Source organism: Frieseomelitta varia, unplaced genomic scaffold, assembly GCF_011392965.1.
Source record: "Frieseomelitta varia isolate USP_RPSP 00005682 unplaced genomic scaffold, Fvar_1.2 scaffold_565, whole genome shotgun sequence".
In the NCBI taxonomy this organism is placed as follows: Eukaryota; Metazoa; Arthropoda; class Insecta; order Hymenoptera; family Apidae; genus Frieseomelitta; species Frieseomelitta varia.
Window position 1 is genome coordinate 116,702 of NW_025110329.1, and position 72,089 is coordinate 188,790.

The following is a 72,089-nucleotide window of genomic DNA, read 5'->3' on the forward strand; positions in this document are numbered from 1 at the left end:
TCTTTTTGAATCTCTGTTAAAGTATAAATTGGCCATTTTGGCCATTTTAGCAATCACCTGACAATTCTACACGTTTGTCGTCGGAATATTTCCACACACGAAGCGTAAATTAATCTTTTCAGAATGGAATATTATTCGAATCCTACATACCCACGTTTCAAATTCTGCAACTTTCATCTTTTCACCCTTTTTTTCTTAATCGTTACCAAGTTATTAAGATTTTAAATTAAATTGAATTAAACGAAGAAGAAAAAAAATCGATCCAAGCGTTTGATGTTCATCGAACGTACCATCACTTCAAATTAGCAGCGAGCGACCTCGAAAGCGCGAAAGGAAGCTTTTTTTACTTTACAGTCGCATAATGTAATAAGCAGATTTGCGCTGAGGAAGAAATCAATTGTCTTTTACCGTGCACGAGAGAAAAAGGGCATTCCATCGGTTGTGTTTCGCGGACGCACGAATGATAAATGCCGACTGAACCGTGCTGATGCATTATAATTCATATCTCGTTGCCTTTAACATGTCAGCAGATTACGCGGGGAAACAGAAGTCGCTTTTCCAGAAATATCATTAATTTCGCGGCGATATTTGTCACAGCGGGCGAAAAAGAAAAAAAAAAGGATTGGCGCGTCCAGTCTCTCCGCGCGATATCTTTACGAGAACGAACGATGTATCAGCGAAATCTGTATTTCAATAAATACAGACATAGTTAGTGTCGCTACACACTAACGTATAGCGACGACAATCTCCAACAATGATTTGTTACGATGCGATAACGCGAAAAAGTATAAAAGTTTGAGGGCCAGGAAAGTGATTCCATTTAACGTCGTCAGAAAAATTACGAAATTATTCTTCTGCAAGTGGAACGAGGACGTATTAAAAATCATTAAAAATATTTTATATTCGAATATACATAACTCGAGAAAAGAAAAACTTCTCGCGTTTCTGATTCTCGAATTTTTACATTAGTTGTAATTGCGTTATTGTCGTACAGCTGTTTATTGTTACTATTGCATGTTGATGTGTCACACATTTTCACAAAAATATCGCAAGAAAATTGCAAGTGTAAACCTAACCCAGATTTAGCTTCGTGTGAAATATTTCGTCGTTGTAAATTATTCAGAAAACTATGCACACTGTTTTAAATAAGAATCTAATATTTTAAAAATTTAATACATCGATGCATTGATTAATATCATGTAATTAAACGATTGATTACTTTATTCAATTCTAACCGAACTTAAAAGAAAGGAACGCTTCTTTCAATTAAGGGAGCTATACGTCGAAATCCACATTGATCCACGTAAATTTAGATAATCCAATATCCGATACAGGAGTATCGCGAGCATCGTGTACTTTTTATTTCGTATTTCGCTATTTCGGAATTTAACGCGAGAACACGCCGGGAATAATATTTATACCGGAGTCGGGGAATTGCGAAATTTACGAGAGAAGTGGTGGTTAATCGTCTCTGAGAGATCCAAACCGAAAACCATCCCGTGTTTTGTTTCTTTCGATCCAACGATCCTCTTTTTTTCCTTTACTCCCCGAAAATTTCCACGACACGACCTGGCATTCATCCGGGCAATTTATGGTGGCAATCGAGCGTGCACGCGTGAAGGAGTTCCTACGCGTTACGAAGAGAGAAGGATTCCCTGGCCTACCGAGAATGGCCGCGGCACCATAAACCCGGCGATACCTCAATGGCGATAGCCGAGCCGAGTCTAATAAATGTGATGGAGGCAGGAAGAAAACCGAACGAGTCCTCGATCTGAAAGGAAAGACGCGCAACCCCACCCGCGGTCAGAACGAGCCCAACGCGATCATGCGACACGAAATGCAACGAAACATCTCTTCTCTTCTGGCAGATCTCTTTCTTTCGGTTCCACGAAAAATTTTATTACCCTGCTTCTAGGGGGGGGGGAAGAGGCAACTTGGTTTAGTGACGCTTAACTCTTTGCGCTGGCAACTGGAATCGCGGACCATAACGAGTGACCGAACCGTGTACAGAAATAATTAGTATTTAATTATTTATGCAGTTAATTATTATTTTGAAGTAATTAGTATTTAAGTATTAGTATTTAAGTATTTAATCATACTGAAAATACTCGATAGAAACAGAATCTGCAACAATCTAAAATTATTGTTCCCACTGTAAGAAAATACTCGAGTTAATATACGAATTAATAGTACATGATCTTGCTTGCATGTAAGTATAAAATAAACAAAGAATAAGCAACGTAAAACGCGTGCAACGGAATAAAGTTCGACTTCGATTTTAAAGTTGAAATCCGTCATGTATTTTACACATTAGACGTGCAATATTGTAATATTACACATTGTGCGTATCATTTTATATATATCCTGTTCACAATCGAATTTACATATTAAAATAAAACACTGTGCGCGGAATGTATAGCAATACATCACGTATATTTATAATTATATATTACACGTTACCTCACTATTTTACACATCGCTCGCACGTCACCGTCGAGTGTCTCCTCTCTCTCTTTCTCTCTCTCTCTCTCTCTCTCTCTCTCTCTCTCTTCGTATTGAAATAAAACGGAGGAGGCGCGATAACGCGAACCGTCGCGTAAATAATCGCGCGCCAGGTAGGAGCGGATAGCGAATACTTCAAAATCTCTACGAACAGTCCAGTCGCTCGTTCGAGAGAGACAGAGAGAGAACGTTGATCCCATCGGTGAGAAAACCTGTTCCCTTTTAACTTCCTCGAGCCAGGACGGCGACGGGACGAGGATCTTCATTTACAAAAGCGAGAATCCATCTGCCATCAGGCTGCTGATGATAGCGGTAAAGGTCTAATAAAGCGATGCTACAAACGGAGAAGACGTTTAGAAGCATTTGGCCGACCGAGTTACCATTCGCTCAAGCCTGTAGAAATCTCTCTCTCTCTCTCTCTCTCTCTCTCTCTGATATTACACCGAACTTCTTGCTCTCTTCTCGACCCTTTTCGTTTTATAACCTTGCCCTACGCCAACGTCTTTAAAACGACTTCGCCGCTTCACGACTTCGCGAGAAAGAAGCAAAAGAGAGAGAGAGAGAGAGAGAGAGAGAGAGAGAGAGAAAATGGAAAAATATAAACGCGCTACAGGTAAAAGTACACACGCGTACACGTGTAAAACGCATTTCGTTTTATTCAAGGCCTGGGCTCTGTCTTTCACCGCCTCTTACAGGCAGTTTACTTCTTTTATCTATAGTGGATGTTATAAATAAGGCCGCGGATGCGCGTTCTTCTCCAAGTTTCAACGATAAATCGAACGAAAGAAGCAGAAGATGGGAGACATCGAGATAGATAAATGTCGTAGGCTTCCACTCGGCGAGTGAAAAAGAGCGAGATTCAAAAGAGAATTCGAAAATAATGAACGTATGCAGCTTCGCGATGCCTGTTGACGATCACTTGCTTTTTTGGCTTTTTGTCGCCCCTTTTCGATCGATTATCCCCTGACTCGACGGACGAACACAACTCTTTCCCTCTTAATGCTAAATTACGTTGTTCAAAAATTGCACGCACGATTTGTTCGTTCGTTCACGGTCGTCACGTTTGTCATTCAAGAATCTATTGTTACCCGAGAATAGTAAAAATACTGGATAGTATTAGATGAAACTGTTAAAAATTATTAACTCTCTCCTTCCCTTCCTGAACGTTACTATTGGATTAGAAACGATGATTTCTGCTAATAAATAATTCAACCGAATTTATTATTATTATTAGTTGAATATGGTTATTAAAAAGAGAATTATTATAGTATAGTATCGTTGAATCGCAAACGATGATTTCTGTTAATAAACAATTTAATTCAACTTACTTATGTCAACGAATAATTACATTAACAACGATCTGAAAATATTAGACAAATTCCAACATTTTTCATTTTACACGCGAACAAAACGATAGCTTTAAATTGCTCGCGAGAGAGAGAGAGAGAGAGAGAAAACAATGAGATCGATCGACAGAGTTATTCCCGCGACGCTTTGATAAAAACGGCGGTAATTGAATGTCGAGAGGCGCGAACGAAAAGAAAGGCAAACAGAGGAATTCGCGCGGGGATATCCGATGATCCGCGAGAGCGCGGGATATCTTTGATCTCTCGTCATCGTTATCGAAGCAAAACGATCAGCGGCGGTGTACATACCGGCGTCAGGCAGAATAGGGTGAACCTGTAGTGAATCGGCGGCAGATGGTCAATATCGACGTTAGCAAATTGTAAATTAACGGGACATCGGTCGGCCCTTGTCGACACCGGTGACAGACACTCACGATCAAGTTTGCCAATAAGAGAACGCCGCCGCCGCCGCCGCTGCTCTGCGTTGTCCTCTTCTTCCGCTTTTTTCTTCTCTCTCTCTCTCTTTCTCTCTCTCCCCCGCCCTCAACATTTTCCAAAGTGTAAAAGTGCAACGAGTAGCAGTCGCAGTTGACGAACGAGAAACTGGCCACCGCGAGATATAATCAAGAAACTGTACGGAGGGGGAGATCTTCCTGGTTCCTGAGCTGGCTCGTAGAGAGACAAGGGAATGTTCTTTTGATCCTGCCAAAGTGAAATAAATTATTCTCACTGATCCCCGGGTATCTTTGCGTCTGTCGAATTGTTTCTGGTTTTAAACTTGCTCGCGGAGAAGCAAGTGACGATAAGACGTCTACATAGTCTCGGAGATCTAGGCATCTCGGTGTGTCTATTGAATTTTTGTTTCAACATTTGTGCTTGCACGCATAAAAATCAGAGACGATAAGGGAGCTAACCTTCCGATCCTGCACCTGAGATCAATTGTTTCAGTGTTGAACTTCCCGTCTGTGTTGGATTTTTCTGGTTTTAAACTTGCTCGTAAGAAATATATAGATAAGAAAGTGTCTTTATAATCTTGGAACAGAGAACCGTTTCGGAGATCTAGATACACCTTGGTATCTATTGAATTTTTCTTTCTATTGCATTTTCGTGCAATTCGAGCGTGAAAATGATAATAATAGGGGAATTAAAATTAGTAATGATAAATTAAAGTGGCAGCAACAGCGGTTGAACTTACATCGCAAGTTAATGATTTATAAATATTATTATAATAAAAATAATTTTTATATTAAATTTATTAATTTTAAGTGAAATTTAAATTTATATAAATTTTTGCATAAAAATATATCAAAATTGAATAATAACCTAGGGTTAGATACTCTATTATATAAATTTCAGAATAAAATTTGTATAATTAAATGTTGAATCATGAAAATACAGTAATATGGCGGCCTTTCGATCTTTTTACGGAAATTTTTTATTTAATTTACGACAAGATTTACTTGAATTATATTTATTGTTATTAAAATTTATAAATAAAAATTTCATAAAATAATATTTTAAATCAAACTGTAGTATATTCAAGAATAAATGAATGATAAAAAATTAAATTTTCAGGTGACTCTGCACGTCACTTCTAAACTATTTACTTTTCAAACTGTACATGATTTTACTTGAGTTATGATCATATCTGTTATCAAACTGTATTTAACATTCGCTGACATCATACATTTGTTGTAAAAAAAAACAAAATTTGGTTTCGTGGAATAGATACTACGTTTCATACATATATATGTATATCAGCGTATAAATAATTTATACGAACCTGTGAAAATGACAGATAATTAAAATGAAATTATTAAAAAAATACTTAGTATTAATATCTTTTCTACTCTATCCCTTATCTAGATATCTCTTAAAATTTAATTTAATAAATTAATAAAAAAACAGCTTCTATTCGCGTGTTCATTTTTGCAAAGATACTGCGCTCTAACCCTCTCATCCCTCCTTCGGTCGCCATAAGCTTGAAAACCAAGAAAAAAAAAAAAAAAAAAAAAAAAAAAACAGAGATAACGACGCACCAGGCATCGTTCTCCAATTAATCCGTTTTGATAATCTCGCCCGTATAGTATTTTTTTTTACATTTTCCATCCCTCGTTTTTTCCTTTCCTTTTTTTTTTGGTTGCTATATTTTTTCCTCCTCGTCGGTCCTCGACCGGTCGTTGTTGCGTGATGAAATATGAAAAAAGGACGAAAGAACGCGCGCTCGGTTTGCAAAGGTAGTTGTGCGCGGGTTTTAGCGTAGTGGCCAGCTATTATCAGGGGTTATCGGTGTACGGACGCGGACGGTGCGAGAGAGAACGAGGGCGGGGATGAAATGACGAGCTGGAGAAGCTGCCGGATGGTCGAGAGGTCGGCGAACACCAGCGAGCGAGCGAGTTTTCCAGCCGAGGGGTTTTCATTGTTTGTTATTTTCATTTTCCGTGGCATTTATGCCCCGCTTTGAACAGTGTTTAAATGGTGTTCAATTTGCCTATGGGTTACAAGTAGACTGCGCGGATTTCTTTTTATTGCGTTGCGCAGAGAATTCGCGCGCGATATAAAACAAAAATGTACAATGCGTCCAAGGTTAATTGCGCGCGATTGAGTTCGATCGCGTGCCATTAGCAACGTACTTTAAATTTCTTTCTTCTAACGTTTTGCGTCGTTGATTTTCCATCAATTGCAATTATACAGGATGGTTTCATTTCCAACGAAACGTCAAGACACGAGAGAAAACTAATTTTGTTAATTTTAAATTAAATTCAAATTCGAGCATTTTTTTCCTTTTTCATCGTGTATTTTTTAAAACGTTGACCGTTCATCGCATAAATTTTTAACTTCTCTCTTTCTTTAAAATTACGAATTTATTTCAACAGCAGGTGATTATGATCGCATTTTTTTTTTTTTTTTTAAACAATTCAAAGCAGAACATCCACATTCTTCGAAACATTCATTCCTCTATCTTTCGAATATCTTGATACTCAAACGTTCACGCTATCCGCGAATAATTTAATATACCCGTTAGTAGCAGACATGATATTCTACTTACTAGCAGGCATTCTATTCTGATGGTGTAATATTCCGACATTAACGTTCAAACAACCGGCGCCGCGTTTTTGCAATGTTTCTCGGCTATCGTTAAAAACGACCGGTATTCAAGATTGCATTTTTTTGCAATCTTTAATATTATACACTTACCGCGCCGGTATCTTTATCAAACGAGCGCGTCTTAAATTATCTCTTATCAACTTTCCAAGTTCGGTATCAGGCCTCTCTCCGTACATTTCGACTTCGCCGATGTAAATTTATTTTTATACACCGGTAATTAAATATTCGCTCGGGTATTGAAGTATCAAACTGTTATACTCGTTTTCGAGTATTAAGGCAGAGGCTCGCGTGCGTTAAATTGCGAAGAAAGCAAGAGAATGCATCATCACAATATTTTCGGTGCAATCGACGTGGAAGAAATTCGAACGGGTCGCCAACAATCGACTAAATATTTCGATTAAAGCGCCATTTGTATGCACATTCCTATCAGTATATCGAACGCCCTCTCATCGGAGATGTATAGTCCTCGACTCGAGTCCTCTTCGGCCCCTCTGAATCACCCTCTCCCGCATTTTACAACGATAATTGATTCGCTGGTTCTCGAAACAAACCTAAGCGCAAACCGACGCGCGATTTTTTTTTTTTAGTTTGAACAAGTGCGATCGTGTTTCAACATCCGTGTTAACATTTGAAAGATATTGTATAAAAGAAAAATGAGAGTGTATTTTTCGTCGAGTGACAGACACCAAAGACTGTAATAAAAGTATGGCAAAGGACCATTGAGGCACGATTTTTGACAATGTTCATAGCTCTCGATTATATTGATTTTCATTTGGTTTGATTTAATAGCTGATTCTCGTAGCTTTTAAAAATTGTGGAGTTTGACAGTAAGCTGGAAAACTTTTTTATGTGGAATGTTTTGTAGAAGTTTTGCTACAGCTTGCAAACGTTGTTTGTAAAGGATCGCTTCAAACTTAAATTTAAAGAAACAGAAGAAACAAAAGTTAACCCTTACGATTTTTTAATTTTATTCACAAAAAAAGCAAAAGATTCCTAAAGTAACCATCTTTTGTACAAGTGAAAAATATAAATGTAACAATAGTGCTCGCTCTGTTACAGAGATTTTCTGCAGTTAAAACAAAATCTACTCCTTCTTTTTCTTTTTCTTACCAGGAAATTTAATCTCTGGAACATTTTCGAATCGAAACGAAACAAACAAAATTCACTTGGTGAAACTAGAAGAGAAAGTCATTCGCGACTTAAAAAAAGAAAAAAAGAAAAAAACAGATTACACTGCGACGATAACGTTTAACACCCCTTGCGCTGGCAACTGGTTCGCGGACCATAACGAGTGACCGTACACAATAAATTCGTCGCTTTCTTTCTTTTTATTTTGAACTCGTCGGTATGACATCGCTGGAATCAGAAATGAAGTAATGAACTTATTTCGTCTGGGTTACATTTAATTACACTCTGAACACTGAGAAAATGTTGCAATTTGGGACAAAAAAGTTCTCGACGTGCAAGAGGTTAAAAAAATAAGAAAGAATACACGAGAAAGAAAACACTTTCCATCGAAAACCCACATAAAACAGAGAGAGGGCGAGAGGGGGGTGGGGGGAGAGAGAAAAAGATAAAACGGAAGCGACAGAGCATACGTTACCGGCAGGTTAGAGCGAGCGTTTTGGCCGCGTGTAGGAAAACGGAAAGGTGCGAGGAAAGAAGACGAAGGAGGAGGAACGAAGGAGAAGGAGGCTATTTGTCCGGGAGAGACTCGTCCTGCCGCTTCTGAATAACAAACTGGCAGGAAATAACAAACGCGTCGGTACATTGAAATAGCTCCGGCGGCCGTATCTCACGTCTTGCGTCCCCCTTCCACCACCCTCCTGCCGCGGGTCGCAGGGAGGGTCGCGAGAAACCGACCGAGGGCGAGGGAAAAACACACAGAGAAAGAGAGAGAGAGAGAGAGAGAGAGAGAGAGCCAGGAGAGGAGCTCTCTCGCCCTCGTCGTTGGACAGGGACGGCCTGTCGAAAGGAAGCGAGCGCGCGAAAAAGGATAGCCAGGAAGATGGCCCGCTCTCGACGGCTGCCTCCTCTCCTTCTTCCTCTCGCGAGATCGCCTCCCAAATCTCGCGTGAAAATTACCCTATTGTGTCTGGCCCGGTCTCGCTCCACCCCCGCCGCTGCCAACCCCCGTATTTCATCCCCCTCCGGGGGCTACATAATCGGCTTTTTGTTTCACCTTTTTATCCTCCGCTCCTTTCTACTACCCTCTTATTTCTCTCTGTCTTTCGGTTGGCAAACCGAAAGGACGGAGAAAAAGTGGCCTCTGGATAATATCGTAAACCTGCCCTCTTCTTTCGCCCGCGCGCGATCTCACCCCGCCCCTCACGCCCGCGGTGGACGCGGTCGATTTGTTCTCGAGCACCTCTCTTCGCGGTTTCATCGCCGGCCCTCGGGATCTCCTCTAAATCGACCGACTTCCTTCCTCCTCTCTCTCTCTCTCTCTCTTTAGCACGTTGCTCTTCATCTTTCCGTTATTTTTTTCGTTTCGCGGCTATTTCTCGCTTTGGAAAACGAATCACTGGGAATTAATCCCCGTTTGTAGATCGAAATGTTTTACTTTATTTGTAGGAAACTCGAAATTTTTACGCGAGGGTAAATAACACACGCGCGGAGGAATTAATTTCCACGCGAGAAGAGCAATTTTCTCGTAATTTTTCAGAGACTTACAATTGGCGAATTTTTTTCGCGACTTTTCTTATCTTTATCTATCTGTTTGTTTCTACGACGTGAATAGATACACAGAGTGTACTTTCTGTAACATACGCGGAACGATTTTATTTTCGATCACGTTCTCGAGAATTTGCATAAAAATCCGCGGAACGGGTAAAGCGATTCACGAAAGTTGTTCGTCACACACGTCACGGAAGAACTGTTATGTTTGAATTAATTATACTTCATGAAATGTATGCTAAAACAATACCTCGGGACCATCCTCTCTCTTTATAACTGCGACCTATCGATGATAAAAATACCCACGCGAATATTCAAAAATTAATTTATGCACGCTGCTCGAATGTTTTCGATCTTGCTGTAACGTATGTTACGGGAAAGTTTCAAGCTCGATGTTTTACCAATGAAACGCAAACTTATGTTTCTATGGACGAAAGAATTTTTCAGATACATTATTTTCATACGTGTTCGTTATACTCTTGTACATTTTTCTACTTTTAACACTAAAATTACCAAACTGGTCAAAATGACCGATTATTTTAATAATTATAATATATTTTTTAATAATTATAATATATTATAATATATTTATTTTAATATAATATAATATATTTTTTAATAATTATAATTATAATAATTTTTATCAGAAATTTTACAGTGTACTTCTGGAGATTTAAATGATTTCCCGCGAAATGTTTAAATTGAAGCTTGCCTCCCATTGTACCATAATATTTTTCCACCTTTTTTTCTTTCATCTTCTCTAATGAAGATTCTATCCTTTAGCCGGTAGTTCTATTGTCAAATTCCGCGTAAGCGCATAAAATCACTATTGAAAATTCACATCGAATGGTACGTTTCGCCCAAAGTTGGACACCGCTCGATCAGAATTTTCAGTATGACCGACTGGATCCTTTCTGGAATCGCGCGTTTTCGCGAAATTTTATAAAACTTTCATACGAAAAACGTGCATTCATATGAAACAACCTCTGAGAGATAAACGACCTCATAAAACCGGATTTCTTTGCGAATATAATTCGCAAGCTATTGCACGGAACGACGAATGTTTCCCCCCCCCCCCCCCCCCCCCCCCCCCCCCCCCCCCCCCCCCCCCCCCCCCCCCCCCCCCCCCCCCCCCCCCCGAAAAGCATATCCACCTACTTACGAGTGCGTGTCGCCAGTAAAAAGATAAAATCGTCGATGAGAGAACGGAATGATACGGAATGGTACTACCTCGGCGACTAACAGTCCAAGACGCACGAGATCACTTACCTGAAACAGAAAAGAGAAACGTATTATTAGCACAGTGACGACATGCTGAAGTGGAAAATTCTACTGGTCTACAAAAAAGATGGAAATAGACGAATAGTATGATTAGAACATATGTACCGGGTGGTACGCAAGATCGTATTTTAAAAGAATATGCAACGAGTTTTGGCAATTTTCTCACTCTCTCTCTCTCTCTCTTTTTCTAATCAAAGACACAATTTGATAGAAAATTCGCTGTTAGTTTTTGAATTATCGAGAGTTCGGCGAGAGCGTGGTATGTGTGAATGCAGATTAGAAATGCAGAGAAATTCTCGGCCTTACAAGGAAAATTATTGTCGATTTTGTATAAATTCAACTGGTACATTATCGCTGAGTGTCTGTTTTTGAATAACTCTTCAATATCTTTGAGTATTTTTAGAGTTTTTCATTTATATCGTTTAGAAATTTTAACTTTCTTTAATATTACTCTATTTACAACCTTTTACTCTTTTCTTTTTTTTTTTTAATACTGTTGATTTTATATAAATTCAACTCGTACACTGAGTGATACTGAGAACGAGTGTCTGTTTTTGAATAACTCTTCAATATCTTTTAGTATTTTTATAATTGTTCATTTATATCGTTTAGAAATTTTTACTTTCTTTAATATTACTCTATTTACAATCATTTTACTCTTTTTTTTTTTTTTAAATATTTTTCAGTCTTCGTTTAATTTTTTTTTCTATCCAGTACATTATTCTTTTCATCTTCCTTCATTTCATCTACTTCGTACGGTATATATTGGATTCTGACACGACGAAGCGTGCATTGAAATAATAGCTTTATAATAAAACGATTGTAAAATAGAAGCGTAAAATAGCGGACAGCTGCTATTAAATATCAGCAGGTGTTCTAGCGCTTACAGTCGACAGTGTACACGTATTTATTACCTACACCACAACTCCCAGGTATTAGAGCACTTACGGAGAGAGCGAGATAAATCTCAGGAATTATTACGGAATTATTAAAATTGCCGCGAATTATTGTCGAATCTGAAACGCGAAGAACATAGAATATATTCAATTTGAAATTTTTCTAGGCTCTATATCGCCATATTATCGCCTCGAAACAATTTTCGCTATGTGTTATTAATTTTTGTCATTTTCACACGCTATTTGCCTTCGATTTTTCAATTTTTTCGAATCTTTGCGTCAACAGTTGAGCTCTCCCCGCTTCGATTCATTGACATACCTCGAGATTTCCAGATCTCGCGACAACGATCCAACGAGAAATGTTCGTACATTCGTGAGAACTTCGTTCTCGAAACTTTCCTCGTCGATCGTCGCTCGTGAATTTTTCTAATTTCACTTGAAACGTTCAGATTTGTCGGTCTCGAAAAGGTCTCGTCGTCCCTTCTTTGCTGATAGACGAGAGTAAGCTCCAGATTTTCAAGTGGAGGCGACGCGGATCTCGAAGAAACGAAAAAAAGGAAGAGAGAGAGAGAGAGAGAAAGAAAAGAAGAAAAGAAATGAAAAGAGTGGAATCGAATGCACGGGGACGGTGGTGTAGGATGAAGAAACGGTGTTTGGAGAAGAAAAGAGAAACGATCACAGGAGACAGATGGCGGAGAGAGAAGGAGAGAGGAGAGCGGAGATTTAGGCGTGTAATTGGCTCAGCTGGTGTTGACGCGATCCTATCATCAATACCTCATCAGCCGCCCCCGGGAAACCTGTATCTTCTCTCTCTCATCCTCTCCTGTTCCGCCACCCTCTCCCCCCACCCTCCCCCTCCAACCCCGTCCTAACATTTCGTTGACTACCACCCTCGGAACCCACCGGTGGCGAGGGTGCAACGAATACTAAGTGCTTCACCCGAGTAAAGTAAAAAAAAAAGAAAAAAAAAAAAGAAAAACCGTGAGAAGTTGGTCACCGACTCCCTGCGTGCATATGTGTGTGTGTGTGTGTGTGTTATACGTTTCGATAGCATCGAAATAAATTTGGACGTTACAAAGTGAAAGTTTATAACAATGTGAAACGATGGAGGATGGAAACTTTACGAAAAATTTAAGAATCTCTGAAAATACATTTATGAAATTTCTGAACAAAAATTAAGAAGACTGCTAGTTTTTGATCATTTTGGTAGTTCTGGTGCCGGAGGTACCTGATTTTGACAAAGTTTAGGAAACATCTGTTAAGCTAAGACATTTTTTTTCTGGTTTGTGTAGTGTTTTAAATATGTGAAAGATAATTTTAGATATAATTAATAATTTAAGAATCTCTAAAAATATATCTGCTCTACATTCATGAAATTTCTAACGAAAGTTAGGAAGATTGGTCGTTTTGACCATTTTGGTAATTCTGGTGCCAGAGGTATTTGATTTGACAAAGTTTAGGAAACATCTTTTAAGCTAGGACACTTTTTTTCTGGTTTGTGTAGTGTTTTAAATATGTGAAAAATAATTTTAGATATAATTAATAATTTAAGAATCTCTAAAAATATATCTGCTCTACATTTATGAAATTTCTAACGAAAGTTAGGAAGACTGGTCGTTTTGACCATTTTGGTAATTCTGATGCCGAAGGTACTTGATTTTGACAAAGTTTAGAAAACATCTGTTAAGCTAGGACATTTTTTTTCTGGTTTTTGTAGTGTTTTAAATATGTGAAAAATAATTTTAGATATAATTAATAATTTGAGAATCTCTAAAAATATATCTGCTCTACATTTATGAAATTTCTAACGAAAGTTAGGAAGACTGGTCGGTTTGACCATTTTGGTAGTTCTGGTGCCGAAGGTACTTGGTTTTAACAAATTTTAGGAAAAATCAGTTAAGATAGGATACATTTTGTATTTTTTTTTCTTTTTTGTTTTTTACAGTGTTCTAAATGTGTGTAAGATAATTTTAGATATAATTGGTATTTAACCACTTGCGCTGGGCAACTGATTGCGGACCATAACGAGTGACAAAACCCTACACAATAATGCGTCGCTTTCTTTTTGAACTCGTCGGTATGATATCACTGGATAGAAACTATTAAGAAGTAATAAATAATTTATTATTTGTTTTGCCTGGGTTATACTTGGATATACTTAAAACCGAGAAAATAGTTGCAATTTTCGGACGAAAAATTCTCGACGTGCACAAGAGCTTAACAATTTTCAAATTTTCAAAGGAAGTTTGTCAAAGTGCGAGTGATTCGTTCGTTACTGTTTCAAAGGAACTTGACGTCATTTCAGCTAATTGAGAACAAAAATCAGTCAAAGCAGTCGTTGGCTCGGAGGATAAACTGAACGTTAGGTATTACTTTTAGACAAAATGAAACAGAACTGATAAATTACTCGAGCGATCTTCGACCATTGAACGTTTCATGATACAAAGCTCGAAATGTCGAGGAGCTGGAAAATTCGAAAATTATTCGAACGACCGTTTGTTCGCAGGTGAAACACGCTTTGCAATGGCAGAATTATTTAAACACGGCCATTGCCGAGTAGGAAAAAGTTGGCCGGTTGCCGGGCAACGGAACGACGAGAAGAGAGCATAATGCTGATATCAGATACGTATATCCGAGGGACGTTCTGAGTATATCGTGGGACGTCATGTACGCAGCAGATTAGCCCTCAGGGCAGGCTTCTACACTTACAGATGCAAATCACAGGCAATGTGTACAATTCAGGATTTATATACAAGTTCGGCGCAGTCGATTGAATGACTGACAATTTGATGCGTAGCATCCTCTGTCTGAATTTCAACTGTTTACTCTATCCGATCTACTCCAACATTTCCTCGTCTCCCATAAATCTCTGATACTGATCGCGATAGAGAGCGCTGCGTTTCTTTGACACGCGGTTCGACGAAATTTATTCAATTTCATTCACGTGACGAAGCTTTTCACAAAGATCGTTGTCAAATCTTGACGTTGCTGTCGGCACGAAAGAAGAGCTTTGACACAAGCAAGTTCATACATTGATAAAGGTACTTTCACACAAGTTCACACACGTAAGAATAAAGTTTCCATCTTGGATAAAATACTCTTTTTTCTTTTAATTTTCATTATTTATAGTCGCGTCAATTTATTGTAAAGGTGTGTCTCAAAAAGTAAGCATTAATTTGGATAGAATATTCCACGTGTAACTCTTCCTCGAGATGTTTCTGTAAATCTATAATGGCGAGAGATAATTCTCGGAGACTTGAATGATTTTTATAATAGAAGCTTGAACAACTTTATGCCTCAGTACCTAGTGTTACAAATCGACGTATTTTTGGATATTCTATGTATCATTTTCTGTCCATCACTGACAAATCCTTCTCCTCCTCCCCTCTCGTAAACACGTAAAAATTTCAGGGCCAATTAACGCTGGCAGCTGGATTCGCGGACCATAACGAGTGACCGAACCGTACACAATAATTCGTCGCTTTCTTTTTCTTTTGAACTCGTCACTAGATAGAAATTATTAAGAAGTAACAAACTAATAATCACTTGTTTCGCATCCTTGGTTTACATTTAAATATAGTCGAAACTGAGGAAATGTTGCAATTTGGGACAAAAAATTCTCGACGTGCGTGGCACACGTCGTTCCAGAGCGAGAGGTTAACAGTAACGCTTAAATCGTACACGCGAGATGGAAATTGAACGTTGTCTACGACGTTAAAAACGTCGATTGGCGACTGTCATTATGCGGCTCGGTCGTACCATTGAAACACATAATGTATCTGCGGTGCAACCGTGCGTTCACTTCGCGTCGTTCTTCCAGGCCGGTAACCGAGGTGCGAAACCAACATTTCGAAAGTGATATTCGCCCGTACCGGCTAGAATCTGCCCAGCGCGAACGTTTCCTGGATTTCGCAGATATCTGGAATTTGATTACTCTGACCGAACAATTTACGCGAAACTGACTTCTTTTTATTTATCGAAACAGTTACGAGCGTAAGACGACACATATACGCACGTGTACGTGTGTGTGTGTGTGTGTGTGTTTTCACAGACGACAAACGAGTGAATCGAACGAGGGAAATTTTTTATTCGGAGAAGAGAATCGAATTAAATATTTCAACATTTCAATATTTTATTGTGGTATATTGATAATGAAGCGAAATTGCAATAACTGACCAAATTTGATAAAATTTTTGGACGAATGAAACGAGGAAAAGAGTATTGAATGTTTCAATGAATATCTAAATATTGAAAGCGTAATTACATTGTTTAATAATACATAGCATTTGTGTTAATGACGAGATGATTAAAGATTATTATTTGTACGATTTATTGATGAAATGAGCACTAAAAAGTGAAATAACGAGTAATATAACAAGATGTGTAATGAATGATGAAATAAAATTGACGAGAGTGTGAAATATCTGAAATATTGAAAATATAGTTATGCTATTGTATTTGGTAATACAATATTTATATCAAATAATTTATGTCAGTTGGTCAAAAGAAAATAATTTCATCATTTACACGATTTACAATAAAATACGATTTATTTATGACGCAAATGTGAAAAAGGAAAAATGATAAGTGATAAAACGAAAAGAACGTAAATTTAATACAACATTTTGTTTATTAAATAATAGGACTATATTTCAGATATTTCAGACATTTTTCCCGCAATTGTACACCTTGATTTCACTTTCGAAGTCACATAAATTTGCACAAATATCCTAATCAGAACATTCGCTAAAAACAGTAGTAGATCGAGCGCAAAACGTTCGAACGAGAATACGATTGAAGAAAAGCAAGGCGAGTGAAATGAAAGTACGGAGGCTGAGTGAGGCAATGGCTATATTTTGAAACACGCAGCTACGCCCTGTCTATAAAATTATTATCTCGCTTTAATCCATTTTCTCAGTTTTCTTAATTTTCAATTCGAGTCTAATATATTAATTTTCTGAATATTTAAGGTTAAATTTTAGTCGAATTTTACCACTAGTCACTTCAATCCATCAGTTTTCTCAGTTTTAATTGCATTGGATTTTACCAATTTTCGTCGAAAAGTCGCGTGTTTCGAGAGTAAGGATAATGTCGCCAGGAAATTAGCACGTATCAAGGCGTTGGCGAGGCAAAGAAAAAAAAAAAGAAAAAAACGATGAAGTGGAAAAGCGAGACGACCGGTAAAAGATTGCGGTTTTGGTTTCCTCGCGTGGTCTCGACCGCGAGAAAAAGAGAAGACGAGAAGAGAAGAACGAATCCAAGCTGTGCTGACGCGAGGAACGCCGCGGTTAATCCGCAAGGCTTACGCCTTGCTAAGATGGCCAGATTTATATGGCTTAGTATCGTAAAAGCTACTAGGTATGTGTGTGTGTATATATATATATATATGTATATACACGCGCCAGTGTCTGAATAAAATTCCCGTATCTCGCACACAAACGATCTCGTATCAATATATGTATGTATATTTTTAATTATATCCTTTTTACATTATTTTCTAATTCTTTCTAATTCTACTCTTCTGTCGTTAGTTCTTCGTGTTCCGCGTGCATTTTCCGTATATATAATTTTTAACACTAGAACTATCAAAAATTATAAAATGGTCAAAATGGACCAAGCGTATTTTTAAAAATTTGAATTTAATTATTCGTAAAATATATAAATAAAAGCTTATATTAGTCCATCGTATTATAAAGTTTCTCTACTTTCTTCATTTTTTTTTTTTTTTTTTTGATTTCAACGTCTTTGATGGAAATTCTATGTTTTGATCGTCGGTAGTTCTAGTATTAACTATTTTTACGCACGCTATTCATCATCCAATTAATCGGCAAGTTTTATGTAAAATTTCGAATTCGATAAAACGCGCTGGTACGTCTCATTTTCCTGACAATTCCAATTTTAAAAGTCGTTACGCGGTGTTGTGTAATTCTAATGGCGAGCGATCAAACGAAATGGCTCTCGAAGGAATTTGGACATTTTCAGAGGGATTGGTCGCGGAGAAATAATTGAGAAAAAAATTCGTCGCAATTTCGTTTACCAACGAATTTTTAAAATTAAGATTTCCGTCACAGCTAGAGAATACCAAATTTCCAAAATTCTAGGCAAAATGGCAATCTATCCTAATTTTTTAAATTAAATATATTAATACAATATAAATATTATATAAATTAAATATTAATATAATATAAATATTTTAAATTAAATAATATAATCTCCTAATTTTTTAAATTTACTCCAACGTCAAACAACGATAATAATAAGTAGCGAACGTGGTACAATATTTTTAAAAACACTGATCCTCCGTGTCTCGAGGTTCCGTGAAAAACGAAACAAAATTTTATCCTTCCCCTAATTTTTACGCGATCGTGAGACACGTATACACGTTGTTCAGTACAGATAACACCATTGACTAAATATCGACGGAATAAAGTCGAACGATTCTAAATTCTAAATAAACGAGAGACAGATGGGAGGGCAGCCGATCGGTGACGACTTTATCGTGGATTAATTATGGAAAATTAGCCGATCGAACGCACCGTGCCGGAGGAAGCGACGTGATAGGGTATTAGCACTCCCGCACATTTGCTGCCTCTGTTCCTCGGCCTAGCAACGGCAATAACGACAGCAAGAGACCGGTAGTACTGGCTACGGTAACTGTGCGGCGTCATCATCGTTATCATAGTCATCAAACTCTCGGTTGTCGCAGTCTCGGCCAGTTGCCGAGATGGAAGGGATGAGAAACGACTTTCGTACGCTTTTCGTACGATATCGTGTGATACAATGTATGGCAATTTGAAAGATTCAAATTCCAAAAAAACCATCTCTCTTCCCACGAGAATCAACACAATCGATTAATCAATTTAATTGTGACCATAAGATCAATTTATGGCCATGAAAAGTCAATTGACTATATATGCTATAATATTTGATATATGTCTAATGTAATGATATTCAATATATATATATATGTGTGTGTGTGTGTGTGTGTGTGTGTGTGTGTGTGTGTGTGTGTGTGTGTGTTTATATTTAATATAAATTATTAATAATATAAATAAATATATTTATATATAAATACATATGTTTAATAAATTTTTTCAATGTTGATATTAATAATATTAAATATATTCTATTATATTATAAAATATAATATATAATTTACACTACAATATTTTAATATACATAAAATTGTACGACAACAGTCTACATAAAGACGGCAAATGAATTAGGCTCGATATAAATATTTAATAATCATCATATTACACGTACACCAAACATTACAGTATGTTAATAGTAAAGTAATAAAATGATACGATTGAGAATTTTTTCCGCCGTAACATACACGTGGATTAAAAAAAAAAATCTCGTTTATTTTTCATTATTTCACTCACTCTAATTCGTTTAATTTCGATCCAAGAGGAGTAACAATTGATTTAACAATTATCCAAACCCCTCTGAATTACTGCTAAAAAAAAAAAAAAAAAAAAAAAAACGCTTCTATAGTTGAGATACGGAGAAAGGAACACACACCTACGTTCCTTTCAACAACCTATACACAAATCGGCGGTAACTTTAAAAATTCGCGAAGGCGAAACACGAAGTAATTCGCACGCGTGTAATAATTCACCGGAAGATTTTCGAGCGAGAAATCACGCGACTCCGACACATACCGCCGCAGAACAGAAACACACACACACACACACGCAGAAAATTTCTTTTTCTTTCTCGAGGTTATCCTTCCCTGTCGAGGGAAATCTCATTTCGCAGCCGAGTCTCGTAGAGGCGAGGATTTCACGGCGGTCTGACCGCTTCGATTGCTCCGAGACGCTCCCGCAGGAAGAAGAAACAAATCCGTGGACATCGAGTTAACCTCTTCCCACCCAATTCTCTCCCCTTAGCCACCCCCCCCCCCAACCCCCATCGTGTTCTCTCGTCCGATACAAACGTCCAAACGTCCAACGTTTCTCTCCTTTGCCCGCACGTACGATAAACTAAAGTCTCATCATCCGCGGGATTTTCGCGCGATAACACGAGCAACCGTCCCTACAGGGTGGTTTCTCGGCTTCTGCGTGGCCCCACTTGTCCGACATATCCATGTAACGACGAAATAATGACGAGAGACGCTGGCTAACCATCTTTCGATAGCTTTTGTTGTTCATTGTCTCTTTTGTATTGTACAGTTAGTCAAAGAGAGAGAATTCGTCAAATTTTTGACCTTTTGACGGATGACTTTCGAAGAACTTTTACGGGTAATAATTTATTTATGGAGATTCAGAGCCTTTTAGACGGTAATTTATTTGCAAAGATTTGAAGTCGAATTTTTGACTTTTGAAAAGGATGACTTTATGAAAAGACTTTACGGGCAACAATTTATTTATGGAGATTTCAGAGTCCGAATCTGGAGGATTCTTGGCGAAAAATAGGGAATTGGTAGGTTATTTTTGTAGGCGGTAATTTATTTGTAGAGAGTCAGAGACAAATTTTTAATTTTTGGAGGAAAATAGAGAATTAAGGAAGATCTTTTAGACGGTAATTTATTTGCAAAGATTTCAAGTCGAATTTTTGATATTTTAAGGAAAATAAGAATTTGGAAGATTTTGTAGACATTTTTCATTTGTAGAAAATCAAATTTTTTTACTCTTGGTGAAAAATAAAAAATTGGAGGATGTTCTAGGCACTGATTTACTTATGGAGATTCAGAGTTGGAATTGTCGATCCTTGGAGAAAAATAGGGATTTGGAATATTTTCTAGACACTAATTCCCATTTATAGAGATATGTTACTCTATAAATAAAATTTAAAAAATTATAGAGAGTATGTTCATTTAAGAAATACTGTCAATACTTTAGAAACGAATATTATTAATTAACGCCAATAAAAATATTTAATACTCATTGTATACTTTGATCTTTTGCCTGAAATATTTAAAATTTAACAAATGTGTGCAGACTTCTGCGATCGAAAGTATATAAATATCAAATCATTCATAAATAACTTTTCGTAGAACTGATAACTATGAAAAAAAAAAAAAAGAAAAAAGACAATTCATCGAAGACTTTATTTTCTAAAAAAATTATTACTAACTGACGTTACAAAACAACTGCCAAAGTAAATTTGAAAATTTATCAATTACGAAATCTCCATTTCGGAAAAATTCATTTTGCACGTTTCACAACGATGTCGGAAAGTTCGTAAAAATATTCTCTCGCGTTCACAGTCGCAAATAATTGACCGATGCACCCGATCCGATTAATTAGTATCTGCTGATGGTTCGTTGGTTCTGGAGGTGCAATAAAAAAAAAAAAAAGAAAAAAATTACCCAGATGATAAACTATGAGCGAGGAATAAACGTCTGCGAACTTTCGCCACGTAAAGAAACAAATTAAACCATACACGCTCGCTGCTCGTAGTTAGCCGAGGTAGCATAATCGGCAGGCTCTCTTTTACTGCAGATTAGCACAAAGTTTATTAAGGCAGCGACTAGCCTTATATAAAAATAATTCCCGCATAAAACTCGTGGCCACCTTTTTTTTCAATATTCCCCTCCGTCGACGTACACATTTTGCGACGTTGTAGAATCATGTACGCGCCTTTTCGTCGTGCCGAAATTACGCCCGATGTAAGTCGAACGTTTAATCTTCGCTGATATTGCGCGATCAAACGTGAACGTTTCTGATCAGTTTAATTTCGAGGGATTAAACCGATCGTTTCGTTGCCGGGAATAAATCATGTTCGAGTTGCCAGGGAGTAATCGTTTGAGAATCGTTGGAGAATCGAATCGATTCGATTGCAACGAGAAGAATCGTTAAAACTCGACGTCGACGTTGATTAAAAATATCAAGTAACAATTGTTGCGAATGGATTGCTTGGAATTGTTAAATGATGTGGAAATTCATTAGTGAACTGAAATCGTTGTAAATGAGAAAATTGGCGAGAAAATTTCGAAATAATGTTTAAAAATGTTACTGCAATGAAACGAACGAGCAATGAAAATTGCTAAATATCGTAGAAATGATTCACGATCGCTGTAAATAACTCACGAGAACTCTTAAACTATATTTAGAAAACTATCGACGATATAATTGTTAGAAATAAAGTGTTGAAAGATAATAAATAGCGTTTAAACACTTACGATATACAGAATGTTGATTAAAATTCAGCTCAGAAGTCGACGTACACGCCACGAACGTACAGACACTAATGCGCTTCAGTTTTCGATATCGCTCAATGTCAGCCTAACCTTTCCGCGCCGATAGTGGCGCGGACGTTTACCTATCTTCATCGACGTCTCGAAAATAAACTTTCCAGTAGAATAACCGACAATTTAATAATTTCTAGACTTCCACCGTCAAATTTACACCGATTTATTTCCATCGATAAATAAACAGCACAATTTATGTATCTCTAGAGCGTGAAAAGGAAATTCCAATTTCATATCTTTAGAAAACAAATTCCCTTCTTTTTACTACGAATTTACATTCACGTGAAAGTATTACAATGACAGATTAATTTGTGTACCAGTGAAGGGCGAGAAGAAAATACTGATTTCGGAGCTCGGAATCAGGATTTCGCCTCATCTGCAAAACTTGCTCGACGTGGAAACGTGGGGGATGAAAAACAGGCGAGAAGGGTAGAAATGTTCTGTCCACACTTGCAGACGGACCAATGGATCATCCATCGTTGGACGTGCCTTCAGGATTTGCCAGTCCCGTCACCCCATTGGCCCGGGTCCTCGAGTATAATTTATCCCGTTATGCTAATCGGGACGATTTGTCTAAATTAAAAGGCGCTCCGCGTTGATCCGCGGTCACGTTCACCCCCGTTCTCGTCCATCCAACGCGCCACCCCTTTCCACCATCGCTATCGTAAACACCGCTATCACTGTGTCAAACTACTTTATATTATCTAGACTAGCGAACCAACTGTTTCCTCCTCTCTTGCCCTCTCAACTTCCAACGCGGAAGATTTCTCGTTCCTTTCGAATCCAAAGTATGAAATTTCTGCCGGGATAATTGGGATAGGAAGAATTTCTTTTCCAAAGCAATTGATAACGTAACAAGCGAGTTCACTCTTGTGCGGAGTTGATAAAAATGTCAGAATCTTTTAGATATAATAACGTGGAAGTTCTTCTCTTCGTATATAATCTAACACTCAGTCCCCACATTTTCTTCGACTTGATGTGAAATGAACACGACGAATAAATTTAAGTTAATTTTTGGAAATTCTTCTACGCCCAATTCCTTTAATTTTGCCTATCCTTGCTAAAGTTTATGTTATAATCATTCGTTTCCGATTTGTTACATCCGTGTTACCATAAATACCAAGCATCTTCGAATAGGTGATATTAATGAGCAAGGGATTTGAAAGTATTATTTGCAACACTGACAGTATTATTTTGCTATCAAAAATATAAATAGAAAGTATTATATGGTATATTATATATCTGTATCGATATTAAAATTACATAATATACTGGTTATGTATGTATGAATTATTATATATTATTAAATATTATATAATAATTCTAATTCTATTATAATTATCCATATAAGTGATATTAATTGTATATTATATAATAAGAATTATCATAGAATTATTTGCAACACTGACAGTATTATTTTGCTATCAGAAATATAAATCAGAAAATATATTATATATCCGTATCGATATTAAAATTACATAATATACTGATTATGTATGTATGAATTATTATATATTATTAAATATTATATAATGATTCTAATTCTATTATAATTATCCATATAAGTGATATTAATTGTATATTATATAATAATAATTATCATAGTATTATCTGCAACACTGACAGTATCATTTTGCTATCAGAAATATAAATAGAAAATATATTATACATCCGTATCGATATTATAAATTACATAATATACTGATTATGTATGTACGAATTATTGTATATTATTAAATATTATTATATATTATATAATAATTCTAATTCTATCATAATTATCCATATAAGTGATATTAATTGTATATTATATAATATAATAATATAATATACCATGTATCATAATCATGTTAATTATACAATAAAGTTACATATTATAAAATATAAAAATTACACGCGAAAAATGAGGAGAAAACGTTTCGCGGAGCCGAACGTTGGAAACACCCGGTAGACGAGGAGGAGGGGAAGGAGGGGCCGGCATGCAAATTTGCAAGTTTGTTACTAAGGAGACGGCGAGGCTGACTTGTCGTTGGCCGGCGTGAGATGTGGTCCGTCAAAAAGCCGTAAAATCCTGAGGGCCGCTCGTCGTCGTTCGGCCGTCTTCTCTCTCTCGTCCAGAGAGAAGCACACGTGAAACGAGTAAAAAAGGAGAGACGTGCGTGCGTGCGTGCGTGCGTGCGTGGCGTGGCTTGTTACATCGTCGCCTCTATACCCGAACGTAGAGGCTAGCGAGCTTTCGCGCTCGCCCGTTTATACCGGCGATCCTTAAAAAACTTCGCGGTCGTTCCGAGGCATCGAGCCTTGAGCCTGGGCCCTCGCCGAGGAAGATAATAAAAGGAACCGAGGCCCACCTCGCCGACGATCGACCCGGTAAACACACGACGACAATCGTTCCCAGACGTATCGCCGCTTGGGGAACTCGTCGATGAGTTCTCCTCTCTCTTTCGTCTCCCACTTCGTGAACTCGCGAAGTTGCAACTCTACGACGGTTTACGAACCTTCGACCAATCTTCGAAATTTTGAAATCATTGGAATTTTAGTTCTCGAAGTGAATCTTTCACGAGATTTCATTTGAAATTGTTACATCAGAATATAACAGTGTTGGATGGCCACGTGTTGGATTGGTCAGGTTTGAAACGAATACTCGATAATATTAGACATTGTCAGAGGTGTCATATTCAGACTCGAGGCGCATGAACTTTCGATCAAACATCTGTGAGATTTTCCAAGAAATTTTTCTCGAGATTTAACATAGACTTGCGTATGTTCTCTCGTCGTGGTTGGTTTGACGAAGTTTGAACGTTTAGATATATTATCAGAGGTGTGTTTTCAGACGTTCACGTTTAATTACAAAATGAATCTCGATGTTTCATACTTGTCTTGCAACTTTCGATTCAAATTTTCATTAATATATTTTTGCAGATTTCGCGTTTACAGATTCAGATTTCGAGTTTTATTAATGTAGTGTCTCATTTTTGAAACATCTTGTGCTTCCTACGAACGTATAATATATATACTTATTTATACGTTCAAGTGAAATATTTTTCAATTCTCTTGTACATACGTTCGACGATCCGAAACGCTCATGAAACTACTCGAGCACCGACAAGAACTTTTTCCGAATACATTGTACGCGCGTACGCCGATATATTACACGTAGCGAGATTCAACTATCGCGATTACGTTGGTCAAGTTTGAAACAGATCCGAAGAACACGTACGTGTAAAAATTTTCAGATAGACGCGTCAATTCCACCTCGACGAGGTATAAAAAAACGACACGTCCATAAATTCAACGACAACGTCGTGCTTGAAAATCTCGAAACGTTTCTCAAACGTACATACATACATGTACGTCCACAACGAAATTACGCTTAAAATTTGACGAAAAATATAAAGTCAAAACGCAACAGCGCGAAAATAGTAAAAAAAAAAAAAAAGAAAACAGCTACTTGCGAGATGAAACTGCTCGGCCATTTTATTTATTTCATTCGCGTTAAAACCGGTAAAAATCGTGCGAAACGATAAAAGAAAGGAGCGTCGGCCGGGATTTACATATTACGAACGAGCGTAGAGAAAACGCGAATCCACGGACAGAGGAGACGGGTTGATTTATATTCATCGGCCGCGAGGCCGGATTTTTCAGAAGTTTCGCGTGTCAGGCCAGATAAAAGTCACAGGCATTTTATCGAAAAAAAAAAAACACAAAACAAAAAAAAGAAAAAAGGACGTTGACTGCCTTTCGGGCGAACGGATCGCATCGTCGAAGAAGCCCCGATCGATCGTTAAACTTCCCGGTTAATCGCCGTGTCAAACCAGTGCTGTAAACTTTATACTACCAACTTCGACTACTCTGAGCTCCGAGCTGCTGACGGCATCGTCTTCCCCGAGCCACCACCGCCGAATGGCTACTGCCCGCTTATGGATCTGCAAAATTATTAAACCACGCCGCGGCGGTTCTTTTTGATCTGTGACAACTTCAAGATCGAGACAGCAACTTTGTTGGCGCGTAATCGTCGCGTTTTCTTCCGAACGTCACTCGAAGATACGTACGTATCGTGGGGACTTATATCCGAGCTTAATTGATCGTCAATCGGCGAACAAATCCACCTTTATGCTCGTGGTGTACGATCGAAGAAACGTGACGAATCCATTTCTGGGAATATCGCCGCACCTTTTTTCTTTTTGTCGTCGAATCTCGAGAATTTTCACATCGAATCTCGCGAATCTGCGATATAAAAATGAGGATCTTTCGTGTTCGAGCTGACAGGGAGGCAAACGTCGTTGAAATTTGTTCTTTCTTTCTTTTTTTTTTTTTTTTTTTTTTTTTTTTTTTTTGTGTTAAATTAAGTGTAGAAATTGAAGAATCTTTACTTATTGCATCTACTAAAAATATCCCCTTCTGCGAAAATTGATTATTCTTTTCTGTCACGTACAGAGTTAGCTGAATTCAAGTGTACTCGATCAATTGTCACATTAGATTTTCTAGAAAGCGAATGCTTCAACGTCGAGTAAAAATTTTTTTTTTTTTTATTCTTTCCTCTCGACTCGTTACCTCGTACCACTAGTCACGAGTCGTCTTACACATAATATTATATATACAGGGTGGGTCAAAAAATTACTTCCTACTAAAATAAATTCGTAGTACTTTCGTTATATACTTTCGAAAGTTTTCCTTCTTTACAGATTGAAGTAAGTTTGAACTTAGATTTAATTTAACCACTTGCGCTGGCAACCGATTGCGGACCGTAACGAGCGACCGAACCGTATACATGTAATTCGTCGGTAAGTAATAAATTTATCATTTGCTTCGGCCGGGGTTATACTTAAGTATAATTGAAGCTGAGAAAATATTTCAACTTCTCGGGGGAAAAAATTCTCGCGGAAGAGGTTAAAATTAATAATTTTAATTTTCTTAAACAAAACAAAAAAAAAAAAAAACGGTGGAAAGAGAATCTTGGCCCACCTTGTATATACGTACCTACACATTTTATTATTATTAATTCATTACTAATATATTCAGATTTATTACCAATATGTACGTACAAGTATTAATGTATACACGTGACAAGGGAACACCGTGACGAGAGTGATGGCGGGAGAGAGAGAGCTTCGTTGGCCGACGTTGAAGTCTCCAACGCGGCGGGCGTTTCGCGCTGAAATTTCTTTCTCCGCGTCTCTGCAACGCTCGAGTCACTATACTCGGCAGCCTGGGCCGTTTCGCCTACGACGCTTTTTATCGCCGATAAGTTGCAAACTCCTATTACCGGCTCGGCTAATTTCCATGAAAACGAGCCGAATCGTATCCTCGATAGATCGCTACTCCTCTCGATAACGAAGTAACAGCTTAGCCAGTCTTTCTAATGGTCGTTTAAACATACACGCCCCTCCTCCCCTTTCCCCTTCGCCTCTTTCGCGTTCGCGATTTACAACCGGTATCTCGCCGATAAGAAGTTTCTTCATAAAGACGACGAGAGAAAAAAAAAAAAAAAAAAAGAATCCCGTTTTGCAACGTTTCGAAAATTTCGTTTATTTTTCTTGCTCGTCTGTCGCGCGTTTTTCTCAGCTTCGTTTTTACGACGAACAACTCGAAAGCAGGGACGTGAACGCTAAGGTGAACTGGTTAGCCGCTAACTAGCGGCGAGATATCATCATCCTCGATCGTGCACGCTCGTTTATTATTTTTCGATCGACGTCACGCGGCGAAACGTGGGAGTTAAGAGGCGAGGTAAGTTACGGCAGGCACGGACCCTCGAGAGGAGATTAATTCGAACGAGGAGTACGACGTAATATCGCGACAAAGTGTTACGATTCGAAGAGGATAAGGATAATCTTAACTGTTGTGAGGGCTCGAGAAAACGATCCAAATGCAAATCGAATGAAAATATTGCTGGATGCGTTCAGTATCGACAGGCTTATCAATGTAAAGACTTCTACGTATTCGTAAATTGTTTAATCCACTGTGTAATCTTGCTAGGAAGAATTTTTGTCGTTGCATTTTCATGCGTTTAGCGAATAAAGTGTGAATTTCGAAAAGCTTTAGCGTTTCTTCTCGTTATATCCGGATCGGAAATTATAACTGCAAGAGACTGATCGAAGTGAATTTATAATTTGCATAGTTTGCAATTATTAGAATTGTTAATTTGCAATTGTTGAGTCGATGTTGCAAAATATAGAGTATATTTAAGTTATTAGTGTTAAAATAAATATTAAAAATTTAAAATTTAAAAGTAAAAAAATATTTATATATATATAAATAATTTAAATATACTATATATATATTAATTATTATTTAATATAATTACTATAAATATACTATATATATATATATATATATATATATATATATATATATATATATATATATATATGTCTTTTTACTGTATAATTAAACACACGCTGGTGTAAAGAATGTATGTATGTTAATTAAATGATATGCATATCACTCGGTGAACGATATGTTCCAAGTACAAAAAATTCAAGAGAAGCAAGATTCTAATAATCACAAAAAACATGTATATAGATGCCTCTAGATATTTAATTTGTACAACAGGCCAAAAGCTTCATTTACTTAACAAAGACAGTTTTATTGACGATGTGACTGTTTAATCGCTATACTAACCATGTAAAATATATGGCTTATAGAATATACCTACCATTATATAAAAGATATAGTAATATATATTGGAAAAGCATGCAGTATAGAGAAACAATAAATATATACAGACATGAAAAGATTAGCAATTGTTGCACAACTATCCGGTTAGACAGTGCATTGCAAGCAAAACAACAGTACACCTTTCACAATGCACAATAAAGATCGTGACTTGTCGAACTGTCTGTGTGAACTCTGTCCGAAAACCTTGATCGATCCAAATCTTTGATCGAATCGCAATTCGACTCTTCTAGTATGGCGTATATATATATATATATATATATATATATATATATTTCGTTAAACAAGCATGATAATCGACAGCGCAATAATCGAATTTATTTGTTTTCTATTCGATGGTACTACTTCAAAGTCAAAATCGCAACGAAATTATCTTAATCGATTCTTTTATCAATCTTAAATATAATCCTGAGAAGTATTACATTTACAAAAATGAGAAAAATATAATATTTTTTGTAATTCTTATTTACAGCTATGGATCAAGTATGAATTATTCTTCTGAGAAATAATCTCGGTGCGAAATTGACAAAGAGAAACAGAAAAGGAATATTTATTTTTTTATTGTATATATTGCCATTGAATCAGAAATGAATCTACAATCGGCATTGGCTCTTTAACAAAGAAAAAATAACGCGGTTACATTATAATTCCTTTGTCTCTGTTCCTTTTCTTTGATAATGAGATTTTTAGACAATATAATAACATAGTTTCAGTTATAAAATATACTTTTTTGAGGGGAAAAATGGAAAATGAGATAAAATACAAGTAAATATACAATCAGCTACAACTTGTCTAGATGTTTGTTTAACTGATTTATACCATCGATTGATGTAATGTATTATGCTATAAATCAGGAATTAATATGCGACATAGCAAATGCAAATGCTACAATTGCGCAGCATGAATTATATAATAACAAAAATTGCTTGTAACATCGAGATAAGTTAAGCGCGTGTCAATGTTACGAGAAGAAATTTCTTTTGATAAGGTTATTCGTTGCGCAGAGCTTATAATTAATTACTTCTAACTGACATATATTTGCCGATAATAAATTTTATTTTAAAAATACTTGAGATTTCGAATTTTGAATGAAGTACGAGAAAATCCTAGATCAGTTTTTAACATTAACATGTGACACATTACAATTATTAAATACAAGATATTTATCTTTGAATCACAAATATCTATCAATCGCTGTCGAGTCTCTGAGAAACAAAGGAGAAATAACAATTAAAAATCTTTCGATTTGACTTTATATATTTCATTACATATATTCATTCGTTAATAATAATTAATTAACAATAATAATAGTCGACATATAATACAATAAGAGTAATAATTAATAAGAAACTAATTATCTTTTCTTTATGTGACAGCTGCCTCAGTGCCCTAAAGATCCTAACAATCCTACAGAGTTTATATATATATACTTTTTTTTTGTTCTTTTTTTTACTTTTGAAATAAAAAAAATTAATTCGAGAAAGATAGTGAAACATTTTGTGCTTCTATCATTACACATATGTTGGACATGTACGTCATCTTCAATGCTATCGATTACATTTCCCTCATTTTTTTTTTTATATTTTTTTTATCTTTTGTTAATCATGTATTAATAACAATGATTACTTTAATAGTTTAGATATATATAGAAATGTCTCAACATTTAAGCTCTTACGCAAAACTACTAATAATTTTGTTCTTTCCTTATATGTTATGTAATATTTGTGTTTAATATTAAAAAACCACACAAATCGCTTACCATTAAATATGGACGTCAAATCGTTCATAAAATTGTTGCGAAAATTACCATTTTTGCTAGCTGAATTTTCTACTAACTCATATTAATACGATTTATACGTATATAAAAAAGATTTCAAACATTTTTCTATGTTAAACGTGCAAATCGTACTTATGAAGAACATCAATAAATATTTCTTTAATTACGAAAGATAATTATATAATATGAGGAAAGCTCAGTTTCTAGAAATATGTATGTAAACATTTCTACGGAAATATTTTAACATGTCATGCAGCAGAATAATAATATCTATAGTAGTACTGAAGATATTTTCCAACAATAATTTGAAAATTTGATTATAATTTTTACACTTTACTCTTTAATTATTCGACAACAGTTGTATACGTCACCTCTATATCATTCTGAAATAATTTGCACGTTCTTAATTTTTTAATAAAAGCAAAAAGTATAAATAATTTTCAAAAATGGTACCAAAGTTAGTAAAAACTTCAAGCTCGGAATAAAAGCAAAGTAAGTTTTTTTTACCTTCAAAAATAACCAAAATAAATGTAAAATAAACATAATGGTCATCAAATCTTAAAAATCTAGTTTCAAATTATGCCATAATATTCTCTATACGAAACAAAGATGTAGTTTCCGCTAGAAATGTCGAGTAGTTGTTTTAACACGTTTGTTGTAATAAATCTACACTAATTTAAAGGTCAACTTCAAGGTAATCATAAATGTATGCTGTTGGTGGATTAGTAACGTCAGCTAAAATTTCAGTTGATGTCAGTTCAATGTTTGAATTGCGCCATGCATTAGTATCAGTTCCACCGATACCCAGACCAAGTCGTAAATTAGCCGGAGTATTGCCAATAACAAAATGGTCTTCGGTTAAAGGTAAAGCATCTTTCAACAAATGCCTGTAAGACATAACAAATAAAAATTTTGTCATTAACAACACAACTGCAATCAGAAAGTGCGTTAAATAATTACACTCAAAGACATAATAGTATTATATGATGCATTTACCAAATATTTTCATCAGCGACAATGTGTACTTTAGGTACAGGGAATCCATTAAATGGAGAAGCAACCGGTAACGTGTATGCTCCCATATTTTCAAAAATTATCCAATCACCAAGTTCCATTTCATGTAACATGATGTTTTCTACGACTTGATCCAAACCATCACAAGTTGGTCCCCAAATACTCGAGGGGTACATCTTTCCACAACCTTTCTGTTAATGCCAAAATATTTATTATTAAATATTTAATATTAAAAATATTGAATAATTTAAAATTCCATATTGTACAAACTATTTTTAAATACTCTGATTACTTAAAATGATTACCTTTAGAGGTATTGGAGTTACATGTTGATGATCATAAAGTAAACAATTGAAAGAGCCATAAACACCATCATTAATGTAATACATATTGTGCGTAACTGAATTTGGTGAATTTTCATCGCCACGTACTGAACGTTTGCTATGAATGCTTGTTGCGAGTGTAAATGCCGAGGCAACATAAAAACGGCCAGGTTCAGCGATTATGTGAACAGCATCAGCTGAAAATTGTAAGCAAAGAAAATTTATATTTAAATAAAACTATTATAAAGATAAGGTACAACATATTATAATCACAATACCAATAAATATCACTTACTACTAAAGAATTCGTCAAGTGCCTCATTAATGACGTTAGCAATTTTATCAATGCTAGTGCCTTTATCTCCGGGATAACCACCGCCAATATCTAATAGATATGGCTTAAAACCAAGATCAGTTGCTAAATCAAATAATATTTTAGATTCACGTATAGCTCGATAAAATACAGGTGGATCTCTACATCCAGATCCAACATGAAAACTAATACCGATGACATTGAGACCCAAAACGCGTGCAAGACGTAAAAGATTGGGTGCTTCATATATAGGATCACAACCAAATTTCATGCCTAACTGACACTGTGCAACTTCTGCATCGCAACGAATTCTAATAACAACCTAAAATTAAAATATAATGAATTAGATAAGATTATAAGTAAATATAGAATAGAATAAAATAACAAACAATATTTCCTATTACCTTGGCACTTGGATGAAGTTTCTTAATCTTATGTAACTCGCTTTCATTATCTGCTGTCATAGCATCAACTCCAACAGCAGCAGCATGACGAATATGTGATGCTGGCTTAGCAGGATTGGCAAAGATAATTCTTGATGAGTCTACTCCAACACTTAATACTTTATTAATCTCCGACTATAACACCGAACAATAAAAATCTCAATTAGATTGTTTACCTCGAATATCTAACTAATATTAATGACAAAGTATCAAATTACTTACTTTAGATGCACAATCAAAACCAATACCAAGAGCAGCCAATACTTCAATTACAATTAAATTATCGTTACATTTTACAGCTGAAATTTTATAATAAATGAGTTAATTTAACATGAGGTACAATTTATAATATTTAATATTATTTATAATTATCTTACCATAATAGGGACTGACACGTGGCATTTTTTCCTTCCATATTTGATGTTTACGAACAATATCTCCAATGTCAAGCACATAAAAAGCTTCTTCTTGCAATCCACTCAGTGCAATGTCTTTGATGACAGTCATAACATTTGACGCACTGTCCAAAACATGAATACGTTCATCCAAATTTGTTACCTTCATATTGACTATTTTGTAAATTTTTTAAAGATACTCTGTAGGTGCTAGGCAGCAAACTGAAATTATACAATTATTAGGTCATAGAACATTAAATACATCTGACTATTTTTTATTTAACATACGAGGCAGCTGTCAATGAGAATCGGGTGAGTCGTGAGGAGGCGGGTTAAGACAAGATCACTATGGGGGTGCTAGCAAAGCCACGGGGGCTCTGCGTTCAGGGCCAACTTCCAGTTGCCGCAGTTATCTACGCACCCACCAATAGACTGGCCTACCAGCCTATTGCAGATAGAACCCTATAACAAACAATATATGTGTTAAAGCAATAAAATAATTGTTTTATAAAAATATTTTTAGATCAAGTTAATTAATAATCAAGTGTAATTCTTATTTACATTTCTAGATTCAAATCATATCTTTAAAAAATCTATTAAGTATTAATCTATTGGTTCAAAAAGATAGAAAGCTTTAAAAACAAAAAAATGTATAAAAACATGATACTAATTTAGAAAAAAATTATTGTTTTGTAATTTTATTCAATATTCACATGGCATTTCTATAATTATTAAATGTAATATAAATATATATAACATAAAAATAAATATTAAGATATTTCATGAATACACTAAAGCATGGTTATGTTCTTGAACGACATTTATTTACACAGAAAAATAATATGTTTATACAATTCATTTATATTCTATGGATTAATACATTTAATAACACATGTCAAACACATTTTTTTATTGTCTGAAATTTATCTTATCAAATTTTATAAGAATTTTGAATTTCTTATCAGATACTTGAAAAATTCAAACTGAATTTACATTAATTTTTAAAAATAAATCTTGTTTAAATCAATTTCATCAACCTCTGATAAAAATATGATTACTATATCAAGCAAATATAACAATATCTTCTTAAAAAAAAAAATAAAAAAAAAAGCTTCTGGAAACTCACCTGGCGTTTAAAAGTAATTCTCGTAGCTTTTATAATACGTTTCAACAAAAAGACGTTAAAATTAAAAATTTTGAATTCACAATAATCTTTGATACAACTATCTTTATAATAATATAGAAAGAACACTAATATGAACAAAGAAAATTACAAATTTGTATCGTATACTCCTCTTTTATAATTGCACAAGATGTGCTCAATCAGTACAATATACAATGTACAAGAAGCACAATGGACAATCAAGAATAATACTGAACCTGAAGTAACTATTTGGGCCACTATTTATACGGGAAAGATAAGTATTATCAGGCAGCCTTTGCGTGGTACCAAGTCTACTTCATGGAACAAAGCTTATCTGACGGCCAAGAAATACGCGGTTCAGAGAGATCCAATTAGACATGGAGGGATAATGCACACGCCACTCAAAGATCAAGTCTTCATTGGGGGCATGAAAATACTATGTTTAATCTGTATTGTATGGAATTATAGATAACTATCATTCATCAAAATCAGATGACACATTTACTGATAATAGCTGTGTAATAGTTCAAATAGGGGTGTCTCACATTATATATGTTGCTTTCTTTTTTTATAAATACTACTTTTCATCAGAATAGAATTTTATATAATAAAATAAGTTCATAAATTTTGAAAATATATGTTTCGTCACACAATATAAGATATAATTCCTTAAAAATAATTAATATATTTTATTGTACACATTATATATACTACATATGTACAATAATATACTTAATTTATAGAAAATCTGAAGAAAATTTATATTAAAAGTAATTTGATAATTGAATCGCATAAAACATTCAAACAATGTATACTTTGATTAATTAATTGTAAAAATAAATAAAATTAAAGCACTTTAATACATTCTAGTTAAAAAAAAAATGTAACATATTGTTTGAATTATTCGAAACAAATATACGATATTACATGAAAATTGTGTCATTGCTATTGTTAAAAACGGAGACATCAATCTTTTGAAACGTGTTAACATATTGACATTTACATTATCACTCATGAGTAAGAAGTTCTTCAACTGACATATGGAAATTTTAAATAAATTCCTGGCATTTCTCGTTGTAACATTGGTTTGCGCAGGAAATATCAGGCCGAGTTAGGTAGCAGCAACTTGAAGATAACATAGCATCGAAATACAAACTGCTCTGCAAACATGATGTTAGCAAGTAGCAAGATGGTACAATGTTTGTAAAATAAGTTCATCGATTGTGCTAATACCTATTATACTGAATGAATAATTTGGATTCGAATCAATTAACGTCACTTGTAGAATAGATAAGAGTCGTTAAGAAAATCGTTATATAGCCTCGGTAGATAATAATACCGATTACAAAGGGAAATCGACAAAACAACTGTGAAAAATAAGGAAATCTTGTACGAAGAAAATGAAGGAGCTCGTGATCCGTTCGTGGAAGTATTTAATCTGTCGTTAAAGATATCATATGACGCTTGAAGCTTGCACAAATTCTGCAAGGACCACGTTGTGACTCATCGGTAAAATTTTCACGTGACAGGCTATAAGATGTAAATGTGACACCAATGTCGATTACATCGAATATGCCTTAGCGTGTGTACGTACCTTATCAAATGATCGCCACCCTGCGGGTCGGCACTCGGTTTTTGACGGAATGATGGAAGTTTTCGGTGACTGGATCTCAAAAATCAGTCAAATCGATCGATGAAGGTTGAAGCTTCGTTCGTGTTGCGACCAGTGCCTGTCGAATTCTCTCGCAACCAAGTCCCCGTTAAAAGATTCGCGAAAGAACATTCGTTTGTTCAGTCGTAACCACTCACGAGTTACGAGAGAACATCAACACGTAGTCGATTAACTCGTAAATTGTATTATAATTCGTTAAAACTCGGAGGACCTGGTGAAACCGCAGAACTTCCCTCCCACGGACACACCACCGAGCAAGAGCTCCCGGAAGGGTTCGTAAATGCATCCAGTCTGAAGCTCATTCGATCCGAAACGTAACTCGAACTTCGAGTTTTCGCACTTCGATTACCGTGTACAATCGATTACGAGATTTTAAATAAATCAAGAACGGAACTTTGGAAGTTAAATGAATTGAATTGCGAATCGACAATCAAAAATTGAAAATCACTTATTTTTAGATCAATAGAAATTAAGGCGTCAAATGAAATTTGAACAAATAATTTTGAAATAAATTTCTTTAAAAATATCGTGGCAAAAGATGCCATTTTGTTTCGTATTCTATCATCCATTAGAAGGTTAAAGTACTTTGAAACATTTTTCATACTTTTAATATAAATTTTCAATATTGAATATTCTCTCTTTTTATAATGCTAATAACTTATAATGCTAATGTTTATAACTCTTCTTTATTCTAGCAATAACCAAGCGCAATAACTAATAAGTGTCGTAATAAGTTCACAATTTATATCATGACACAGATTCTATGATTTTTATACGATACTATGTATAGTAAACAACAAACAAATTGTAGCATACACTACGATAAATTTCTACAATCTTTTAAAGGTTATAATAAAATTCAACTGATTATTAACATCAAAACAGAAAGTATAAATTTTTTTCAAAAACTATATATAATAGTTTTTAATTTTACTACTCTAAATATAATATTTAAGCACTAATAGAATAATACTGAAACAAAATTAAAACAAATTAATGAGAATGAAAAATGACACAATATCTGTTCCGTAGTACATAGATTAAAGTTATATTGATACAGATTCAATTTAATTAACTGTTTAAGTAATATAGGTACACATTTATTTTGTATTATAAGATACAAAATTAAGATAGAAATAAAATACAAATTTTCATAATTATCTTAATCCTTTATATAACATTATCTTTATAAACTCAAATAACACTTAAAATAGCTTTATTGAACATATTCAAGTTACATGTGTCAATGTAACAAATATAAATGTTATATTTTTATCCTGTAGGAAAGCATTTGTGTAATAAAAAAAAGGTTAACTATTTCAGTTCACCACAGCCAGTGTCTTCTCTACATTCTTCTTTTATACAGATTTAATCCCACCTCTTGTTAAACTACTTATATTACGTGTGCATATATGAAATAGTTCAACCAATGAAATTAAAATTTTAAAAATTTATATTCATGTCAACTTACTGTCTTTGTTTAATGTCTCAGTTACAAGAGCTGCGCCAGTAAATGACCTGACAACAGTTTTTACTAATACTACACAGCTAAAAAGAATTTAATTTTATTAATTCATTAAAATTATTATTATGCATGACATAAATATATAACATCATTAATAAAATAATACCTGAATATAGCAATTATTCCAGCTGGCATTAATTTACCAGTATTGTAATATCGGTAACCCATAATTCCACCAAGAACTGAAGTTGCTGCTATAGATAGTCCAATATTTGTGGGATCTTGAGAAGTTTGATAAGCTCCATAACCCAAAACAGATCCGAAAATAAGTCCAGCACCCAGAGAAGGAATTGATTCTTTAAAAAATTGTGATTTTTTATTGCTTACCGTAAAAATGTAATTTCTATTAATTACTTCCTTAATAAATAAAAATTATATAACAAAGAAATAAAAAATAAGTCATTAAAAATTATAAAAATAATTTTATAAATAAATATCTATTATATATAATAATAATAACTTACGTGCTTTCACATAACCAAGTATACCACCAGCCGCTACTGTAGCAGCATATATATATCCAAGTACGTCAGCAGGCATTTTGTACTGCACAATTACAGTTTTATTATTAAGTTCACTTCTTAAAAATTTATTTCGTTACTTTTTAAGCATTAGCAAATTATAAATGCTAAATAGAATGTACTTATTTTTGCACATCACAGCCGTGATGCATGTATTTTATAGATAGGTTATTTAATTTTTCTGTTATACCCAAACGATTGTTGCGCTATCTATCATAGTTAAAAATTTTATTATGTATTGACTATGGACACAAATACTAATGAAATATCATATCTATGTTAGTGATCTTACTTCTTGATCTAAATTTATTTTTGAACACCAATTATTTCATAACCAACTATATCCTGCAATAAAATGTATTATAATTCAAATTTCAAATCATTGATCAATATCAAATTATTTAAGTTACTTAGCAATAACTGGATTCTAAGTTTTTACATTTATACGCATTTTATATTCACAAAACTAAATAAACATTAAAAATGTAAATTCAATATTAAAATTTATAAGTTTATAAAAGAAAATTATAAATGAAATGAGAACTAATTTCTTTGGAAGATTATAAGCAATTTCTTGCTTTTAGAAGACAATGTCACTAATTTCATGACAAAAGAAATTTATCTAAAATGAATGTAAAAAATTATAATAACGATTCGTGAGAATATAATTGCAATTATATGTATTTAAAATTCAAATTCAACTTTATATCATATAAATATATATAACAAAGTATATGCGTATCCAGACAACTGTTTGCAATTGCGTAATCTGTAACTCTAATATCAATGACGTAATTATGACTACATAACAATATGCATTTTCGCGCAGGTAGTCTGGAAGCAATTTGCTCTTATCGTATTTAAGAATGATTTGACTTATGTAATAAATATAATATAAGATCAAAAAATCACATGAATGTATGTTGATAAATTCTTTTAACGCTACATATTATCTTTGGATTGAAAATTGCCTAGTCAGCCACGTCATCTACGATTAAATTCATTGCGAGCGATTGTCGACTACGATCTATGTCATTAGTTTTCGTAATACCTCTAGTTAGTCATCTGCAACACGTTTGCTAACATTCTTTACGATTTTGTTACATACTATGTTATCACAAAATATATTAGTTCGGACTGGAAATATACTTTCTTTAAATGAGGCAAAAACAAAAGCAAGTCAAAATCCTACAGATGAGGTCAGTTTTTGAATTTTTCATGAAAACTTGAGAAGTTTTCAATGTATCATAATCATAGGGATCATAATTCTCGAGGTTATGTCTGTATTGAAATTGACTAAAATACATTAATAATGATAGCTCACAGATACATTTCTTTTTCATTTTCTAGTTGATTGAAATACTAAAAATTGTACTTCGAGACAATGAAGGCACTGGCGAAAATCCAGTAATTGTATGATCACTTCTTACTTGTTATTTGTTTCTAAAAAGAATCTCTTAAAAAATACATTATTGTAATGGAAAGTTACTTATTTTCAGATTCAAGGTATAGAAGATAATGCATTGAAAGACATTAATAGAGAAGATGTTAAGATAACTGTGAAAGTATTTATTCCATCACCTGATGTAAACTTACTGAAAGAAGCTATAGATCAAGGTATGTGCTATAATTTGTTACCTTCAAAAGACATTTTTAATAACATATTATCGTTTATTATTTCTTTTCAGTCTGTAATTCTCTAAACATAAATGCAATTGAGTCTTTAGTAATTGCTTATTTAAGCAAGGAAAATCCAGAAGAATTATTAGCATCATTGAAACATCTGTGGATTGGAGTAGAAGAGTATGTGAAAATTGGCAAATTATCAAGTGTTGGTTTAAGTGATGTCAACACAAATGTGTTTATTGACTTATTTCAATGGGCAAATGTAAAATTATTATTATTTGTATTTTTTTTTAATGTTTACTTTTATAGTGTTCAATCTATTCTATATTATTTTTATTTAAACAGATAAAACCAAATATTGTACAAATTAGTTTAGCTACATGTTGTGTTGTACCACCAGCTTTGCAGACATTCAGTAAAGAAAATGATATACAGTTATTAACACATAATGATCCTGAACGTAAGTCTTATTCACATGTAGTAATAATAATAAATTAAATAATATGTCATTCAATTTTATGATTTTTTTACTTACAGAAATTCTATCTGAAGAAGATCTAAATGGAATATTCAATGCTAATACAAATTTATATTGGGTTACAAGATACCAAATTCATTTAAAATGTCGTGGTATTTTGTCTTCAAAGGGTTATTTAGTATACGTTAGCAAAAAAACAAAGTAATATTATATTTTTAGCAATATAAAAAAATGCCCATCAATAGTATTTACAATTGCAATTTGTATTTACAATTGGTATTACAATTTTATTTTATTATACACATATTATACACATTCGTTTGTGTCTAATTCGTTATTGTATTTCTAGAGAGATATTTTGTTATTTTGTATACAATAATTATTGAAATTATTAATTTTAATTAACAATAAGTTGATGTTCCTTGTGACATAGATTTTCTATGCACATTTATGGAAATAAACATCTATGTTACAGTTAGAGCAATGTGTTTTATGTTACTGTTATATTGGACTCATTTTTTTCAATTTCTAATTTTTTTTTTAGTTCTATACTACAATACATCACATATTGAATATTGAAATAGACTCGTGTGCATATAAATTTTTATTAATAGCTACTAAACTCAAAAACAAACACGAAACTGCAAAAGCGGCGTGAAAGCGGAGAATAGTGTTGGGCATGTGCAACATTTGAAATCAGTGAAAGAGATTTCTCAAATAGAAGTATAGTTAATTTTATCGAAACAAAACCAATGATAATGATATAATGTAATGTGTTACATTAAATCCAAAGCTAATCGTATTTTGTTCAATTGCAAAAGCTACAAAGAGAAGAAAAAAAGAGAGGTAATTCCTAAAATATTTCATTAATTCATTGTTAACACGTACATATATAATTTAGAATATGTAATTTCAACGCGTATCATACAACTAAAATGTTAATTTCCAAATCAGAAATCCGTGCATCTTTAAAAATCGAAATAAAAGCTTTTTAAATAATTTTTAAATTATAGTCTACTGAATACTTACTAAATTAATTTCATAAAATCTTGCGATCACAATATTTATACTTGTAATCTTTTCACGTTATTCGTTATTCGTTATCAATATTAATTAGCAGAAGGGAAATACAACAAACATAGTCGATCAAAATAAAAGCAACTGCAGATAAGTATCTGAAATCGTGTGATTCTTTATTCAAAGTCTCGTATTCAACTCTAGTTTGTAACCATCGCTAGCGGTAGCCGATCGGGAGTCGACTAAGCAGCAGGAACACAAGGAATCCTTGGTTTTATGTGTGTGTCCCACCTTCGTCGTCGTAGCCGCCGCCGCCGTCGCAGCGATCGTCGTCGTCGTCGTCGTCGTCGTCGTCGTCGTCGCAGGCCAGCTCGATATATGCGGGCCGATTTTTCGTTTTGCCACCGGCATGCTGCTGCCTTCGGATCTTTCCCTTTCCTGTGCGTTCTGTTACTCTGCTCCCGCTCTGTGGGCCCTTTTGCGTTAAGCCGCACCGCGTGGCACACGGGGACAACGAAACGATAGGATGGGATGGAATGGGATGGGATGCGATGAGATGGGATGGGACGGGACGGGACGGAATGGGACTGGACCTCGGGGGACTGCGGATAGCGTAAACGCTTCCCTCCGCTCTTTCAGTTCTTTCTCTCGCTCTCCCTTCCTTCTTCACCCTCGTTCTCCTTCGTTCTCTTCCTCGCTCCTTTTCCACAGCACGCACACCTTTCTGCGTTCATCATTCTGCCCTCTCTATCCAGCGTACGATCTATCGCCTTTACTCGAACACATTCGACACTCGTTTCTTCCCTCTTCCTCTCTTTCTCCCGTCTCCTTCGTTCCCTTTAACCGTCGCTCCTTCTTACACACCGCTTTCGGGATCGGTCTCTTTCCAATGCTTTTCTCTGTTCCTGCTGGTCACTGTAAAGCGGGCGGGGTATGCGAACGCCGCGATACTATGTTATGCCTGCGGACCGCGGGTCTGACATACTTTGTATGTTAATGCCACATAATGTCGGTTTTGTTCCTCTTTTCAGCATTTATTTGTTCGGGTCTTCGAAGCTTTAGCAGGGGCGCGCACGAACCATAGTTCGTACCGCGCCTCAATCGGGTATTTCGTGATCGGACTTAACGACTCCCTCTTTTTTTTTTTCCCCTCGCGCGAATGATCCTTTGCCATCATCGACGAGCGCTTATCGAAATTGATCCGGAAGTGATACAGTATCTCAGGCCGTTGGATTGACATTCATCCTGCTAGCATTGATTATATTGATACAACAGCACGCCCACTCATCGGCGAGTTAAATATAGAAATACTTTTAATCACCTTCATGATGAATTAAAGCTTAAGCCACCTCTTATCAGCTATCAGTGCTCCACACATAATCTTCCTGATGTTCCTGGAATTTCCAACACGTAGACCTGTCAAGATACGGTTCTCTCTCTTCTTTCATGTTTTCGTTTGAAGTGGAAACACGTCAAATCGACTCGAATTGCGTCGTATTCCACGATCTAGGGAATTAGCGCATCAAAAGATCGCGCTAGAGCCAACGCAACATTTCATCGTTGCGTAATTATGCAATTTGCGTAAGCCGCTACTAGTTTCAGCGAAATCCGGTTTTCTGATAATGAATCTCGCCAGAGATGATGCAAATTCTCGAACTTTACCAGCAAACAAAGTTACCTCGTCGTTTCTTTCTTACGTAAAATTGCTGACTTCTCACTTCGCTTACGTACTATGTACAGATTTATAAATATTGAAATTGACGATTGCAGAAAATCACACACCATTAATGTTTAGTATGGGCAGATACAGACGTCGAATAAAGATCCAATTCAATTATTCTTGCTTTACATATAAATAATCAACTAGCAATGTAGAAGGTATCGGAAAATATAAAATAGATTAGTTACAGGTAACAAAGAAGTTCCAAAAAAGTTTGAAATTAATTACCTTGATAAATACCTTGTATAAAGTAGAATTAGATCAAAAAGACGTGCAATAAAAAGTATTAAGCCAATTATTAACTGTCCTGATCAAAATCGACGATCTGATTGCCTTATCGCAGGTTATGTTTAAGGAAAATGCAACTAAAGCTGGTAAATTTGGCGGGAGATTAGAGACATCTTCTGTCCCAAAAAGGTAACCGTCATAAATTTCTCGGCGGACGAATTAGCCGACGGTGGCGGTCTCTGCAACAATTACCGAGAGTACCTACATACCCCGGCCGCATGCTGCATGTAATATAGACCTGTTGGAACGCGATCCCGCGTTGACAGGTGATGCAGTCGCGGAATTGCCTCTCGCATCGGGCGTATCTCACGGTGTTCGTGAGCAAAGTGCCTCGCCGTTGATGTTTCGCTAGCACACGGTCGGCCACGGACCGTGGGGGAGAGACGGATCGAGCAGGGAGAGAGCAGGAAAGAGAACGACAAAGGGAGCGAGCGAAAAGGTAGAGAAGCGAGGTACCGGCGGAGCAACACACAGAAGCGGCAGAGGGAACGGGTGCAGTAGCGAGTGCAAACGCAAAAGCGCCCTCGCTTGCTCCCGCGCGATGCAAAGACGGGATATAAATAAGCGGCTGTCGTTTGCGGAAGCAGAAAACGGGCAAAAGGACAGAAATAAAGAAGAAGTCGCAGAAGAAAGGGAGGCAGTGACAGAGAGAGGAATAAATAAGCCGGGGGCCGTGGAGAGCGAGAGGACGAGGCAAAAGTAGGAGCTGGAGCAGTAGCAACGGGCAACAGCAGCAGCAGCAGCAGCAGCAGCAGCAACAACCAGCAACGGTTCCACCGTTGACTCCCTCTTGCCGCTTGGACGACCAACGTCCCGATCTACTACTTTTGCGGTGTACGACCGTCCTCGCATTGAAAACTTTTCAGCCTGTGTCCTGTGCCTCCTCTACGAACGCGGCAGGTGTACTTCTGTCTCGTTATCCGGAAGGCCTCTTCCTCCACACGACAGCGACGCGTTCGAGTAGAAGTCGTAGATCACTTCGAGGATGTTTCGAATGGATTTTAAAGGACAAGTGATTTTGTCGTGGGAGGAACGGGACGGGAGATCCATTTAACGATCTCCGTAACGTTAATGAATGTATTAGGGCGGTAAATGAAAGAGCCGAGGACAAGGGGAGGAGTTGCGTGCCGACGAACAGCAACGATTCTGCGCATGCTCGCTGCGCAACGCGTCCAGGTACCGATTAGTTTAGATTAGAAAAAGGATATAAGATGAGACGGTAATTATGTATAAATCTCTCGTAGGTGGATTCTGCTCGATCTCTGTGTAACCAGAGGAGAGGAACGGTGTTCTTCCGGTGTTGCTGCGTTTCTAGAAATCCCCAGCCTCAGCGGTTGGATCTGCCGGTATCGCGGCGAGTTATCCACGACCGGATCTAGATACTATTCATGCTAAGCCGCATATCTGCATACGCATCGAGACACTTTTCGAAAGCACGTTACGCAGCAGCCGCAGTGGCACCACGTGCATACGAGAGGCAACCTGCATCCTCGGTGTGTGTACGGCGGGACGAGGCGACGCTCGCATGTACACGTACACACACACGTGCACACGTTGGCCGTATGCTCGCTGTGAAACAGAACACAACAGAACAGAACAGAACAGAAGAGAGCAGAACGGAACGGAACGGAGCAGAGCGGAACCGAATGAAACGGAACAGAAGCGAACGCAGTAGAGAAGCGCAGGCTGACTGCGCGGCCGCAGCATGTTTATTGGCGCATCTTGGAGTCTTAAATCTTTATGTTGTCTCCTCGACGGGGTCTGCTATCTCCCCTGTCCCATTGGCGGGATGGGAGGAGAAGGGAGAATCAGCACAACTACGGAAGGGGTGAGAGGGACGGGAACAAAGAGGAAACGAATCGGCACAGCCGTGGGTAAGCGAGACCGAGGAACGGATGAGTAACAAAAAGAAACGAAAAGAGGCTAGGGAAAGAACGAGAGGGAAGGAAATCGGGAGAGATATATCTCTTGAGTTGCGGTCGCGAAATCGAGTCAAGAGTCGGACAACCAACGACCAAGACGCATCCACTGCATTACGCACACAGAAGCCGCGATCTTAACGTGCCTCTAGAAATGGTCGTTTGCAGTTGTACAGAGAAAACCCACGTGGTGAAGGTACCAGGCAAGAATTATTAATGGCTGTAGGTGTCTACGAGCGCGAAGATTGCCGCTTTTAGCCAGATGTGATAGAAATTGCGTCATATGAGATTGACTCAACGCGCACCCCTTGTATCTATGCTTTTACATATTGCAACTGCCGATGGCAATTGACCATCAGATTGTAAATCGACGAATATTCTACTACAATTTGATTCGCTCGTAACAAGGATGACTCTTATCTGTGCAAAAATCTGTTTGTCTAAGCAAAGAAGAAGTATATGAGCATCTTCAATATTTGTTCAATACGTTAATTCTTTTAAACGTTGTAATAATAATATCCAGGGGAAATTGATTTTTATTCAACAATGAGTAGAATAGAATATAAATTACTTTTTTTAATATCGATTAAACCATGTTTCAGGCTATTTGAATGCATCATTATCTAAAAAAAATTGCAAAATTTGACAAGTTCTACGAGTTTCATAATTAATTATTAAGGTATGGTAAAACCGTATTCGTCTTGATTAAATTGAAAAAAAAAAAGCTAAATCTTAATGTAGATAAGTAAACTAAATATAATAGAAGATATTGATTAATTGTTTTCACAGAAATTAAACACAAGAACTGCGGGAGTTAGAAAACCGACGCTCGTTGATAAAAGGAAATGGTTAACATTTTTTGTTATCTTAATTAACAAGGGGAAGTGGAATGCACTGGGAAGGATAATGGTTTGTAGACGGTTCGCAATAACGGCCGTGGAATCTCGTAAAATACAATTAATTATGAAATCAATATACCGCACCGAGCTTTATGGATAATGCGGCTTGCCGTTTTTTCATCACGCGATAAAAATATGTTGAAGCAAAGAACTTATAAGCTCGATTAATCATTCGTTCTATGAAGCGTGAAATTAATATTATTATATTATAATGATACGTTGAAGTAAACATTTACAAGCTTGATTAATTATTCGTTTTACACGAGGTTACTGTCATTTAAATCGTGATTTATATTTAGTGTTGGTAATATGAAATACGAATAACGATCGACACAAAAATTTCTGAATTATTGCAGTAAGGAAGACGTCAAGCTGAAAACCGCTGTTTCGGTAGGGGGTGTCTGTTACCATCTCTGACGAACGTTGTACGACTCCCACATGTGCACGCGTGCACGCGTGTATTTACTGTACGCGCAGTACCCTATTCCCGGTACGTAAGGAAACGTGGGCGTGAAGGTACTTTCGTGCATTGCTGCTGACATAACAGTGGGTAAGAAACCAACAACGATAGAGTGTTATCAGAAACGTCGAAGGCGGTGTTAAGTTTATGGCTGATACGTGCCGTTTATCGGTCTATGCTACGTTTAGTTAATTAAACGGCACTGCAAACACGTGCTGATACCATCAAGGAAATATACATATCACCAGCCAATGTGAAAGATGCGTGGAAAATGAAAAAGGAAGAGAAACTTGCGGCCGTCTGTTCGTGTCAAGCGGCGCTATGAATAAATGCGCTGCGATTTCCCCTTAATTTACACGAGGTGGCGCCACTGCAACATAAGTAGTCGCGATAACTGATCGATATGAAGATTTGGGAATTTACGTGTCGCTTGATTTCAATAGGCTAATACAGTCTATTAGTACAGTCTACCGTGAACTTTGATCGAACGCATTCGATAAAAAAGAACAATCTCCGTGACTTCGTGATTATCGTATTGTATAGTTATTTTTACTTTGATAGAAGGTTCTCATCGAAAAAAAACACTGATTATACTAGTTCCTCGATTTGCGTGGTCGCGGCGTTTATTATATATTTGTTACATATTAACGAGTTGTATGTTACTTAATTACACGTGCCAATTATATCAATTCTGATCTTTTTTCTTTCTTTTAATCAACTTGCAGCGAGAAGAGATCTTATGCATAATGGATGACGTTCGTGCACGAGTCAAAGAACAAGTTGAGTGGAAAGAACGAAGCGAAGGGTTGATGTAGCCAGGAAGAAATTCCTGGCATCGAGGGGCCCGTGTGCGCGGCGGACTTTGACGATCCCTTAAGTGAAATATCATTGACAATCACTCACGTGAGATCTTTATCGGCTGGTAACGTGATCTCTGACCCCACCAAACTCGGGAGCAGTTTTATGCGAGCTCCCGCGGCGCGTGAATATACACCCAGTGGGTGCTGTTGCTCCGCGGTGGAAGACCCGGTGAGATCGTTGGAAGATCGAAGCAGGAATGTAACGCGGGCCCCGTGAGCCTCCGGATGGCAATGGAATCACAGAAAAGTATTCGGTCGGGTTCGCGTGGAAGCCACGGCACGCCGTTCCGCACGCAGGAACGCGACTGCCAATAAATAAGCTTCGGCATTTCGCGCGCGATTCGCGCGTCTTATCGAGCCACTTGGCCGCTGCTAAGGATGGGCTACTTCCGATCCAGTCGATCGCATCGATGCCCCTTATCTGCGTACACAGCAACACCGGTGGAGAGCTCTTCCATCGACAAAACGAAAACGACCGAACCCTTTGGAAATTATGCGAGAACGTTCGTACTTTGTTCGTTGCACGAACTTGCGAGTAAATTGATGGCGCAACGTGAAGAAAGTTGTATCGGTATTTTGCATATCGTCGCGGTGGATATTTATCCTTTCAAGGAGAAAGAATATAATGATACGAGAACGAGATATAGTTTGAATATACTTTTTTGAACACAGCAACAACCGATGGCTACTGTAGCGTCGTCTGATTTTCATCTATTGACAACTGGAGGAATTAAGAACTTATCCGGCGTCGTGAATTCTTAACAGTTTTAAATTATTCCCGAAAGCAGCCGATTATTACAGTATTAATTGGCTGTTAAAAATAGAAACGAACATGTTATCTGTAACTGGAGTATCATTTATTTAAACAAATCAAGTGGGATATTTGTTAAATTAATTACGAAACATAGAGACATGGAATTATTTAATATAGGACAAGTGTAAAATATTTTTATACACACAGAGAAACTATTGTATAAAAAGTGAAGAGCAAGCAATAGTTCCAGAGAAAGTAGAAAGAACATGACATAGAGGATAATCTAGAATACTTCATGAAGGAAAAGCACAAAGGAACGATTATCATATAACAAATCATTAAAGAATACAGATGTCGGTCATACAAATAAGAGATAGAATAGAAACCATGGAGAATGCTCTACAAATAGGGCAATCTCAATATCTCAAATATATTTTCAATCATCACACTATCACATAATTCTAGAACTCTAAATCTCCAAAACACTATGGAAGAATAACAATGATAAAATAAATTAATAATTTTATTTTTACAATCTTTTCCATTTTATCTTTTCATATTTTTAGAAGCACAACTAAAAAGATAGATAGAAATTTGCTTCACCAATTCATAAATATTGTAATAAATTATTATTATTGTGATAAATATTATAGCAAGTGCTTTTACATATTACATAGTACACATTTTACATATTATGCATTTCCAAAAAATGCTTACAAGTCCGTAGTATGATCGTCGCTCAAACCTAGAATTACAGTGTTTCTTCTCTTTTTTCGTAGAGGAAACGGGCCGACGTTTCTGGAAAGACACCGGCGCGTTTCGAAAGATGATAATTACGGTTTTACGGTACACGGCCAAATCTACATTGTGTCTACGAGGCGAGTTCTCTCGCGGTGAGACGTAGGAAATCGCGCAATACTTTTAGGCTCCCCGGTACACACGTTGCGAAAAAGTGAAATGTGTTGTACCATTGCGTTTCCATTGTTGTGTTCAGAGGAGACGTAAAACGGGGCAAGGTTGAATCTCTGATTGCCTGAAAAACTCCCACATCGTGCGAACTAGCTCCGAATTTTGCTACATCTTACTCCACTTACGCGATTTCGTAGCTCGTCACCCTTGATCCTAGCGTTCTGAAACGTTTTCTGTTTAACAAAGAACTGGACGTTTTGGTAGAACATTTAGGATATTTTTAATTTTAAACTATATCGTAAAGATTCTTTTTATTATATGTGATCAATAATTCCAGCCAAGAAAAACGGCGAAGCAAGATGAAATAGAGAAGAGCAATTACCAATTTGCAACGAATCGAGTCAAATTAACGCCGATAATCTTTCCCAACGGGCAAGCAAGTATTAGTATATAATAATAAGCCGCGTACATGTACGAGATTATGCAATCGCATGCCTTTTTAGAGCCATACGTCGATATCAGTGGTGGGTCGTCTGGGAGATACAAAAAACACGAGGAACAGGTAGGATCGATGGTTGAATGACGCCGATGAAATGAAAAGGGAAGATCGTCCGGGGGAGATAAAATTACGAGTACGAATAAAGAGCGAAGGAATCGAGTGGTGAGACGACGGTTCCAAAATGACTGGCAGAAGCGTCTGAATGGACTCCGCTTGTCCGGACGTGGCCGATCCAGCCGGCATTCCAGAGCGGCAGAGCTCGGTGCTCACGGTGACGAGCGAAAGAGCAACGACGCGTTTCCCATTGTGAAAATCGCCCGGTGATACGGTTCTGTTTCCTCCGGGGAGGGGCTCGGAGGATTCCTCTCTGACCTCTCGTCTCTTTCTCTCTCTCTCTCTCTCTCTTTCTGTTTATGCGTCTGCTTTAATTACGTTTGTCATTTCGTAGCTGGTGTCTCATTACGAAGAAAGTTCGAGGAGAGTTTAACTCTGGCTGCTTGCGAACCTAGGTGGCCTCTTTCTGGTAACGGCACTAACCAACCTAACCAGACAGCCAACAACAACAACGACGAAGAAACGAACGAACGAACGAACGAACGAACCAACCGACCAACCGACCAACCAGTCATGAGCCCCCTTTTACCTTACGTATAGCCCTCCGCGTGCCTCTCTTCGCATCGCCGCTCTAGATCTTCGGATAAGAGCGAACACCATTTTAGCGGTTCCTTACACACCAGACATCCGTTCCCTTCCTATATATACGTGGTGGCTACGGGAGAGCTCGCTGCATTTTCTCCGCGCGAATGTGTCAAGCGACTGGGAAACAGACAGAGACGGAGAAGGCGGATCGTGGAAGACGGGCGAGAAAGGAGGAAGGGAGGGAGGGAGGGAGGGAGAGATGGCGGGCAGAAAAGGACAAAGAGGTCGAATGGAACGGGGAAAGGGAGAGAGGAATCGGGGAGTAAGATATAGGCGTGAGAGAGAAAGAAAGAAAGATAGATAGATAGATAGATAGATAGAGAGAGAGAGAGAGAGAGAGAGAGAGAGAAACGTAGGGAGGAACGCAGAGGTGGATCGAAAAAGACGGAAAGATATGGGCATGTCAGCCGAAACCTTCTAATCCCACGTACAGGTGCTTAATTCGTTACGTGAGACCGGAGGAAGCAGAAAACGGGATACTGTACCGTTTTCCGTGATAACGAATAAGGGTTTCGTCGTCTCCCTCTCTTTCGCTCTCGCTCTTCATCCTTCTCTGTCGCTCCTCGTTCGCGTAATTAAACGTTGTGTTAAGTATTCGCCGCGAAACGACAACGTTCAACGAGACGCGGCTCGCGTACGTTGAAAAGAAGGAAAAATGGACGCCAAGTTGGTGGTTCGCGTCGATTCGTACACTGTGGCATTCTTTCTTTCTTTTTTTTTCTTTTTCTTCTTTCCCGATGGAACGTACGAACGCGGAACCTCCGACGGTTTTCTAACGTGGATATCGTGGACGGAGGGGGCGTGGAGAACGGGTCGCATCCGGGTTAACGTAATTACAAATTAATTTCGTTTTATTAAGTAGCTCGCGGCCGGAGGAACGCGCGTACGCGTTCGGCTTATCTTCAAGCAGCGAGCGAGAGGCACCGTATTCGGGTTAATTCTGCATTTAATTGGTGGCTTAACCGTATATCCACGGTTTATTCGGCTCGCCGTGAGAAAAGAGATATTAATTTTTCAACCAGTAACTAGAAATTCCCGCAAGAATTTGCACTTTATGGAAACACGGACAGATGAAGATAACGCTGGTAATTGCGTAGCGCGGCGTGGCGGCGGTGAGGATTATTTGAAATGCTTTGCCTCGTGAAATATGGTGTGTATCGTGGATCGTTGCCTCCGAATACTTCAGTGACCCACAGGTGTGCAAGGATGGAACTGCCTTCGGGTAACTGTACCGAAACTTAAACTCTTCATGAATACTCGTGGAAGAAATCATGCTCATTTGTGGTTTTTCTTTTTTTTTTTTATTAATTATCAGTGATTGGCATGATCGAAAAAAGATATACTTCCGTTGAACATGTCAAATAATTGTTTTTTATTTTTTTTTCTTTTTTTTTTTTTATAAAAAGAGAAGAACTCTGCGCGTGTATAGACATCATCATCATTATCACCCACTCCCATTCTTTATACTCCTGTGCTCACTTTATACAGTATCTCGTTGAATTTAAATTAATGTTATTATCTTAAGAGTAATTTAGATACTATTAGATCCCATGAACTTAATAAAATGATTAATTAATCACGAAAGTTTCTCATTTCAAAGATCATCATCACTTGCATCATACACTTTTTGTCAGTTCCACTGTTTGATATAGTAATTCCTGCTTTTGTAATTCAACTTCACAGATCACGAGGAGACACACGCGATGATATCGACACAATATAATATCATTTACATCATTTCCCTGCGACGAATCAATTCATAAGGATAAAATATTTGTCGAAAACTGAATGTTCATTGCGCGTGTAACGAGTTGACCTAAGAGCCAACATGAACAGAAGTTTTTTTTATTATACATCCGTAAGTATCACATACTTGACAGTACACTCGAACTTGTCGCAAGTACAGTGCCCTGTTGCTCGATACGATTTCTGAGCGGCTCGTAAAAAAAAAAAAAACAATCTGAATCTTCGAACCAAAGCAGCCCCGTTCCCCGCTAATTGTACACTCGTACCGAGAAAAGCCAATCGCGATTTGCGTATCCGATCCCCCCCAGGGTCGGTCAGTTGATCGTACATAAAATCTGGCTTTGCACGCTGATAAGGGATCCACGTTTCACGTGTGCGTGCCTCTTCTACTTGGCGCACACGCGAGCCTGCAAGGTTCTCTCTCTCCCCCCGTCGTGTATCGGGCCTCTTTCTCCCTCTTTCCCGCTTCTATCGGTCCCTTTCGCCTCTCTTTTCCTCTCGGTGCTCTCGTCTAAGCGTGTACACGCGCACGCAGATGCCGCGTGTCGATGTGGGTAGGGTTATTAGCCCAGAAAGCAAGGCCCCTGCTTCCGGTGTAGGCACTTTAGTTCGAGAGTTTCTTAACCCCTTCTTACACGACTTCTCGTTGGCCTGGCCTGGCCTAAGACTCTCTGGCCCCGGCCACGGCCTGTTGCCGGTTGCGGGTGGTAGAACGCCTCTCGTCTTCGAGTCCGCAACTCCTCGGTCCACTACGAAATACACACTCCTCCCCTCCCCTGATCTTCGAGTAGTTCGAACAATTTGAAACTCGAGCGGAAAGAAAGCACGAGATAGTAGTGGAGTTGTGCTTTAAATTTCTATACTACATTTCGTAATGAACTGTGTATCACTCATTCGTTTCTAGAACCTTCACTCGTTATAGAACGTACACATAGTGATCGTGTACGCGTGGCATACTTGAAATACATGCATTAATACTAGATCCATTGAAGTGTGAAATTTGTAGCAGAGAAATGAAAATGGCAGGAAGAAATTTATAATGCAACGAAGAACACGAGCTTCTGTTCACACAGTTTTATAATACTGAGATTCATTCGAGTCTCTAAAAATACACTGTCATAAATATATGAAGAATTCCAAGTTGATTGATTCTGATAATTTCGGTAGTTGAGGAATCGAAGATCTACATATGTACATATCTTTAATATAATCTTAGGGAAACCTTGAACATCACGGGTTCAAGACGATTTTTAGCGATTTTGTCGAATATATTAAGTTATAACAGCTTAAAATATCATTATTTTATCATTATTTTCCAACGTAAGGGAATCCTTGACGATTTTTGGCGATTTTGTCGAATACACAAAGTTATAACAGCTTAAAATATCATTATTTTATTATTATTTCCCAACGTGATCACTTGGAATATTAATATTGGATAATTTTGTAAAAAATCATGGATTAATTCAAATGTACATTGTTCTTTTTATGAGGAAATTGAACTCGAAAGTCGAACCTGCTTTCCTGGAACGGATTGTGTTCGGAGTTCGAGGGCCCACTGTAGTTGCATTCGTGCATATACGGATCGTAGGGTAGGTAGGTCGGCACGGTGGCGAACCGAGACATTTTTCCCGCGATCTATAAGCTCTGGACTCTGACCGCGAACGATCGTAAATTTCGCGAAACAGAGAGCACGACTTTGACTCGCGACCTTGCTTATCGTACGCTACCTATGATACCAACTGCATGTTTCACCGTGTCGCTTTCGAATAGTTTCGTAATATACAGGATGGTATAAAAACGAATCTGAGAGTTTAGTGTCAATAATAACAATCAATAATTTTCGCGTTGAACATACTACAGTTATACCGTGGTATTCGTTGGATTTCTAAAGTCAACGACAAACTTTGAATTAAAGTGATAATTGGTAACAAAACAATCGCATCTTGATAAAACTATATCAATATCAACGTGCATATCTAAATGCTCGATGCAATTGTTTTAATGATTAATTAAACTCAAGACTAATTTATCTGAAGTGAAATCATTCGTTGAATCCATGATCGTTCGTTCGATCGAAATTTTATTGCGCAAAGAGCGATCAAGAATTCCTTATTCTCTTGCCCGGAGGAAACGTTCGCTGATAAGTTAATAAAAACGTAAAAAACGAGCTGGCTGGTGTAAAATGGCAGAGAGATACGAGCCTCGACGATGATAGATACGGTTTAACCGGTCGTAATTGTTTTGCGTTCGCTCTTAATTGGGATTACTTGTTCGTTACGTCTCTTCCGAATGGGCAAGAGGGTATGAAGTTTTAATAAATGTTTTCAGCGGACACGCTCCGCGGGAAAACGGGCAAAAAAGAAAAGAAAAAGAAAATGTTCAATTCGTTGGTCAGCGTTTACTAGCCAGCATGGTCGTTAACAGAGTACACGAAAGCGAAGAATAATGGAATCAGCTTGTACTCATAAATCGGTCGTAAAGATAAAGCTTATTCTTTTTGTTCCTTGTTCCAATTTGCTGACACTTCACGTCATACTGTCTCCAAAGTATTATTCTCGCAATATTAAACTCGTGCATATTACGCGAAAATTACCAACTCAATCATTGAAAGAATTTCCTATAAATTTAGGATAGATGTTTAATTTCTTTTGCATTCTGAACTAAATTATACGAAAAGTTGCTAAATTCTTATTAAATTGAAAGTTAATATACATGAATCTAATTAGTCAGTAATATAATTACTATAATATAAAATAATGTAAGATGTTATATAGATAGTATAATTATATACTAAAACATAGTATATAATTATGACTAAAATATAATGTTATAAAGTAAATACTACGACAAAGAACAACATACTACAATACTATGATAAAAACAATTTATCTAAAGTCTCAAATTTAGAATTTTCTAACCACCAATATATATTAAAATTCAAATCCCACGAGCCATACCATACTTCACGTCATATTAAATATTACAATATTAATATTAATATTTTAATATTACAATATCAAACTCATGCATGTTACACGAAAATACCACCTCAGTTATCATTGAAAAAATTTCCTATAAATTTAGTGTAGGTATTTAATTTCTTTTGCATTCTGAACTAAATTATACGAAAAGTTTCTAAATTCTTATTAAAACCAATTAAAAGTTAATATACATGAATCTAATTAATCAGTATAACTACTATAATATAAAATAATATAAGATGTTATATAGATAGTATAATTATATACTAAAACGTAGTATATAATTATGACTAAAATATAATGTTATAAAGTAAATACTACGACAAAGAACAACATACTACGATACTATGATAAAAACAATTTATCTAAAGTCTTAAATTTAGAATTTTCTAACTATCTATATATAATTCTCTATCATTAAAATTCAAATCCCACGAGCCATACCATACTTCACGTTATATTAAATATTATAATATTAATATTAATATTTTAATATTACAATATTAAACTCATGCATGTTACACGAAAATACCACCTCAGTTATCATTGAAAAAATTTCCTATAAATTTAGTGTAGGTATTTAATTTCTTTTGTATTCTGAACTAAATTATACGAAAAGTTTCTAAATTCTTATTAAAACCAATTAAAAGTTAATATACATGAATCTAATTAATCAGTAATATAACTACTATAATATAAAATAATATAAGATGTTATAGATAATATTTTATTTTATTTATTTATTTATTTATTGCCCCGTCCATAGACATACATAGTAATGTCTTTCGATATAATTTAATGTTACATACCTATCTAGTTTATCACTTGTCGGTTAGCTAATTTATATCGTTCAAAGAATAAAGTTCTTACGTCTAGTATTTTCACTGTTATAGATAGTACAAAACATAGTATATAATTCATCAATGAAATATAATGTCGTAAATAAAAAATAAATACCACAATCAAGAACAACATACAACGATACTATGATAAAAACAATTTATCTCAAGTCTCAAATTTAGAATTTTCTAACCACCGATATATAATTCTCTATCATTAAAATTCAAATCCCACCAGCCATGCCATATCTCGCGTCGCGTTTTCACGAATGTTTGTACAAACTTTCCACGCCTGGCCTGGTACAGATCAGGAGGAGTTCGATGATTTGTGGGTCAGATAGCAATTAGAATAAGGCTGGAATTGAATTGGTAGTGGCGACGGTGAGGACAGTGTGCAGAAAGGTGGCCCCGGGGATTCTCTTTCGAAAGTATTGACCCCGCGAGCGGTAAAGACATGCGTGCACACAGGTGCTTCCTCCTTAGAAAGCATTTTATACGTATGGAACATAACGCTAATGCGATGGAGATTAGCTTAGCCTCGGTTCCCATGAACTATTTTTGAGCTTAATCGTTCGCGCTGATCTGCTGTTATATACGTACGTACGTACGTACGTATGCCGCGGCCGAGGTTGTAACAGATAATTACTCCCGCGGCTAGGGAAGGGGGATAGACGTTCCTGGATCGCTAATGAGCTTCTGGAATATTATCGATGCTCATGCCAGCGCTTATAACTGCTTTTCAACTGAGATTGTAAATTTTCCGTTGTTCACTGACTTCGAGGGAAAGATGCGCCGCCGATTATGCGCACAGTGTGTGTGTGCGAGTATAATGGCGTTTTAAAACTGGCCGTCTGCTTCGCCGCAGATCGGACGAAAAACGGCGATGAATGTGTTAAAAAATGTTTCATTACCTACGGAACGTATAACAGTTGATAGGTCTATCATCTGACTCTTATTTCGCTCGCAGGTAAAATTCTTCAGGGGCGCGAGCGTTTGCAGAATTTCACGTATTATTAAACTGTAACGCGTGTAAAATGTGAGATTATACACGCACTGAGATCCTTCAGCTAGATTATATTAGGTGGATGCAGTTTCCAACGTGATATATTTTAGCTTGTAATTTCTTCAACACGTTGCATCAAATCTCGCTGTTTCATTTGTCTTTCGACTCTATTCGTAGTGTTCTTCAATTCAGGGTCACTTATCACTTGAAGAGCTGAGAAAGAATAGGGAAACACAGATCTTTCTTTTACTTTAAAGTATATACACACAGTGTGTTCTTAAAAGTTAAAGTTTCTTTCATTATTTTCGTCCGCGCGAACCGACGAAATTAGAGAGAAATTTACACAAATCAAAGAAACTAGGAAAACAGGATATTTATTATCGTTCGTACTCTACCCATCACGAATATTTCTCACACCGATGTCAAGTTTTTGTAATTAGAGCAAGATTAAAGAGATCAGACGAATCAGATGTATTAAAGAGTTTTCGATTTCCTCGCTGGCGATCACGCGCGATGATTTTCTCGGGTCGTGGGTGAAGGATTTGTAAGTCGTTTCTCCAATTTTGTTTTTTTTTTCTTTTCCTTTTGCCTTTCGTCTCTTTTTTTTTTTTTTTTTTTATTAGCTGTCTAGTCCTTACCGAACGGTAGCGAGATGGTGCGTGCGCGCGTGGACGGGCGAACGCACATTATTAAAATAGTTTTGCAGAACGCGATTTAATCGCAAAATTACGAAAAATTACCGGCAAGGTAATAATACGTGACCGCATAATGAATTTAAAGTGATTCGTAACGCGATGCTGAGACCTCGGCGAACCACCTGTTCGACGTTGCGTGTTACATGTATTAATCGTACGAATAGTGGCAACTTTAAATGTCACGATATTTAATTTTGGCAAAATAGATGCGATTCTGCAATTGTTAAATAGAGTGTGAATGACGCACTGATTAGAGTACTTGTCTTGTACGAAAAAAATAAAAGAAGATGGGCAAATACGCTGAACTAACAAACTAAAATAATTTTAATTGATATACATATATATAAGTATTAAGTACTTTTACGAATCAAGAAAAGAACAAAAATATTTTTCATCGATTTCTAACGTTATTAAGTATTAAGAAATGGAGATAATGTTTAGTTCTCGAAAATATACAGACACATCATCGCATTACGGTGTAATTATTTTAGAAACTATTGGAGAAAATAAATTTAAACATGGGTTTTGTAGAATGAAGAATCGATAAACGGCCTGTCTGTTTAAAGATATACCTGTGAAAGAAGATATCAGTTAGATCATCTGCCAGTTCGGAACGAACAGAGAAAACGATTTTCAAAATGTCGAAACACGTCGTAGCCAGCATCCCGTGTGAACATTAAATTCTACACGCGTAATGATTGACTCGGGAAGATAAGCAATTGCAAGAATCGCTAGACGGATGTTCCGTGCCCTTTCAGTTCGATTCAAGTAGGCAGAATCGCGCTGCAGGAATTCTTTATTCATTAAACGCCTCGCGGTAATTTTTTTCTTTATGCGATGAATTAACAAGGGCTGTTTATTGCGATAAATCATTAAGATTTACTGCGTCTGATATGTATGATTCATTTGGTACACGGTTCCTATGATCTTGTAAAAATTTTCGTGCCGTAATTTATACAAATTGCGTTTGTTTTTCCGTTTGTATCATCGAAACGCTAATTAACCAAAGGCGTTTGCGGTTGTGTATAAGACAGTGTAGTTGCAATAAGTTCGGAACTGTAGAAGGCATGAATATTGACGAATTTTTTTAAATTTCTCAGGCGTTTGATTAAGAGCTATACTTTTAACGTATTCGAAAAATTGAAACATAGAATGTTGAAAATTGAAAGTTATGCATTTTTATTGGAAATTTATAGAAAGTTCGATCCTCAAATATTTATTATTATTTATTAATATTTATTGTTAACCATTGCTAGGCTATTTATGTTAATTCTTACATTTTTCTTTTATTTTACGAAAGAAATGAAAAATAAAAATATCCTCTATCGATATTTCTGGTATCATATTATATTGTATTAAACTTTCAAAATAACGATATCAGAAAATATAATATTTAAATATAATATTTAATATAATATAATATAATATAATTATAATATAATAATAATATAATATAATTCAATATAATATAATATAAAATATAAATCTACAGAAACGATCGATTATCAAAATATAATACGCAATGTAAAATATGAAAATAAGCGAGTAGAAAATGAATACCCTATGAATGGTACATGGTATTTCGCGACAAAAATTTTAAAATATATTTTAATATATATTATAAATATATATATATTTTAATTTATAAAAATTAACACGTAACACGTTGTCCGCGTATAACAAAATCTATTTCCCCAATTTTCCAGGCGACGAGCCGACAACAGCCTTGTTAGCCTATTCGATACTTGCGCAACGACAACATTGCAAACATTGAACCGAAGACGCCTCGGCGAACTCGAAAAAATTACACGGCGAAAACTATTGCAACGTCGGAAGTGGCAATACCCGGGAAGCGTACGGTTCTCAAAGGGTTAATTGGGCATAGTAACTCTTCAGGTGACCAAGCTCCATGGGAGTGGAACGGAGAAAACCCAGTTTTATGCCTTGCATTAAAAGCACTATTACGTTTGTATCTTTATGTTGTATCAGCTAATTTATAAATATGTAATCACGTATCTACGACCCCTCGGCCGTGGCATTACGTTAAATGCTTTTTTTTTTCCTTTTTTCTCTTTTCTTGCAGATACGTTATCGCGGACAATTTTATGCAACGAGCGGGGAGAGGAACACCATTGTCACGGAAACAAATGTTACGTAATAAGAATGAGTGGCAGACTCTTAATTGTTTGCTACAGCTATATCGTACATACGATATGTTATTGTATTTTTACGTATCGTTCAGAATTTCATTAACGCTGTCGACGAATCATTAATTGTATCTTGACGGCGAATTAATTAAGCGGCTTTCTACCGCGCCAAGATAAAACCACTGGATTTCTTTTCCTTTTTTTTTTTTTTTTGAATATTCAACACTCGTTTTTAAGTTGAACGAAATTGAAGATTCTAGTTTCTAGTTTGTAAGACACATTGTAATTGTTGTTCCTCCCTAAAGATTTGTATTAAAAAATGGATTAAAATGTATTGATCAGATATAATGTAAAGTTAAAAGCTAGCTACTACAAGATGCCTCACTCCCTCCACAATTTGTATTTTTAGATTTGCCAGCATAAAACAGACAATTTTACACTGGACAAACTCTACCAGTCAATACTACAACTACCAGAATGTTCGAAATGACTAATTTATAATTTCTTGTAGAAATAGCTTACATTTCTAAAGATCTGACTGATTCTACTTATGTTCTTCAGGACGTTGTGAACTTGTTGAACCCTATTCTTTGCAGTTCGAATTTCTCCGACGTAAGTTTGACATTAATTGGAATTTATTAAAATGTATTTATCGACATTAGAATTTGTTTGTTATTACAAATTATAAAAAAATTTTTGATGTTCAAGTATAATTAAACGTAGCTGTACGAGCACGAAGAATGTTAATTTATGTTCACGTTTTTCCAGTACGTAGTACAGTTCGCGTTATTTTGCGTATGTACCTGTTCCGAATCGACCGCGCCCTATTCGGAACCCGAGGCCTTCGTTATACTTTCTGTCTCCAATCGCGTGTGACAAATTATTCCAGCGTCACATCCGCCAGCGGTACGCAAAAACGCATATACAAATCGCCAATCCAGCCGATTCATCTATACACGCCCTGTACCTTATATCTCGTCGCATTCTTTCCGACATTCTTCCCCTTTCCTCATCATTCACTCGCGTGTAACTCCAAAAAACGATGGGACGAACGTCCAGGGGAAAAAAGGGAAAAGGGAAGGACAAACGAAAGGGAACTAAACTCGACGAATTCAAAAACAGGGGAACGAAAGAACGAAGAAAAAGGAATGAAGAGACGATAAGGAAATTATTGATTTGAAGAATTCGATTAACCCATGGCAAGGGAGTACAAGACTGAGGAGAATCAATAAATGAAAGAATAAAACACTCCGTGAACAACAGATTCTGTTACGTGGAATTTTCAGAGGACTTTAAACTGGAATATATTTATATATTAAAATATATTTTAAAAAATATATATATATATATATTTATAATATATTTTAAAATGTATATACATTTATAATACATATTAAAATATATTTTAAAATGTTTTTCGCGAAATATCATGTATCATTCATACCGTATTCATTTTCTATTCGCTATTATTATCATATTTTACATTGCGTATTATATTTTGATAATCGATCGTTTCTTTATGAAATATTATATTTTACATTTCTGATATCGTTATTTCGAAAGTTTAATGTAATATAATACCAGAAATATCGATAGAGGATATTTTTATGTTTCATTTCTTTCGTAAAATAAAAAAAAAAAAATGTGTAAGAATTAACATAAATAGCCGTCCATGACCTAACAAGAAATTATTGATAATGAAGAAATTAATTTCGATAAATCATCGTGGAAAACGCGAAAATCTCTCGCCTACTTATCGACTACTGTTCGAAAGGAAGAGAGACAAAACAGAAAAAAGAAAAAAGAAACGAAACAAAGATAAGAAAAGCAAAAGAAGAAAAAGAAGAAGAAGAAGAAGAACAGACAAAGAATATTTCCGGCAGAATATAGCGGGCTGGTCAAAAATTCTCACGGTCACGTCGCGTCCGCGGAATCATCGCGAAAAGCATAAAAATAGACGGGGCCCGCAGGATAGGAAAGGGAAAAAAGAAAAAAAAAGGAGAAAAAGAAAAAGAAAAAAAAAAAAGGTATCATCCTTGCGTGTCGGAGGGGGCTTGAGGTCGCCGAGGAGTCGAGGAGTCGAAGAGCAACGCGGCCGAGGAACCGAGCACACACGATGTGCGCCGCGTATAAGTCAGCAACTCAGGAAATTTCGTCATTTCCTGCTTCTCACGCGATACAATCTAAATTAACTATGTTCGCTTGGCTAGGCCTCCTCCCTCGCAGAGAGGCTCGCATCTCTCAAGAAAATTTCTTATTTCCTAGCGAGGAGGGCACACGGTCGCCGCCGTGAAACTCGCAGCGCGGAGAGGGACGAACCCCTCCTCTCTCGAACTAACGCGGCATCGCGATCGTTACGATGCTCGTACGTTCGAAGGAAAAAAGAAAAAAAAAAGAAGAAAAAAGAAAAAAAAAGAAAGAAAGGATAGGCAGGAGAGAAGTATTCAGATACAGGCGCTGATGAAAATGACACAGGTATGCGCAACGTGGGGGGGGGGGGGGGGGTTTGGGAAAACCTCGCAGATATAATGAATTATGCGTGACGAATTGGAGAGAGGTATATATAGCTCGGATAATGGAGGAAGTGTGACGAGAATGATTAAGAGTATAGGTAAAGGAATGAAAGGTTGGGGGAGAAGGATTGGAATAATGGTTTTTTAAACCAAAGTTCAATGGTTTGGAATCTGAAACGTAACACTGTATGTGTATAGTATAGTACAGTCTCGATCTATAGTAAGTTAAAGTTCGCCAACTTTTATATGCAATTTCATATTTTTCCGGGATTGAAGAGGTAAGTAGAAACTTCCTTCTGCTGCTAACGATGAGCGTTGTAATAAGTACTCTTTTGTTTCATATATTTTATACATTTTTTTTTTTAGATTGTTTTATTAATATCTCTCATTGTCAATGTCCAAGTTAAATAATGCGTTTTCGGAATTTTACTGGTGCCAGAGAGATATCTGTTGTTTGTAACGTTAACGGTAACATAAACTCCAAAATGATGCTAATTGTGTTTTATCCTTTTCTCACATCTTCCTAATAAATCACGATCATTTCAGACAGACAATGAGAGACTGGATTCAGTTCATCGCGATTCCCTTAGCTTCTCTATTTTTCTAATTTAGAAAACGTTTCATACAGTATTTTTCTATTGCAATAATATTTTTCTAAATGACTTGGAAATTAAATACCTACAGAAGAAATTAATTTAAAACGTTTTCAACGACGTGAATTCCACGTGATTTGAATTTTATTATAATTCGTTTATATTAATATCCTGTGAATTATATTTGATAATTGTTATTATTATTGTATCGATGCATTGCTATCGTTGTCAAGAAGTATCCCGATCGTAGCCATAAATAGCTTCTATCTTCGTCACAGAAATAAGAAATTTTACTTAAACTTATTTACATATAATGCATAAATTATGTACATAGAAGATTTATTTTCTACTGATATTATTTTGTAATTAATATAAGAGTAGGTTTCAAAATTTAAACATTCCAAATTTCTTTACTTCAAACAGCCGTAATCCGTTATTATATCGACAAGCCATCCTCAACACTTAAATATTCATGTTGTATTTTTACTAAATATACATTTTCAGATTCGTTTCGATTTTTTCTAATATAATTATGACAATTGCCATATATATAAAACTGAATCGAATCGATGCTTCGAATCCACGTTAAAATTCTTCTTCCAAATATCAATGAAACGGGACCAACGACGGCAGAATCGACGGCTCGACGAACAATGACGAACGGCAATGACCACAGTGTCGAAAACAATGGAAGAACCGTAACGATAAGTGATCGATGAAAGTCGGTAGATCAGATAAAGAATCAACGACATCGCGACGAGATCGCGATACTAATAAACGAGAGAACAAGGCGAATGATTGAAACGACGACGACGAAAGTTTCAAAAGGGGGGAGGGAGAGGGGGCGAAGACCCGAGTGCCTGCTTTCACAAGCAGGCACGTAAATAATTCACCTGGAAAATCCAGCTTAAACGCTCCCGCGGCCGGAAGAGGCTCGCTAAGGTGTTCCGCACATGCGTCGGGGAGAAGAAGGAATTTCTTGGAAAGGAACCCAGGTCGTCTGGTGACTTTACTCGGCCGTTTGTTACATCGGCTGTGACGTTTCAAGAAACCGCGGCGTTGCAGATTCTAATTCGTCGCGTTTCACCACGGGTTGAGGCCCGTGCGTTACGGTTTGAAAGTGCGTGCGTCGGAGGAAGTAGGGCGTAAAATACCATGAACTTTGAACCGCGCGTTTTCGAGGGGAAATGGAGTGAAGAAAACCGCATGGAGGAACATTAAACGCGGCCGAGAGTTTTTTTTTTTTTTTTGTTCCAGGTAACAGGTCGAATGAATATAATCAATGAAAGGATCGAGAAATCTGGATGGACGATATTTTGATAACAATGGACATATTCGAAACATTGTGGCGCCGATGCGAGAAATAAGCAACAGTTTATGATATAATAAAAGATATGAGCTTTCACTGATTGAATTTCTACGACACAGATTTCTTCTCGTACAAATTAAAGTCAGGTTTTTCACCTCGCACACGATCGAATTCTGTTTTATAAAATATCCTATAATATTTATCAATATCTGTTTATACTTTACTACATAAATACGAACGATTTAATAAGTGTATGTAGAATTCTAACGTATCGAAATTTCAGAATTCATCGAAATATAATGATTCAAATTAATAATAACGATACCTAATAATGACTAAACTAATAAAATGAATAAAAATCTAATCTAATCTGACCTATTTCATCAATACTTGCTTGTCAACGATTCTCATTAAAATAAATTTAATACTGCCAATCCACGTTTAATCAAAAGCAAGAGACTGCTCACATCAACGAAGACAAAAGAGACGAAAAAGAATATTATAATTAATTAGTTAATACTGAAAGATTTTACGACACAGCTTTCTCGTGCAAATTAAAGTCAAGTTTTTCACCTCGCACACGATCGAATTCTGTTTTATAAAATATCCTATAATATTTATCAATATCTGTTTATACTTTACTACATAAATACGAACGATTTAATAAGTGTATGTAGAATTCTAACGTATCGAAATTTCAGAATTCATCGAAATATAATGATTCAAATTAATAATAACGATACCTAATAATGACTAAACTAATAAAATGAATAAAAATCTAATCTAATCTGACCTATTTCATCAATACTTGCTTGTCAACGATTCTCATTAAAATAAATTTAATACTGCCAATCCACGTTTAATCAAAAGCAAGAGACTGCTCACATCAACGAAGACAAAAGAGACGAAAAAGTATTAATTGATTAATATTGAATGATTACTAAAATATTAAGAATATAAAATAGGATGTAATTGACATTACCATCATTTTTTGTATTTAATCAAAATTACCTTTGCATTCAAGTCGTATCACTTCGATTTATTCAATATACAATATACAATATATATATCAATATATATTATATAATATTTTCAGATTGAAAAATTTACTTTTGACGCAAGTATTTCGACGAAATTTACCACCGCGCGCCTAGCAGGGATATTTGGCTGGTGTCTGACCAGTGATGGACCATATCACTGGCCGCGCGCGGTCCATCAACTGATGAACGAAAAATATGCCACGAAACAACCGTCAACACCCCAAACACTATAAAACGAAAATGATCGAAATATCACGCACGCCAAGGTCACGAGAGATCACGTTCATCCCCGGTCGATCGAGCGGATTCACATCGGTTCCAAGAAGATTCGCCACGCGGGGGGGAGAAGAGAAGATTGGATCTCGATCCGATCGGCACTTCCTCGAGTATTTAAGATCAGGAAGCGGAGGGTGAACTTTAAAGAACATGCAAGGCGAACAGAAGAAAGGAGATGATATCGTGGCGCGCGGAAATGTTATGGCGTGCAAGGAACACGCGAAGAAGGTGTAAATGACCACGGCGGGTGAACGCAGAGAGCCCCGAAGAAAAGCAACGATACGGTGTACTGCGTTGCCGCGGCGACGATCCTCTTTTTACGGCTGAATGCCTGCTGACGTAATTCGACTTTCTCTGTGAGAACGAATTTCACGAGGCCAGACCTCTTTCCTCTCCCCCCCCCCCCCCCCGGGGGGGCCTATCGAACCGAGAATAATGCCACAGCCGTGTACGTTGCCTATCGTTTCTTTCTCTTGGAAACTTTAGAGTCGATGGGCGGTCTGTTCGTACGAGTTGGTCTGTTTTTAGAAGAAGAAGAAAGAAAAAAAAAAAGAGAAAGAAGGATCGTACAATACACGATTGCGTCTGTCGAATAGGTTACAATGAACATGAGTACTATCCATCAGTGTGGTTTTTGGATGTCTGTGAACAGAGCTAGGAAAAAAAAAAATAAATAAATTAAATTGATCTTATCGATCAAATAGTACAATGGCTATTTCTGTTTATCATATACTTTGCGATACCTGGATCGTCCATCGTGAAATACAATTGCTCACAAAAATACTTGGATATTTATAAAAACTTTTGAAATCAATTCCTGAAACCGAAGAGAAATGGAAACACGATCTTCGTGATCTTTGTGATCGTAGAAGTATTTAATCAAGTCAATTGTATCAATGAATTTCAACATTCAGGTGCATTAGGTACTTGAGACGATCGTTAATGCTGTATACTAATTTTTTAAAAAGACAGCTATACTGTACATTAATTTTTAGCTAAATATATTGCATTCAATATCTTTTAGCTTCTGTATCTCCAGATTGGTAGCAAATTTGATCAACACGATGGTCGTGTCTCTTTACAATGTCAATGAAATTTCAAAATCTACACAAAGATTCTTCTACAATGTTACAATATTACAATTCTCGAACAAAACGTAAACTCTTACTTGCTGCGATTGGACAAAAATCTTAATCACCTACAGGTTTATACTCCAAAGAGTCTTAATACGAGAAGAGCTAAACGAGGCACCGAACCAGCGAAAAACAGAAGCGTGAACGGTACCAGCGATTGTCATTCGACGCGTAGACGTATTAGGGAAATGAATCACTTGACTCTGTGTGCCTTATCAACATCGGTTCCGTGCGAGGAATACCAGCCGACTCCTTTTTACAGTTCGTTTGATTATCTTCCGATCGTGAATCTATTACGTTGGAATACAATGCCAGCGTAGCTAGACACACCGCGTTAACGGACACAATGTCGGTATATACGTCGTCTTGGACGATGTTCATAGAAAAATTCGCGCGAGCCGGTCATTTCAACGAAGCCTGCCGGTTTTCCAGACCGCGGCGTTCCTTCACATTTTATCACGTAACTAAGACCGATTGGTGGAGACGATCCCTGTCTGCTCGTGGAGACGTGAAACGTCACTAACAGCGCTATGATTGTTCTTCGACAGAATTAAATATCGTAGCACTACGCGGTAGGTCTTGGATATGGGCCGCTGTTTTCAGAAGTTTCGAGCGAGATCAATTCAAGATGTAATTAATAATAATTTTTAGGATACCCGTTTGCGTAAGGATTATCGTTTCCTCTGAAACTTTGGCTTTAAACAAAAATTAAAAATTTCTATAATATTCAATTCTTAATACTTTGTCAAAGTTCAAGTTTTGCAGTAGATAGTTTAATTTGATTTGAATTACGGGGAACAGATAGAATAATTAGGCACAGTTTGGATATAATCTAACTCGCAATTCTCTACAAAAGTCTTCGTATATACCGTACAAGAAGACTATTTTTATTTAAATAAAATATGTACTATAATAACGATAATGATACACGGACAAATTAATAGGTAATCAAATAGCTTTACTGACTATCCAAATTTTACAGCACTTCATTTTAACGATGATGGCTTTATAAAGAGTTTCGTGGATGGTACATCGAGTTTAGAATCTATAGATAGAAACCTAGTAGGTTTTTGAAGAAAAATTTGTCAAATTGAAAACGTAGTAATCGAGAATTTAGTCTGGACTAAAAACTTCAAAAACTCGGCATTTATTAGTCAGTGTTTTTCTCAATTATGTGTATATATACTTATAGTATAGTCTTAGATTTATCGGACAAGATTCTAGATTCTTCTTGACGATTGGACATGCGAACGTCGAATGTAAAATAACGATTGGTCGGAACGTTGATTTTACGAGGTCCTCTGCTTTAATTTCAATATCAAGTGCATTCAAATGCGCTGGAGTTCTATCGGAACACCTGAAGCCGTTTCCAAGATCGTTGTTCCATGCCTCGGAGTCGCGGAATAATCCGCTACTGTTCGAGTCCCGTTGTTGCCGGACTATCGGAACCTCACTCTCCATTGTCTTGGATAAGGCTTCTAAAAAGATTCACACTGACGTCTTCATCGAAATTGCCTTGAACTTCGCTAGCTCAACGTCCCCTTACATCAGCCGAACGATAAAACAACGTTTGATTCGTTCAACGATATCAGTGTGAAAATGCGCAAATTTTCAATTTGTCACGGCAGAGTAATATCAAACTAACTGTTAGATAATTACGCGATGATATAAAAAGTACTTTTTCGAGTGATTTTCTATAATAGTTCATTCGTTTTATGATATCTGTATGAAAATGCAAAATTTTCAATTTATCATATTCGAGTAATGTTGACGTAACTGACGATAATACGAAGAAAATGCCTTTATGTACAATGTAAATTAGGGGGAATACAAAAGAAGTAGGAAGTGATTTTCATTACTAGCTTAATTGGCTGTCTAAGGAAGGAACTTTCTACTTTTCAATGTAAGCTAGTCTGAATATTTTATACATATATTTTTCCCTTATATATATGTATATATATACTTTTTTCGAATTTTTAACTATACTGTTTTCGAATTTTTCATAAATGAATAAAAATATCCAGTCTATTGATCATTCATACTTTCTATACCAGTGTCAATATTAATGAGAATCAAAGAGAATTTTGTGTTGTAAAATAGTATACAAACATTTTTACGATTCATTCGACGCATCTCTTCAAACCTTTACCATTAACAACTTCTAATCCACTGTAATACTACGTAGTTGTAACGGTTGTATTTACATTTGTCGAAAGACAAACGGTTTATACAAATGGAATTCATTCACATAGGAGTCGAGACTAGTAAGTAAATGGATTCAACAACCAAGAGCTTCGTTTGCACCAACAAAAAACATTGAGTTCGTGTAAACGGAGCTCCACCGTGCGATGCAATTATTCCCAATATCGTGTGTCAATCACATCAAGCTTCAGCTTGAAATTTCGCGTGCATAAAGCCGAGAACCGGTAGCAGGCGGCAAACGGAGCGAGCAGGCGGCAGACAGTTCGCAAAGTCTCTAGACATTTTGTCGTGTGGCGGACACGGCGATTAGAAAATGTCGTCCGGCGTGGAGAAGACGGGCGAGCGTGGCAAACGGCAGCCGCCGCCGCCGTTGTCGTCTTCGTCTTCTTCTTCTTCGTCGTCGTCGTCGTTCGTTCGTTCGTTCATTCCACGGAGAGCAGAAGAGTACATACACAGTTGCGGACGGTGCAATCGGCCGTGCCGGTGGCGTTTCTAACAAATTAACGGCCGATATCTCTGGTCGTTTGCCCTGCTCCTCTACCTTCTGGCTCCACCTCCCGGTTGTACGGGCTGGTTCGGCGAAGCACGGCGGATCCAGCCGCCGCGCCGAGAGAGATCATTTTTGCCACGTATTTGCAAACTGAATAATAAATACGCAGATATACGCGAAGAGGCCGCGTTCCGCCTTCACGCAGCTCGCGCTACGCGCGGATTGGTCGCACCGGCCGCCGAGGGGACGGCGATATTCATTCGCCGTCTCTTCGGCTCTCGTGGACCTACTTTGTACACGCACACGTGCACGATACCTTGTTGCACGTGCACGCGGACTGTTCACGCTTAAAGAGGGGAGGCAGCGTGTGCGCGAGAATGCACGCCACTCGCTGTACCATATCCCTCTCTCGCCTGGCTCCGACGATCCTCTCGCTAGCTACTCTCTCTTACTCGTTTACCCAGTCTCTCCCGCCCCCTTCTCATCTTGGATCTTCCTTACTCCAACTAAAACGAAAGGCCGCCAGCTTCCGTCTTTTTTTCTCCCGTGCGATTCTCCTCCCTCCCGCCGTTCTTTTAATCCGCTTCACCTTCTGTATACCCTATTTCATGTGTGCTGCTCCGTGTTCCCTTTCTCTCTCTCTCTCTCTCTCTCTTCTCTCCTTTTTTTCCTTCTTTCCCTTCCTTCCTTTCTTTCTCTCTTGCTTCTCTCGCAGTTTCGCCAATGGAGATCCACCCGTTGCATCGTAGAAGATTTCCAACCTTTCCTCGCGTACCTTATATCCTCCGGTGTGTGTCTCCTCTCTTCCTCCGCCTCTTCTTCCTTCTACTAACCACCGCCGCCGCCGCCACCGTCCTTGTTCGCGTTTCTCTGTCCCCGCGTTGCGCCGCACACACGCGCCCGTGCACCACGCACACCTCGAAACGGGATCTTAGCCCCGCTGGATCGGCTCTCCCTGCCGTGTGTGTCCTTGCCGGTTGCATCGGCGTGTACACCGCCGCCGCGGCTACCGTGGCTTTCCTAAATCCCCTCGGACATCACCCCGATTACGCAGAAGTGGAAATGCGCCGGGGAGGCACCCGGCCGCGCAGAAGTTGACCGGCTGCTCTTGAAATCGTCGGCTGAAAGAATAAACCTCGTAAGATGACGGAGGACGGGGAGAAAACTGGAAGACGTGTCGAGTAAGCAGAAGCGATAATGTTGGATGTAAATGTTACAGCGCGGCGGGATGGTTGTGCATTTGCTTTGAATCGAGTGAATGAAACTCCGTTGGGCATTGAAACTTTTGAGCGTTTGTTTTGACGGGCGAGATTCGCAGAGGGATTTTGTGAAATGAGTTTCTCTGTTGATCGAGGAACTATTTCAACCAGCTTCGAAGCGATTTGAGATTTTGGAGTACGTTGCTTTTATTGGAGCAATTAGATTTCTTTTAAATTAGGAATAATTTGAAGTATTGGAAACATCGAGCTTTGAACAATCTTTCGATAGAGAGAAGCTATTTTTGGTACACAGTCGTTGTTAATAGGAAGTGACAATTACTCATAACATTGCGAATATCCACGAATTCATAGAATCTAGATAAAAGACATGCGAATCCTTTTGTAGCTCCAAATTCTATTAAAAAAGTAGAATTTGATGACATAAATTGATTGAAAAGAATTGCAAGTCAGATGTCGGTATACAATGAATTAATCGAACAACGATTTCTTCTATTTTGTCTAAAAGTTGAAAATATTTCAAGCTAACAAAAGTAATTAAATAGTTTTGTAAAATGACTGATCGAACAAAATAATCTTATAAATTATATATAGTAGGTACAACGAGTATTTAAACTCACTGACGCAAAATTGAGGCTCTCAATTCAATCATTAATAATATCCTTAATTCCCTTGTACTATCAGTTTCAATCAAATTAAGTTACATCTTCATTCAACAGAACAAACAATGACAAATACAAATGTCCCTCTTTCTATAAAACATTTCTATTACACAAATTTCTAATTTCCATATAACAAACAATCATCGTACATATGTATAGATGTGAGAAGATCGTATTCGCGTGTTAACAGTCTCGCTATTGAGGCATCATCGTCGCTGTCCGAAATGAACGAAGAAAAAGAAAACGGAATTGACTTGTCATTTCTTGCGCGATAAATCACGGACGCTCACGGTATGTTAATTTTCATCGATAAGCATTTTCTCTGCGTTGGCTGACGTGAGTAATCGTTTTTTCCAGGATGCTCATTTTCGCAGGATCTCCGCTGTTAGCAGGCCGCTGTCGCTTCATTTTTATCACGGTCCGTCTGTTCACTATACATATTTATATCCATAGACAGGCATTACTCGCTTCCTAACGCGTTAACGACTACGATACACCGTCGCTCAAAAATATATTTACACTTTTATGACTTGTGATGTACGTATGTTGTTATTATTATCAAATTGCTAAACGACTTTACGAATGCATATATGCAAAGATTGAATTATCGCAGAAATAGCAACAGTTTGAAGTGGAAAAATCAACGTTCTTATCAATGCACTTTAAGTGTCTATGAGCAATTAAATAATTAAATAATTCAGATGTCAAAGCAATCACACGCTACATTTTAAATAACACGCTTCTTGGTATTGTTTACTTTGGATACTCCAAGCCTCCGATACTCTTGAATCTCCTTTTTACTTGGATACTCCAAGCGATTTCACTATTCTGTAACATTTTGATTCAACAAAAATTGAAGTATTCTACAAAAGCTGAAAGTCATATTTATCCGCGTTAAAAAGATTGCAGCTTTTCTTCAGTAATTACACGTGAAAAAATAAATTTGCCAACTTTACATATTTTTCCACGGTTCAGAATGGTTTAGATCTTTCTCAAGACAGATGTGAATTAAAAAAAAAAAAAAAAAATGTTCATATATTTTTGAGTAGCAGTATAACGTCGCTGCGTTGTGTCATGGCCGCGTATATAGAAGCAGGTGAACGAAGGCCGACCGAGCGCGCTGTTTTTCTCGGTTTACTTTACGGTTCTTTGAATGTCGTTCTTCTTCCGTTTATTGTTGCGTTTCGTTCATACGCGTTGACCCGCTTAGCGCGCGGCGTTTTTAGTTACGCGCCGGGACTCGCGCGATACCGCACGCGGATATTACAGGAACGACGAAGCACACAGCCGCGGAGACTCCTTT

The 72,089-nt window shown here is 36.8% G+C and overlaps 4 protein-coding genes, 1 long non-coding RNA gene and 1 pseudogene across 11 annotated transcripts; 3 read left to right on the top strand and 3 right to left on the bottom strand.

Moving 5' to 3' along the window:
• Positions 1-30,134: 30,134 nt before the first annotated feature.
• LOC122533997 (ornithine decarboxylase-like) lies at positions 30,135-36,043 on the bottom strand. Of its 3 annotated transcripts, none has more exons than XM_043664235.1 (9): positions 35,686-36,043; positions 33,236-33,409; positions 32,930-33,169; positions 32,775-32,851; positions 32,514-32,687; positions 32,092-32,431; positions 31,779-31,993; positions 31,456-31,664; positions 30,135-31,346 (listed from the first exon to the last, which is right to left on the bottom strand). In XM_043664235.1, exons 3-9 carry the CDS (start codon positions 33,114-33,116, stop codon positions 31,136-31,138), a joined length of 1,413 nt encoding a protein of 470 aa, XP_043520170.1. In that variant the 5' UTR covers positions 33,117-33,169; positions 33,236-33,409; positions 35,686-36,043; the 3' UTR covers positions 30,135-31,135. The 3 variants fall into 3 exon arrangements, with proteins under 3 accessions (XP_043520170.1, XP_043520172.1, XP_043520171.1); XM_043664237.1 differs by lacking the exon at positions 35,686-36,043 and adding an exon at positions 34,328-34,346; XM_043664236.1 differs by lacking the exon at positions 35,686-36,043 and adding an exon at positions 34,074-34,308.
• An 868-nt stretch (positions 36,044-36,911) lies between these two features.
• LOC122533998 (transmembrane protein 14C) lies at positions 36,912-37,981 on the bottom strand. Its single transcript, XM_043664238.1, has 3 exons — positions 37,753-37,981; positions 37,395-37,584; positions 36,912-37,311 (listed from the first exon to the last, which is right to left on the bottom strand). The coding sequence occupies exons 1-3, from the start codon at positions 37,826-37,828 to the stop codon at positions 37,221-37,223; spliced, it is 357 nt and encodes a 118-aa protein (XP_043520173.1). The 5' UTR covers positions 37,829-37,981; the 3' UTR covers positions 36,912-37,220.
• Positions 37,982-38,624: 643 nt separating this feature from the next.
• Positions 38,625-40,397, top strand: LOC122534001 (glutamate--cysteine ligase regulatory subunit). 2 transcript variants are annotated; one of them, XM_043664247.1, is made up of 6 exons: positions 38,629-39,008; positions 39,160-39,222; positions 39,309-39,426; positions 39,498-39,697; positions 39,781-39,895; positions 39,973-40,397. In XM_043664247.1, exons 1-6 carry the CDS (start codon positions 38,919-38,921, stop codon positions 40,116-40,118), a joined length of 732 nt encoding a protein of 243 aa, XP_043520182.1. In that variant the 5' UTR covers positions 38,629-38,918; the 3' UTR covers positions 40,119-40,397. The 2 variants fall into 2 exon arrangements, with proteins under 2 accessions (XP_043520183.1, XP_043520182.1); XM_043664248.1 differs by lacking the exon at positions 39,160-39,222 and having other exon boundaries at positions 38,625-39,008.
• A 688-nt stretch (positions 40,398-41,085) lies between these two features.
• On the bottom strand, positions 41,086-43,154 carry LOC122534002. 2 transcript variants are annotated; one of them, XM_043664249.1, is made up of 3 exons: positions 42,891-43,154; positions 41,592-42,793; positions 41,086-41,482 (listed from the first exon to the last, which is right to left on the bottom strand). In XM_043664249.1, exons 2-3 carry the CDS (start codon positions 41,665-41,667, stop codon positions 41,205-41,207), a joined length of 354 nt encoding a protein of 117 aa, XP_043520184.1. In that variant the 5' UTR covers positions 41,668-42,793; positions 42,891-43,154; the 3' UTR covers positions 41,086-41,204. The 2 variants fall into 2 exon arrangements, 1 of the variants encoding a protein (XP_043520184.1); XR_006307814.1 differs by having other exon boundaries at positions 41,086-42,773.
• A 152-nt stretch (positions 43,155-43,306) lies between these two features.
• LOC122534003 lies at positions 43,307-46,862 on the top strand. 3 transcript variants are annotated; one of them, XR_006307817.1, is made up of 4 exons: positions 43,307-44,114; positions 44,183-45,536; positions 45,647-46,306; positions 46,405-46,862. It is a non-coding gene; the product is annotated as an uncharacterized LOC122534003 (long non-coding RNA). The 3 variants fall into 3 exon arrangements; XR_006307816.1 differs by having other exon boundaries at positions 45,647-45,777; positions 46,113-46,862; XR_006307815.1 differs by having other exon boundaries at positions 45,647-45,766; positions 46,113-46,862.
• A 21,586-nt stretch (positions 46,863-68,448) lies between these two features.
• Positions 68,449-69,793, top strand: LOC122534008 (annotated as a pseudogene).
• Positions 69,794-72,089: the final 2,296 nt, after the last annotated feature.

Bases quoted from the DNA above. Each gene is read 5' to 3' on its own strand.
- LOC122533997 (XM_043664235.1), bottom strand. From the start codon at position 33,116: ATGAAGGTAACAAATTTGGATGAACGTATTCATGTTTTGGACAGTGCG. The intron at 32,852-32,929 runs GTAAGATAATTA...ATAAAATTTCAG, and splicing joins ACGTGTCAGTCCCTATTATG to CTGTAAAATGTAACGATAAT. The intron at 31,347-31,455 runs GTAAATGCATCA...TATGTCTTACAG, and splicing joins GTCGCTGATGAAAATATTTG to GCATTTGTTGAAAGATGCTT.
- LOC122533998 (XM_043664238.1), bottom strand. From the start codon at position 37,828: ATGCCTGCTGACGTACTTGGATATATATATGCTGCTACAGTAGCGGCT. The intron at 37,585-37,752 runs GTAAGTTATTAT...AATTTTTTAAAG, and splicing joins ACTTGGTTATGTGAAAGCAC to AATCAATTCCTTCTCTGGGT. The intron at 37,312-37,394 runs GTATTATTTTAT...AATTCTTTTTAG, and splicing joins GGAATAATTGCTATATTCAG to CTGTGTAGTATTAGTAAAAA.
- LOC122534001 (XM_043664247.1), top strand. From the start codon at position 38,919: ATGTTATCACAAAATATATTAGTTCGGACTGGAAATATACTTTCTTTA. The intron at 39,009-39,159 runs GTCAGTTTTTGA...TTCATTTTCTAG, and splicing joins GTCAAAATCCTACAGATGAG to TTGATTGAAATACTAAAAAT. The intron at 39,698-39,780 runs GTAAAATTATTA...TTATTTAAACAG, and splicing joins ACTTATTTCAATGGGCAAAT to ATAAAACCAAATATTGTACA.
- LOC122534002 (XM_043664249.1), bottom strand. From the start codon at position 41,667: ATGATGAACGCAGAAAGGTGTGCGTGCTGTGGAAAAGGAGCGAGGAAG. The intron at 41,483-41,591 runs GAAGGGAGAGCG...CATCCCATCTCA, and splicing joins GGAGAACGAGGGTGAAGAAG to TCGCATCCCATCCCATTCCA.